Raw genomic sequence first — 64,448 nt, 5'->3', positions numbered from 1 at the left:
GTATTGGAGTTTTGGAGTTTCGGAGTTTTGGAGTATTGGAGTTTTGGAGTTTTGGAGTTTTGGAGTTTTGGAGTTTCGGAGTTTCGGAGTTTTGGAGTTTTGGAGTTTTGGAGTTTCGGAGTTTTGGAGTTTTGGAGTTTCGGAGTTTTGGAGTTTCGGAGTTTTGGAGTATTGGAGTTTTGGAGATTCGGAGTTTTGGAGTTTCGGAGTTTTGGAGTTTTGGAGTTTCGGAGATTTGGAGTATTGGAGTTTTGGAGTTTCGGAGTTTTGGAGTATTGGAGTTTTGGAGTTTTGGAGTTTTGGAGTTTTGGAGTTTCGGAGTTTCGGAGTTTTGGAGTTTTGGAGTTTCGGAGTTTTGGAGTTTTAGAGTTTCGGAGTTTTGGAGTTTCGGAGTTTTGGAGTATTGGAGTTTTGGAGATTCGGAGTTTTGGAGTTTCGCAGTTTTGGAGTTTTGGAGTTTTGGAGTTTCGGAGTTTCGGAGTTTTGGAGTATTGGAGTTTTGGAGTTTTGGAGTTTTGGAGTTTTGGAGTTTCGGAGTTTCGGAGTTTTGGAGTTTTGGAGTTTCGGAGTTTTGGAGTTTTGGAGTTTTGGAGTTTCGGAGTTTCGGAGTTTTGGAGTTTTGGAGTTTTGGAGTTTCGGAGTTTTGGAGTTTTGGGGTTTCGGAGTTTTGGAGTTTCGGAGTTTTGGAGTTTCGGAGTTTTGGAGTTTTGGAGTTTTGGAGTTTTGGAGTTTCGGAGTTTTGGAGTTTCGGAGTTTTGGAGTTTTGGAGTTTTGGAGTTTCGGAGTTTTGGAGTTTTGCAGTTTTGGAGTTTTGGAGTTTTGGAGTTTTGGAGATTCGGAGTTTTGGAGTTTCGGAGTTTTGGAGTTTCGGAGTTTTGGAGTTTCGGAGTTTTGGAGTTTCGGAGTTTTGGAGTTTTGGAGTTTTGGAGTTTTAGAGTTTTGGAGTTTTGGAGTTTCGGAGTTTTGGAGTATTGGAGTTTTGGAGTTTCGGAGTTTTGGAGTTTTGGAGTTTTGGAGTTTTGGAGTTTTGGAGTTTCGGAGTTTCGGAGTTCCGGTGTTTTGGAGTTTTGGAGTTTTGGAGTATTGGAGTTTTGGAGTTTTCGAGTTTTGGAGTTTCGGAGTTTCGGAGTTTTGGAGTTTTGGAGTTTCGGAGTTTCGGAGATTCGGAGTTTTGGAGTTTTGGAGTTTCGGAGTTTTGGAGTTTTGGAGTTTCGGAGTTGCGGAGTTTCGGAGTTTTGGAGTTTTGGAGTTTCGGAGATTTGGAGTTTCGGAGTTGCGGAGTTTCGGAGTTTTGGAGTTTCGGAGTTTCGGAGCTTCGGCGTTTTGGAGTTTTGGAGTTTCGGAGTTTTGGAGTTTTGGAGTTTCGGAGTTTTGGAGTTTTGGAGTTTTGGAGTTTTGGAGTTTTGGAGTTTCGGAGTTTTGGAGTTTTGGAGTTTTGGTGTTTTGGAGTTTCGGAGTTTTGGAGTTTCGGAGTTTCGGAGTTTTGGAGTTTTGGAGTTTTGGAGTTTCGGAGTTTTGGAGTTTTGGAGTTTCGGAGTTTTGGAGTTTCGGAGTTTTGGAGTTTTGGAGTTTTGGAGTTTTGGAGTTTCGGAGTTTCGGAGTTTCGGTGTTTTGGAGTTTCGGAGTTTTGGAGTATTGGAGTTTTGGAGTATTGGAGTTTTGGAGTTTCGGAGTTTTGGAGTTTCGGAGTTTTGGAGTTTTGGAGTATTGGAGTTTTGGAGTTTTGGAGTTTCGGAGTTTTGGAGTTTTGGAGTTTCGGAGTTTCGGAGTTTCGGAGTTTTGGAGTTTCGGAGTTTTGGAGTTTTGGAGTTTCGGAGATTCGGAGTTTTGGAGTTTTGGAGTTTTGGAGTTTCGGAGTTTCGGAGTTTTGGAGTTTTGGAGTTTCGGAGTTTTGGAGTTTTGGAGTTTCGGAGTTTTGGAGTTTTGGAGTTTCGGAGTTTCGGAGCTTCGGCGTTTTGGAGTTTCGGAGTTTTGGAGTTTTGGAGTTTCGGAGTTTTGGAGTTTTGGAGTTTCAGAGTTTTGGAGTTTCGGAGTTTTGGAGTTTTTGAGTTTCGGAGTTTTGGAGTTTTGGAGTTTTGGAGATTCGGAGTTTTGGAGTTTCGGAGTTTTGGAGTTTCGGAGTTTTGGAGTTTTGGAGTTTTGGAGCTTTGGAGTTTTGGAGTTTCCGAGTTTTGGAGTTTCGGAGTTTTGGAGTTTCGGAGTTTCGGAGTTTTGGAGTTTTGCAGTTTTGGAGTTTTGGAGTTTTGGAGTTTCGGAGTTTCGGAGTTTTGGAGTATTGGAGTTTTGGAGTTTTGGAGTTTTGGAGTTTTGGAGTTTCGGAGTTTTGGAGTATTGGAGTTTTGGAGTTTCGGAGTTTTGGAGTTTGGAGTTTTGGAGTTTTGGAGTTTCGGAGTTTTGGAGTTTCGGAGTTTTGGAGTTTTGGAGTTTTGGAGTTTCGGAGTTTTGGAGTTTTGCAGTTTTGGAGTTTTGGAGTTTTGGAGTTTTGGAGTTTTGGAGTTTTAGAGTTTTGGAGTTTTGGAGTTTCGGAGTTTTGGAGTTTCGGAGTTTCGGAGTTTTGGAGTTTTGGAGTTTTGGAGTTTTGGAGTTTCGGAGTTTTGGAGTTTTGGAGTTTCGGAGTTTTGGAGTTTCGGAGTTTTGGAGTTTTTGAGTTTCGGAGTTTTGGAGTTTTGGAGTTTTGGAGATTCGGAGTTTTGGAGTTTCGGAGTTTTGGAGTTTCGGAGTTTTGGAGTTTTGGAGTTTTGGAGCTTTGGAGTTTTGGAGTTTCCGAGTTTTGGAGTTTCGGAGTTTTGGAGTTTCGGAGTTTCGGAGTTTTGGAGTTTTGCAGTTTTGGAGTTTTGGAGTTTTGGAGTTTCGGAGTTTCGGAGTTTTGGAGTATTGGAGTTTTGGAGTTTTGGAGTTTTGGAGTTTTGGAGTTTCGGAGTTTTGGAGTATTGGAGTTTTGGAGTTTCGGAGTTTTGGAGTTTGGAGTTTTGGAGTTTTGGAGTTTCGGAGTTTTGGAGTTTCGGAGTTTTGGAGTTTTGGAGTTTTGGAGTTTCGGAGTTTTGGAGTTTTGCAGTTTTGGAGTTTTGGAGTTTTGGAGTTTTGGAGTTTCGGAGTTTTGGAGTTTCGGAGTTTTGGAGTTTCGGAGTTTTGGAGTTGCGGAGTTTTGGAGTTTTGGAGTTTTGGAGTTTTAGAGTTTTGGAGTTTTGGAGTTTCGGAGTTTTGGAGTATTGGAGTTTTGGAGTTTCGGAGTTTTGGAGTTTTGGAGTTTTGGAGTTTCGGAGTTTTGGAGTTTCGGAGTTTTGGAGTTTTGGAGTTTTGGAGTTTTGGAGTTTCGGAGTTTCGGAGTTCCGGTGTTTTGGAGTTTTGGAGTTTTGGAGTATTGGAGTTTTGGAGTTTTCGAGTTTTGGAGTTTCGGAGTTTCGGAGTTTCGGAGTTTTGGAGTTTCGGAGTTTTGGAGTTTCGGAGTTTTGGAGTTTTGGAGTTTTGGAGTTTCGGAGTTTTGGAGTTTTGGAGTTTTGGAGTTTCGGAGTTTTGGAGTTTTGGAGTTTTGGAGTTTCGGAGTTTCGGAGTTTTGGAGTTTCGGAGTTTTGGAGTTTCGGAGTTTTGGAGTTTTTGAGTTTCGGAGTTTTGGAGTTTTGGAGTTTTGGAGATTCGGAGTTTTGGAGTTTCGGAGTTTTGGAGTTTCGGAGTTTTGGAGTTTTGGAGTTTTGGAGCTTTGGAGTTTTGGAGTTTCCGAGTTTTGGAGTTTCGGAGTTTTGGAGTTTCGGAGTTTCGGAGTTTTGGAGTTTTGGAGTATTGGAGTTTTGGAGATTCGGAGTTTTGGAGTTTCGGAGTTTTGGAGTTTCGGAGTTTTGGAGTTTTGGAGTTTTGGAGTTTTGGAGTTTTGGAGTTTTGGAGTATTGGAGTTTTGGAGTTTTGGAGTTTTCGAGTTTTGGAGTTTCGGAGTTTCGGAGTTTTGGAGTTTTGGAGTTTTGGAGTTTTGGAGTTTTGGAGTTTCGGAGTTTTGGAGTTTTGGAGTTTCGGAGTTTCGGAGTTTTGGTGTTTCGGAGTTTTGGAGTTTTGGAGTTTTGGAGTTTCGGAGTTTTGGAGTTTTGGAGTTTTGGAGCTTTGGAGTTTTGGAGTTTTGGAGTTTCGGAGTTTTGGAGTTTTGGAGTATTGGAGTTTTGGAGTTTTGGAGTTTCGGAGTTTTCGAGTTTTGGAGTTTTGGAGATTCGGAGTTTTGGAGTTTCGGAGTTTCGGAGTTTCGGAGTTTTGGAGTTTTGGAGTTTTGGAGTTTTGTAGTTTAGGAGTTTTGGAGTTTCGGAGTTTCGGAGTTTTGGAGTTTTGGAGATTCGGAGTTTTGAAGTTTTGGAGTATTGGAGTTTCGGAGTTTTGGAGTTTTGGAGTTTCGGAGTATTGGAGTATTGGAGTTTTGGAGTTTCGGAGTTTTGGAGTATTGGAGTTTTGGAGTTTTGGAGTTTTGGAGTTTTGGAGTTTCGGAGTTTCGGAGTTTTGGAGTTTTGGAGTTTTGGAGTTTCGGAGTTTTGGAGTTTTGGAGTTTCGGAGTTTTGGAGTTTCGGAGTTTTGGAGTATTGGAGTTTTGGAGATTCGGAGTTTTGGAGTTTCGGAGTTTTGGAGTTTTGGAGTTTCGGAGATTTGGAGTATTGGAGTTTTGGAGTTTCGGAGTTTTGGAGTATTGGAGTTTTGGAGTTTTGGAGTTTTGGAGTTTCGGAGTTTCGGAGTTTTGGAGTTTTGGAGTTTCGGAGTTTTGGAGTTTTAGAGTTTCGGAGTTTTGGAGTTTCGGAGTTTTGGAGTATTGGAGTTTTGGAGATTCGGAGTTTTGGAGTTTCGCAGTTTTGGAGTTTTGGAGTTTTGGAGTTTCGGAGTTTCGGAGTTTTGGAGTATTGGAGTTTTGGAGTTTTGGAGTTTTGGAGTTTTGGAGTTTCGGAGTTTCGGAGTTTTGGAGTTTTGGAGTTTCGGAGTTTTGGAGTTTTGGAGTTTTGGAGTTTCGGAGTTTCGGAGTTTTGGAGTTTTGGAGTTTTGGAGTTTCGGAGTTTTGGAGTTTTGGAGTTTCGGAGTTTTGGAGTTTTGGAGTTTTGGAGTTTTGGAGTTTTGGAGTTTTGGAGTTTCGGAGTTTTGGAGTTTTGGAGTTTCGGAGTTTTGGAGTTTTGGGGTTTCGGAGTTTTGGAGTTTCGGAGTTTTGGAGTTTTGGAGTTTTGCAGTTTCGGAGTTTTGGAGTTTTGGTGTTTTGGAGTTTCGCAGTTTTGGAGTTTTGGAGTTTTGGAGTTTTGGAGTTTCGGAGTTTTGGAGTTTTGGAGTTTCGGAGTTTTGGAGTTTTGGAGTTTTGGAGTTTTGGAGTTTTGGAGTTTCGGAGTTTTGGAGTTTTGGAGTTTTGGTGTTTTGGAGTTTCGGAGTTTTGGAGTTTCGGAGTTTCGGAGTTTTGGAGTTTTGGAGTTTTGGAGTTTCGGAGTTTTGGAGTTTTGGAGTTTCGGAGTTTTGGAGTTTCGGAGTTTTGGAGTTTTGGAGTTTTGGAGTTTTGGAGTTTCGGAGTTTCGGAGTTTCGGTGTTTTGGAGTTTCGGAGTTTTGGAGTATTGGAGTTTTGGAGTATTGGAGTTTTGGAGTTTCGGAGTTTTGGAGTTTCGGAGTTTTGGAGTTTTGGAGTATTGGAGTTTTGGAGTTTTGGAGTTTCGGAGTTTTGGAGTTTTGGAGTTTCGGAGTTTCGGAGTTTCGGAGTTTTGGAGTTTCGGAGTTTTGGAGTTTTGGAGTTTCGGAGATTCGGAGTTTTGGAGTTTTGGAGTTTTGGAGTTTCGGAGTTTCGGAGTTTTGGAGTTTTGGAGTTTCGGAGTTGCGGAGTTTCGGAGTTTTGGAGTTTTGGAGTTTCGGAGATTTGGAGTTTCGGAGTTGCGGAGTTTCGGAGTTTTGGAGTTTTGGAGTTTCGGAGTTTTGGAGTTTTGGAGTTTCGGAGTTTCGGAGCTTCGGCGTTTTGGAGTTTCGGAGTTTTGGAGTTTTGGAGTTTCGGAGTTTTGGAGTTTTGGAGTTTCAGAGTTTTGGAGTTTCGGAGTTTTGGAGTTTTTGAGTTTCGGAGTTTTGGAGTTTTGGAGTTTTGGAGATTCGGAGTTTTGGAGTTTCGGAGTTTTGGAGTTTCGGAGTTTTGGAGTTTTGGAGTTTTGGAGCTTTGGAGTTTTGGAGTTTCCGAGTTTTGGAGTTTCGGAGTTTTGGAGTTTCGGAGTTTCGGAGTTTTGGAGTTTTGCAGTTTTGGAGTTTTGGAGTTTTGGAGTTTCGGAGTTTCGGAGTTTTGGAGTATTGGAGTTTTGGAGTTTTGGAGTTTTGGAGTTTTGGAGTTTCGGAGTTTTGGAGTATTGGAGTTTTGGAGTTTCGGAGTTTTGGAGTTTGGAGTTTTGGAGTTTTGGAGTTTCGGAGTTTTGGAGTTTCGGAGTTTTGGAGTTTTGGAGTTTTGGAGTTTCGGAGTTTTGGAGTTTTGCAGTTTTGGAGTTTTGGAGTTTTGGAGTTTTGGAGTTTCGGAGTTTTGGAGTTTCGGAGTTTTGGAGTTTCGGAGTTTTGGAGTTGCGGAGTTTTGGAGTTTTGGAGTTTTGGAGTTTTAGAGTTTTGGAGTTTTGGAGTTTCGGAGTTTTGGAGTATTGGAGTTTTGGAGTTTCGGAGTTTTGGAGTTTTGGAGTTTTGGAGTTTCGGAGTTTTGGAGTTTCGGAGTTTTGGAGTTTTGGAGTTTTGGAGTTTTGGAGTTTCGGAGTTTCGGAGTTCCGGTGTTTTGGAGTTTTGGAGTTTTGGAGTATTGGAGTTTTGGAGTTTTGGAGTTTTCGAGTTTTGGAGTTTCGGAGTTTCGGAGTTTTGGAGTTTCGGAGTTTTGGAGTTTCGGAGTTTTGGAGTTTTGGAGTTTCGGAGTTTTGGAGTTTTGGAGTTTTGGAGTTTCGGAGTTTTGGAGTTTTGGAGTTTTGGAGTTTCGGAGTTTCGGAGTTTCGGAGTTTTGGAGTTTTGGAGTTTCGGAGTTTTGGAGCTTCGGAGTTTTGGAGTATTGGAGTTTTGGAGATTCGGAGTTTTGGAGTTTCGGAGTTTTGGAGTTTCGGAGTTTTGGAGTTTTGGAGTTTTGGAGTTTTGGAGTTTTGGAGTATTGGAGTTTTGGAGTTTTGGAGTTTTCGAGTTTTGGAGTTTCGGAGTTTCGGAGTTTTGGAGTTTTGGAGTTTTGGAGTTTTGGAGTTTTGGAGTTTCGGAGTTTTGGAGTTTTGGAGTTTCGGAGTTTTGGAGTTTTGGAGTTTCGGAGTTTTGGAGTTTTGGAGTTTTGGAGTTTTGGAGTTTTGGAGTTTCCGAGTTTCGGAGTTTCGGAGTTTTGGTGTTTCGGAGTTTTGGAGTTTTGGAGTTTTGGAGTTTCGGAGTTTTGGAGTTTTGGAGTTTTGGAGCTTTGGAGTTTTGGAGTTTTGGAGTTTCGGAGTTTTGGAGTTTTGGAGTATTGGAGTTTTGGAGTTTTGGAGTTTCGGAGTTTTCGAGTTTTGGAGTTTTGGAGATTCGGAGTTTTGGAGTTTCGGAGTTTCGGAGTTTCGGAGTTTTGGAGTTTTGGAGTTTTGGAGTTTTGTAGTTTAGGAGTTTTGGAGTTTCGGAGTTTCGGAGTTTTGGAGTTTTCGAGATTCGGAGTTTTGAACTTTTGGAGTATTGGAGTTTCGGAGTTTTGGAGTTTCGGAGTATTGGAGTATTGGAGTTTTGGAGTTTCGGAGTTTTGGAGTATTGGAGTTTTGGAGTTTTGGAGTTTTGGAGTTTTGGAGTTTCGGAGTTTCGGAGTTTTGGAGTTTTGGAGTTTTGGAGTTTCGGAGTTTTGGAGTTTTGGAGTTTCGGAGTTTCGGAGTTTTGGAGTTTTCGAGATTCGGAGTTTTGAACTTTTGGAGTTTCGGAGTTTTCGAGTTTTGGAGTTTTGGAGATTCGGAGTTTTGGAGTTTCGGAGTTTCGGAGTTTCGGAGTTTTGGAGTTTTGGAGTTTTGGAGTTTTGTAGTTTAGGAGTTTTGGAGTTTCGGAGTTTCGGTGTTTTGGAGTTTTGGAGTTTTGGAGTATTGGAGTTTTGGAGTTTTGGAGTTTCGGAGTTTTGGAGTTTCGGAGTTTTGGAGTTTTGGAGTTTTGGAGTTTTGGAGTTTTGGAGTTTCGGAGTTTTGGAGTTTTGGAGTTTTGGAGTTTTGGAGTTTCCGAGTTTTGGAGATTCGGAGTTTTGGAGTTTCGGAGTTTCGGAGTTTCGGAGTTTTGGAGTTTTGGAGTTTCGGGGTTTTGGAGTTTTGGAGTTTTGGAGTTTCGGAGTTTCGGAGTTTTGGAGTTTCGGAGTTTCGGAGTTTCGGAGTTTCGGAGTTTTGGAGTTTTGGAGTTTTGGAGTTTTGGAGTTTTGGAGTTTCGGAGTTTTGGAGTATTGGAGTTTCGGAGTTTTGGAGTTTTGGACTTTTGCAGTTTTGGAGTTTCGGAGTTTTGGAGTTTTGGAGTTTTGGAGTTTCGGAGTTTCGGAGTTTTGGAGTTTTGGAGTTTTGGAGTTTCGGAGTTTTGGAGTTTTGGAGTTTCGGAGTTTCGGAGTTTTGGAGTTTCGGAGTTTTGGAGTTTTGGAGTTTTGGAGTTTTGGAGTTTCGGAGTTTCGGAGTATTGGAGTTTTGGAGTTTTGGAGTTTTGGAGTTTTGGAGTTTTGGAGTTTCGGAGTTTTGGAGTATTGGAGTTTCGGAGTTTTGGAGTTTTGGACTTTTGCAGTTTTGGAGTTTCGGAGTTTTGGAGTTTTGGAGTTTTGGAGTTTCGGAGTTTCGGAGTTTTGGAGTTTTGGAGTTTTGGAGTTTCGGAGTTTTGGAGTTTTGGAGTTTCGGAGTTTCGGAGTTTTGGAGTTTCGGAGTTTTGGAGTTTTGGAGTTTTGGAGTTTTGGAGTTTCGGAGTTTCGGAGTTTTGGAGTTTTGGAGTTTTGGAGTTTTGTAGTTTTGGAGTTTTGGAGTTTCGGAGTTTCGGAGTTTTGGAGTTTTGGAGATTCGGAGTTTTGAAGTTTTGGAGTATTGGAGTTTCGGAGTTTTGGAGTTTTGGAGTTTCGGAGTATTGGAGTATTGGAGTTTTGGAGTTTCGGAGTTTTGGAGTTTTGGAGTTTTGGAGTTTCGGAGTTTTTGAGTTTCGGAGTTTTGGAGTTTTGGAGTTTTGGAGTTTCGGAGTTTCGGTGTTTTGGAGTTTTGGGGTTTTGGAGTATTGGAGTTTTGGAGTTTTGGAGTTTTGGAGTTTTGGAGTTTTGCAGTTTTGGAGTTTCGGAGTTTTGGAGTTTTGGAGTTTTGGAGTTTCGGAGTTTCGGAGTTTTGGAGTTTTGGAGTTTTGGAGTTTCGGAGTTTTGGAGTTTTGGAGTTTCGGAGTTTTGGAGTTTCGGAGTTTTGGAGTTTTGGAGTTTCGGAGTTTTGGAGTTTTGGAGTTTTGGAGTTTTGGAGATTCGGAGTTTTGGAGTTTCGGAGTTTTGGAGTTTCGGAGTTTTGGAGTTTCGGAGTTTTCGAGTTTCGGAGTTTTGGAGTTTTGGAGTTTTGGAGTTTTGGAGTTTTGGAGTTTTGGAGTTTCGGAGTTTTGGAGTATTGGAGTTTTCGAGTTTCGGAGTTTTGGAGTTTTGGAGTTTTGGAGTTTCGGAGTTTTGGAGTTTCGGAGTTTTGGAGTTTTGGAGTTTTGGAGTTTTGGAGTTTCGGAGTTTCGGAGTTTCGGTGTTTTGGAGTTTTGGAGTTTTGGAGTATTGGAGTTTTGGAGTTTTGGAGTTTCGGAGTTTTGGAGTTTCGGAGTTTTGGAGTTTTGGAGTTTTGGAGATTCGGAGTTTTGGAGTTTCGGAGTTTTGGAGTTTTGGAGTTTCGGAGTTTTGAAGTTTCGGAGTTTTGGAGTTTCGGAGTTTTGGAGTTTCGGAGTTTTGGAGTTTCGGAGTTTTGGAGTTTTGGAGTTTTGGAGTTTTGGAGTTTCGGAGTTTTGGAGTTTTGGAGTTTTGGAGTTTTGGAGTTTTGGAGTTTTGGAGTTTTGGAGTTTTGGAGTTTCGGAGTTTTGGAGTTTTGGAGTTTTGGAGTTTTGGAGTTTCCGAGTTTCGGAGTTTCGGAGTTTTGGTGTTTCGGAGTTTTGGAGTTTTGGAGTTTTGGAGTTTCGGAGTTTTGGAGTTTTGGAGTTTTGGAGCTTTGGAGTTTTGGAGTTTTGGAGTTTCGGAGTTTTGGAGTTTTGGAGTATTGGAGTTTTGGAGTTTTGGAGTTTCGGAGTTTCGGAGTTTTCGAGTTTTGGAGTTTTGGAGATTCGGAGTTTTGGAGTTTCGGAGTTTTGGAGTTTCGGAGTTTTGGAGTTTTGGAGTTTTGGAGTTTTGTAGTTTTGGAGTTTCCGAGTTTTGGAGTTTCGGAGTTTTGGAGTTTTGGAGTTTCGGAGTTTTGGAGTATTGGAGTTTTGGAGTTTCGGAGTTTCGGAGTTTCGGAGTTTTGGAGTATTGGAGTTTTGGAGTTTTGGAGTTTTCGAGTTTTGGAGTTTCGGAGTTTCGGAGTTTTGGAGTTTTGGAGTTTTGGAGTTTCGGAGTTTTGGAGTTTTGGGGTTTCGGAGTTTTGGAGTTTCGGAGTTTTGGAGTTTTGGAGTTTTGCAGTTTCGGAGTTTTGGAGTTTTGGAGTTTCGCAGTTTTGGAGTTTTGGAGTTTTGGAGTTTTGGAGTTTTGGAGTTTCGGAGTTTTGGAGTTTTGGAGTTTCGGAGTTTTGGAGTTTTGGAGTTTTGGAGTTTTGGAGTTTCGGAGTTTTGGAGTTTTGGAGTTTTGGTGTTTTGGAGTTTCGGAGTTTTGGAGTTTTGGAGTTTTGGAGTTTTGGAGTTTCGGAGTTTCGGAGTTTTGGAGTTTTGGAGTTTTGGAGTTTCGGAGTTTTGGAGTTTTGGAGTTTCGGAGTTTTGGAGTTTCGGAGTTTTGGAGTTTTGGAGTTTTGGAGTTTTGGAGTTTCGGAGTTTCGGAGTTTCGGTGTTTTGGAGTTTCGGAGTTTTGGAGTATTGGAGTTTTGGAGTATTGGAGTTTTGGAGTTTCGGAGTTTTGGAGTTTCGGAGATTCGGAGTTTTGGAGTTTCGGAGTTTTGGAGTTTCGGAGTTTCGGAGTTTTGGAGTTTTGGAGTTTCGGAGTTGCGGAGTTTTGGAGTTTTGGAGTTTCGGAGATTTGGAGTTTCGGAGTTTCGGAGTTTCGGAGTTTTGGAGTTTTGGAGTTTCGGAGTTTTGGAGTTTTGGAGTTTCGGAGTTTCGGAGCTTCGGCGTTTTGGAGTTTCGGAGTTTTGGAGTTTTGGAGTTTCGGAGTTTTGGAGTTTTGCAGTTTTGGAGTTTTGGAGTTTCGGAGTTTTGGAGTTTCGGAGTTTTGGAGTTTCGGAGTTTTGGAGTTTTGGAGTTTTGGAGTTTTAGAGTTTTGGAGTTTTGGAGTTTCGGAGTTTTGGAGTATTGGAGTTTTGGAGTTTCGGAGTTTTGGAGTTTTGGAGTTTTGGAGTTTCGGAGTTTTGGAGTTTCGGAGTTTTGGAGTTTTGGAGTTTTGGAGTTTTGGAGTTTCGGAGTTTCGGAGTTCCGGTGTTTTGGAGTTTTGGAGTTTTGGAGTATTGGAGTTTTGGAGTTTTCGAGTTTTGGAGTTTCGGAGTTTCGGAGTTTTGGAGTTTCGGAGTTTTGGAGTTTCGGAGTTTTGGAGTTTTGGAGTTTTGGAGTTTCGGAGTTTTGGAGTTTTGGAGTTTTGGAGTTTCGGAGTTTTGGAGTTTTGGAGTTTTGGAGTTTTGGAGTTTCGGAGTTTTGGAGTTTTGGAGTTTCGGAGTTTTGGAGTTTTGGAGTTTTGGAGTTTTGGAGTTTCGGAGTTTCGGAGTTTTGGAGTTTTGGAGTTTTGGAGTTTCGGAGTTTTGGAGTTTTGGAGTTTCGGAGTTTTGGAGCTTCGGAGTTTTGGAGTATTGGAGTTTTGGAGATTCGGAGTTTTGGAGTTTCGGAGTTTTGGAGTTTCGGAGTTTTGGAGTTTTGGAGTTTTGGAGTTTTGGAGTTTTGGAGTATTGGAGTTTTGGAGTTTTGGAGTTTTCGAGTTTTGGAGTTTCGGAGTTTCGGAGTTTTCGAGTTTTGGAGTTTTGGAGTTTCGGAGTTTTGGAGTTTTGGAGTTTCGGAGTTTTGGAGTTTTGGAGTTTCGGAGTTTTGGAGTTTTGGAGTTTTGGAGTTTTGGAGTTTCCGAGTTTCGGAGTTTCGGAGTTTTGGTGTTTCGGAGTTTTGGAGTTTTGGAGTTTTGGAGTTTCGGAGTTTTGGAGTTTTGGAGTTTTGGAGCTTTGGAGTTTTGGAGTTTTGGAGTTTCGGAGTTTCGGAGTTTTGGAGTTTTGGAGTTTTGGAGCTTTGGAGTTTTGGAGTTTTGGAGTTTTGGAGTTTTGGAGTTTCTTAGTTTTGGAGTATTGGAGTTTTGGAGTTTCGGAGTTTTGGAGTTTTGGAGTTTTGGAGTTTTGGAGTTTCGGAGTTTTGGAGTTTCGGAGTTTTGGAGTTTTGGAGTTTTGGAGTTTCGGAGTTTTGGAGTTTTGCAGTTTTGGAGTTTTGGAGTTTTGGAGTTTTGGAGATTCGGAGTTTTGGAGTTTCGGAGTTTTGGAGTTTCGGAGTTTTGGAGTTTCGGAGTTTTGGAGTTTCGGAGTTTTGGAGTTTTGGAGTTTTGGAGTTTTAGAGTTTTGGAGTTTTGGAGTTTCGGAGTTTTGGAGTATTGGAGTTTTGGAGTTTCGGAGTTTTGGAGTTTTGGAGTTTTGGAGTTTTGGAGTTTTGGAGTTTCGGAGTTTCGGAGTTCCGGTGTTTTGGAGTTTTGGAGTTTTGGAGTATTGGAGTTTTGGAGTTTTCGAGTTTTGGAGTTTCGGAGTTTCGGAGTTTTGGAGTTTTGGAGTTTCGGAGTTTCGGAGTTCCGGTGTTTTGGAGTTTTGGAGTTTTGGAGTATTGGAGTTTTGGAGTTTTCGAGTTTTGGAGTTTCGGAGTTTCGGAGTTTTGGAGTTTCGGAGTTTTGGAGTTTCGGAGTTTTGGAGTTTTGGAGTTTTGGAGTTTCGGAGTTTTGGAGTTTTGGAGTTTTGGAGTTTCGGAGTTTTGGAGTTTTGGAGTTTTGGAGTTTTGGAGTTTCGGAGTTTTGGAGTTTTGGAGTTTTGGAGTTTCGGAGTTTTGGAGTTTTGGAGTTTTGGAGTTTTGGAGTTTCGGAGTTTCGGAGTTTTGGAGTTTTGGAGTTTTGGAGTTTCGGAGTTTTGGAGTTTTGGAGTTTCGGAGTTTTGGAGCTTCGGAGTTTTGGAGTATTGGAGTTTTGGAGATTCGGAGTTTTGGAGTTTCGGAGTTTTGGAGTTTCGGAGTTTTGGAGTTTTGGAGTTTTGGAGTTTTGGAGTTTCCGAGTTTTGGAGTTTCGGAGTTTTGGAGTTTCGGAGTTTTGAAGTTTTGCAGTTTTGGAGTTTTGGAGTTTTGGAGTTTCGGAGTTTCGGAGTTTTGGAGTATTGGAGTTTTGGAGTTTTGGAGTTTCGGAGTTTTGGAGTATTGGAGTTTTGGAGTTTTGGAGTTTTGGAGTTTTGGAGTTTCGGAGTTTTGGAGTTTCGGAGTTTTGGAGTTTTGGAGTTTTGGAGTTTTGGAGTTTCGGAGTTTTGGAGTTTTGGAGTTTTGGAGCTTTGGAGTTTTGGAGTTTCCGAGTTTTGGAGTTTCGGAGTTTTGGAGTTTCGGAGTTTCGGAGTTTTGGAGTTTTGCAGTTTTGGAGTTTTGGAGTTTTGGAGTTTCGGAGTTTCGGAGTTTTGGAGTATTGGAGTTTTGGAGTTTTGGAGTTTTGGAGTTTTGGAGTTTCTTAGTTTTGGAGTATTGGAGTTTTGGAGTTTCGGAGTTTTGGAGTTTTGGAGTTTTGGAGTTTTGGAGTTTCGGAGTTTTGGAGTTTCGGAGTTTTGGAGTTTTGGAGTTTTGGAGTTTCGGAGTTTTGGAGTTTTGCAGTTTTGGAGTTTTGGAGTTTTGGAGTTTTGGAGATTCGGAGTTTTGGAGTTTCGGAGTTTTGGAGTTTCGGAGTTTTGGAGTTTCGGAGTTTTGGAGTTTCGGAGTTTTGGAGTTTTGGAGTTTTAGAGTTTTGGAGTTTTGGAGTTTCGGAGTTTTGGAGTATTGGAGTTTTGGAGTTTCGGAGTTTTGGAGTTTTGGAGTTTTGGAGTTTTGGAGTTTTGGAGTTTCGGAGTTTCGGAGTTTCGGAGTTCCGGTGTTTTGGAGTTTTGGAGTTTTGGAGTATTGGAGTTTTGGAGTTTTCGAGTTTTGGAGTTTCGGAGTTTCGGAGTTTTGGAGTTTTGGAGTTTCGGAGTTTCGGAGTTCCGGTGTTTTGGAGTTTTGGAGTTTTGGAGTATTGGAGTTTTGGAGTTTTGGAGTTTTGGAGTTTCGGAGTTTTGGAGTTTCCGAGTTTTGGAGATTCGGAGTTTTGGAGTTCTGGAGTTTTGGAGTTTCGGAGTTTCGGAGTTTCGGTGTTTTGGAGTTTTGGAGTTTTGGAGTATTGGAGTTTTGGAGTTTTGGAGTTTCGGAGTTTTGGAGTTTCGGAGTTTTGGAGTTTTGGAGTTTTGGAGTTTTGGAGTTTCGGAGTTTTGGAGTTTTGGAGTTTTGGAGTTTTGGAGTTTTGGAGTTTCCGAGTTTTGGAGATTCGGAGTTTTGGAGTTTCGGAGTTTCGGAGTTTCGGAGTTTTGGAGTTTTGGAGTTTCGGAGTTTTGGAGTTTTGGAGTTTCGGAGTTTCGGAGTTTTGGAGTTTCGGAGTTTCGGAGTTTCGGAGTTTCGGAGTTTTGGAGTTTTGGAGTTTTGGAGTTTTGAAGTTTTGGAGTTTCGGAGTTTTGGAGTATTGGAGTTTCGGAGTTTTGGAGTTTTGGACTTTTGCAGTTTTGGAGTTTCGGAGTTTTGGAGTTTTGGAGTTTTGGAGTTTCGGAGTTTCGGAGTTTTGGAGTTTTGGAGTTTTGGAGTTTCGGAGTTTTGGAGTTTTGGAGTTTCGGAGTTTCGGAGTTTTGGAGTTTCGGAGTTTTGGAGTTTTGGAGTTTTGGAGTTTTGGAGTTTCGGAGTTTCGGAGTATTGGAGTTTTGGAGTTTTGGAGTTTTGGAGTTTTGGAGTTTCGGAGTTTTGGAGTATTGGAGTTTCGGAGTTTTGGAGTTTTGGACTTTTGCAGTTTTGGAGTTTCGGAGTTTTGGAGTTTTGGAGTTTCGGAGTTTCGGAGTTTCGGAGTTTTGGAGTTTTGGAGTTTTGGAGTTTCGGAGTTTTGGAGTTTTGGAGTTTCGGAGTTTCGGAGTTTTGGAGTTTCGGAGTTTTGGAGTTTTGGAGTTTTGGAGTTTTGGAGTTTCGGAGTTTCGGAGTTTTGGAGTTTTGGAGTTTTGGAATTTCGGAGTTTCGGAGTTTTGGAGTTTTGGAGTTTTGGAGTTTTGGAGTTTCCGAGTTTCGGAGTTTCGGAGTTTTGGTGTTTCGGAGTTTTGGAGTTTCGGAGTTTCGGAGTTTCGGTGTTTTGGAGTTTTGGAGTTTTGGAGTATTGGAGTTTTGGAGTTTTGGAGTTTCGGAGTTTTGGAGTTTCGGAGTTTTGGAGTTTTGGAGTTTTGGAGATTCGGAGTTTTGGAGTTTCGAAGTTTTGGAGTTTTGGAGTTTCGGAGTTTTGAAGTTTCGGAGTTTTGGAGTTTCGGAGTTTTGGAGTTTCGGAGTTTTGGAGTTTCGGAGTTTTGGAGTTTTGGAGTTTTGGAGCTTTGGAGTTTTGGAGTTTTGGAGTTTCGGAGTTTTGGAGTTTTGGAGTTTTGGAGTTTTGGAGTTTTGGAGTTTTGGAGTTTTGGAGTTTCGGAGTTTTGGAGTTTTGGAGTTTTGGAGTTTTGGAGTTTCCGAGTTTCGGAGTTTCGGAGTTTTGGTGTTTCGGAGTTTTGGAGTTTTGGAGTTTTGGAGTTTCGGAGTTTTGGAGTTTTGGAGTTTTGGAGCTTTGGAGTTTTGGAGTTTTGGAGTTTCGGAGTTTTGGAGTTTTGGAGTATTGGAGTTTTGGAGTTTTGGAGTTTCGGAGTTTCGGAGTTTTCGAGTTTTGGAGTTTTGGAGATTCGGAGTTTTGGAGTTTCGGAGTTTTGGAGTTTCGGAGTTTTGGAGTTTTGGAGTTTTGGAGTTTTGTAGTTTTGGAGTTTCCGAGTTTTGGAGTTTCGGAGTTTTGGAGTTTTGGAGTTTCGGAGTTTTGGAGTATTGGAGTTTTGGAGTTTCGGAGTTTCGGAGTTTCGGAGTTTTGGAGTATTGGAGTTTTGGAGTTTTGGAGTTTTCGAGTTTTGGAGTTTCGGAGTTTCGGAGTTTTGGAGTTTTGGAGTTTTGGAGTTTCGGAGTTTTGGAGTTTTGGGGTTTCGGAGTTTTGGAGTTTCGGAGTTTTGGAGTTTTGGAGTTTTGCAGTTTCGGAGTTTTGGAGTTTTGGAGTTTCGCAGTTTTGGAGTTTTGGAGTTTTGGAGTTTTGGAGTTTTGGAGTTTCGGAGTTTTGGAGTTTTGGAGTTTCGGAGTTTTGGAGTTTTGGAGTTTTGGAGTTTTGGAGTTTTGGAGTTTCGGAGTTTTGGAGTTTTGGAGTTTTGGTGTTTTGGAGTTTCGGAGTTTTGGAGTTTTGGAGTTTTGGAGTTTTGGAGTTTCGGAGTTTCGGAGTTTTGGAGTTTTGGAGTTTTGGAGTTTCGGAGTTTTGGAGTTTTGGAGTTTCGGAGTTTTGGAGTTTCGGAGTTTTGGAGTTTTGGAGTTTTGGAGTTTTGGAGTTTCGGAGTTTCGGAGTTTCGGTGTTTTGGAGTTTCGGAGTTTTGGAGTATTGGAGTTTTGGAGTATTGGAGTTTTGGAGTTTCGGAGTTTTGGAGTTTCGGAGTTTTGGAGTTTTGGAGTATTGGTGTTTTGGAGTTTTGGAGTTTCGGAGTTTTGGAGTTTTGGAGTTTCGGAGTTTCGGAGTTTCGGAGTTTCGGAGTTTTGGAGTTTCGGAGTTTTGGAGTTTTGGAGTTTCGGAGATTCGGAGTTTTGGAGTTTTGGAGTTTTGGAGTTTCGGAGTTTCGGAGTTTTGGAGTTTTGGAGTTTCGGAGTTGCGGAGTTTCGGAGTTTTGGAGTTTTGGAGTTTCGGAGATTTGGAGTTTCGGAGTTTCGGAGTTTCGGAGTTTTGGAGTTTTGGAGTTTCGGAGTTTTGGAGTTTTGGAGTTTCGGAGTTTCGGAGCTTCGGCGTTTTGGAGTTTCGGAGTTTTGGAGTTTTGGAGTTTCGGAGTTTTGGAGTTTTGCAGTTTTGGAGTTTTGGAGTTTCGGAGTTTTGGAGTTTCGGAGTTTTGGAGTTTCGGAGTTTTGGAGTTTTGGAGTTTTGGAGTTTTAGAGTTTTGGAGTTTTGGAGTTTCGGAGTTTTGGAGTATTGGAGTTTTGGAGTTTCGGAGTTTTGGAGTTTTGGAGTTTTGGAGTTTCGGAGTTTTGGAGTTTCGGAGTTTTGGAGTTTTGGAGTTTTGGAGTTTTGGAGTTTCGGAGTTTCGGAGTTCCGGTGTTTTGGAGTTTTGGAGTTTTGGAGTATTGGAGTTTTGGAGTTTTCGAGTTTTGGAGTTTCGGAGTTTCGGAGTTTTGGAGTTTCGGAGTTTTGGAGTTTCGGAGTTTTGGAGTTTTGGAGTTTTGGAGTTTCGGAGTTTTGGAGTTTTGGAGTTTTGGAGTTTCGGAGTTTTGGAGTTTTGGAGTTTTGGAGTTTTGGAGTTTCGGAGTTTTGGAGTTTTGGAGTTTCGGAGTTTTGGAGTTTTGGAGTTTTGGAGTTTTGGAGTTTCGGAGTTTCGGAGTTTTGGAGTTTTGGAGTTTTGGAGTTTCGGAGTTTTGGAGTTTTGGAGTTTCGGAGTTTTGGAGCTTCGGAGTTTTGGAGTATTGGAGTTTTGGAGATTCGGAGTTTTGGAGTTTCGGAGTTTTGGAGTTTCGGAGTTTTGGAGTTTTGGAGTTTTGGAGTTTTGGAGTATTGGAGTTTTGGAGTTTTGGAGTTTTCGAGTTTTGGAGTTTCGGAGTTTCGGAGTTTTCGAGTTTTGGAGTTTTGGAGTTTCGGAGTTTTGGAGTTTTGGAGTTTCGGAGTTTTGGAGTTTTGGAGTTTCGGAGTTTTGGAGTTTTGGAGTTTTGGAGTTTTGGAGTTTCCGAGTTTCGGAGTTTCGGAGTTTTGGTGTTTCGGAGTTTTGGAGTTTTGGAGTTTTGGAGTTTCGGAGTTTTGGAGTTTTGGAGTTTTGGAGCTTTGGAGTTTTGGAGTTTTGGAGTTTCGGAGTTTTGGAGTTTTGGAGTATTGGAGTTTTGGAGTTTTGGAGTTTCGGAGTTTTCGAGTTTTGGAGTTTTGGAGATTCGGAGTTTTGGAGTTTCGGAGTTTCGGAGTTTCGAAGTTTTGGAGTTTTGGAGTTTTGGAGTTTTGTAGTTTAGGAGTTTTGGAGTTTCGGAGTTTCGGAGTTTTGGAGTTTTGGAGATTCGGAGTTTTGAAGTTTTGGAGTATTGGAGTTTCGGAGTTTTGGAGTTTTGGAGTTTCGGAGTATTGGAGTATTGGAGTTTTGGAGTTTCGGAGTTTTGGAGTATTGGAGTTTTGGAGTTTTGGAGTTTTGGAGTTTTGGAGTTTCGGAGTTTCGGAGTTTTGGAGTTTCGGAGTTTTGGAGTTTTGGAGTTTCGGAGTTTTGGAGTTTCGGAGTTTTGGAGTATTGGAGTTTTGGAGATTCGGAGTTTTGGAGTTTCGGAGTTTTGGAGTTTCGGAGTTTTGGAGTTTTGGAGTTTTGGAGTTTTGGAGTTTCCGAGTTTTGGAGTTTCGGAGTTTTGGAGTTTCGGAGTTTCGGAGTTTTGGAGTTTTGCAGTTTTGGAGTTTTGGAGTTTTGGAGTTTCGGAGTTTCGGAGTTTTGGAGTATTGGAGTTTTGGAGTTTTGGAGTTTCGGAGTTTTGGAGTATTGGAGTTTTGGAGTTTTGGAGTTTTGGAGTTTCGGAGTTTTGGAGTTTCGGAGTTTTGGAGTTTTGGAGTTTTGGAGTTTTGGAGTTTTGGAGTTTCGGAGTTTCGGAGTTTCGGTGTTTTGGAGTTTTGGAGTTTTGGAGTTTTGGAGTTTTGGAGTTTTGGAGTTTCGGAGTTTTGGAGTTTCGGAGTTTTGGAGTATTGGAGTTTTGGAATTTCGGAGTTTCGGAGTTTTGGAGTTTTGGAGTTTTGGAGTTTTGGAGTTTCCGAGTTTCGGAGTTTCGGAGTTTTGGTGTTTCGGAGTTTTGGAGTTTTGGAGTTTTGGAGTTTCGGAGTTTTGGAGTTTTGGAGTTTTGGAGCTTTGGAGTTTTGGAGTTTTGGAGTTTTGGAGTTTTGGAGTTTCTTAGTTTTGGAGTATTGGAGTTTTGGAGTTTCGGAGTTTTGGAGTTTTGGAGTTTTGGAGTTTTGGAGTTTCGGAGTTTTGGAGTTTCGGAGTTTTGGAGTTTTGGAGTTTTGGAGTTTCGGAGTTTTGGAGTTTTGCAGTTTTGGAGTTTTGGAGTTTTGGAGTTTTGGAGATTCGGAGTTTTGGAGTTTCGGAGTTTTGGAGTTTCGGAGTTTTGGAGTTTCGGAGTTTTGGAGTTTCGGAGTTTTGGAGTTTTGGAGTTTTGGAGTTTTAGAGTTTTGGAGTTTTGGAGTTTCGGAGTTTTGGAGTATTGGAGTTTTGGAGTTTCGGAGTTTTGGAGTTTTGGAGTTTTGGAGTTTTGGAGTTTCGGAGTTTCGGAGTTCCGGTGTTTTGGAGTTTTGGAGTTTTGGAGTATTGGAGTTTTGGAGTTTTCGAGTTTTGGAGTTTCGGAGTTTCGGAGTTTTGGAGTTTTGGAGTTTCGGAGTTTCGGAGTTCCGGTGTTTTGGAGTTTTGGAGTTTTGGAGTATTGGAGTTTTGGAGTTTTCGAGTTTTGGAGTTTCGGAGTTTCGGAGTTTTGGAGTTTCGGAGTTTTGGAGTTTCGGAGTTTTGGAGTTTTGGAGTTTTGGAGTTTCGGAGTTTTGGAGTTTTGGAGTTTTGGAGTTTCGGAGTTTTGGAGTTTTGGAGTTTTGGAGTTTCGGAGTTTTGGAGTTTTGGAGTTTTGGAGTTTCGGAGTTTTGGAGTTTTGGAGTTTTGGAGTTTTGGAGTTTCGGAGTTTCGGAGTTTTGGAGTTTTGGAGTTTTGGAGTTTCGGAGTTTTGGAGTTTTGGAGTTTCGGAGTTTTGGAGCTTCGGAGTTTTGGAGTATTGGAGTTTTGGAGATTCGGAGTTTTGGAGTTTCGGAGTTTTGGAGTTTCGGAGTTTTGGAGTTTTGGAGTTTTGGAGTTTTGGAGTTTCCGAGTTTTGGAGTTTCGGAGTTTTGGAGTTTCGGAGTTTTGAAGTTTTGCAGTTTTGGAGTTTTGGAGTTTTGGAGTTTCGGAGTTTCGGAGTTTTGGAGTATTGGAGTTTTGGAGTTTTGGAGTTTCGGAGTTTTGGAGTATTGGAGTTTTGGAGTTTTGGAGTTTTGGAGTTTTGGAGTTTCGGAGTTTTGGAGTTTCGGAGTTTTGGAGTTTTGGAGTTTTGGAGTTTTGGAGTTTCGGAGTTTTGGAGTTTTGGAGTTTTGGAGCTTTGGAGTTTTGGAGTTTCCGAGTTTTGGAGTTTCGGAGTTTTGGAGTTTCGGAGTTTCGGAGTTTTGGAGTTTTGCAGTTTTGGAGTTTTGGAGTTTTGGAGTTTCGGAGTTTCGGAGTTTTGGAGTATTGGAGTTTTGGAGTTTTGGAGTTTTGGAGTTTTGGAGTTTCTTAGTTTTGGAGTATTGGAGTTTTGGAGTTTCGGAGTTTTGGAGTTTTGGAGTTTTGGAGTTTTGGAGTTTCGGAGTTTTGGAGTTTCGGAGTTTTGGAGTTTTGGAGTTTTGGAGTTTCGGAGTTTTGGAGTTTTGCAGTTTTGGAGTTTTGGAGTTTTGGAGTTTTGGAGATTCGGAGTTTTGGAGTTTCGGAGTTTTGGAGTTTCGGAGTTTTGGAGTTTCGGAGTTTTGGAGTTTCGGAGTTTTGGAGTTTTGGAGTTTTAGAGTTTTGGAGTTTTGGAGTTTCGGAGTTTTGGAGTATTGGAGTTTTGGAGTTTCGGAGTTTTGGAGTTTTGGAGTTTTGGAGTTTTGGAGTTTTGGAGTTTCGGAGTTTCGGAGTTTCGGAGTTCCGGTGTTTTGGAGTTTTGGAGTTTTGGAGTATTGGAGTTTTGGAGTTTTCGAGTTTTGGAGTTTCGGAGTTTCGGAGTTTTGGAGTTTTGGAGTTTCGGAGTTTCGGAGTTCCGGTGTTTTGGAGTTTTGGAGTTTTGGAGTATTGGAGTTTTGGAGTTTTGGAGTTTTGGAGTTTCGGAGTTTTGGAGTTTCCGAGTTTTGGAGATTCGGAGTTTTGGAGTTCTGGAGTTTTGGAGTTTCGGAGTTTCGGAGTTTCGGTGTTTTGGAGTTTTGGAGTTTTGGAGTATTGGAGTTTTGGAGTTTTGGAGTTTCGGAGTTTTGGAGTTTCGGAGTTTTGGAGTTTTGGAGTTTTGGAGTTTTGGAGTTTCGGAGTTTTGGAGTTTTGGAGTTTTGGAGTTTTGGAGTTTTGGAGTTTCCGAGTTTTGGAGATTCGGAGTTTTGGAGTTTCGGAGTTTCGGAGTTTCGGAGTTTTGGAGTTTTGGAGTTTCGGAGTTTTGGAGTTTTGGAGTTTCGGAGTTTCGGAGTTTTGGAGTTTCGGAGTTTCGGAGTTTCGGAGTTTCGGAGTTTTGGAGTTTTGGAGTTTTGGAGTTTTGAAGTTTTGGAGTTTCGGAGTTTTGGAGTATTGGAGTTTCCGAGTTTTGGAGTTTTGGACTTTTGCAGTTTTGGAGTTTCGGAGTTTTGGAGTTTTGGAGTTTTGGAGTTTCGGAGTTTTGGAGTTTTGGAGTTTTGGAGTTTTGGAGTTTCGGAGTTTTGGAGTTTCGGAGTTTTGGAGTTTTGGAGTTTTGGAGTTTCGGAGTTTTGGAGTTTTGCAGTTTTGGAGTTTTGGAGTTTTGGAGTTTTGGAGATTCGGAGTTTTGGAGTTTCGGAGTTTTGGAGTTTCGGAGTTTTGGAGTTTCGGAGTTTTGGAGTTTCGGAGTTTTGGAGTTTTGGAGTTTTAGAGTTTTGGAGTTTTGGAGTTTCGGAGTTTTGGAGTATTGGAGTTTTGGAGTTTCGGAGTTTTGGAGTTTTGGAGTTTTGGAGTTTTGGAGTTTTGGAGTTTCGGAGTTTCGGAGTTTCGGAGTTCCGGTGTTTTGGAGTTTTGGAGTTTTGGAGTATTGGAGTTTTGGAGTTTTCGAGTTTTGGAGTTTCGGAGTTTCGGAGTTTTGGAGTTTTGGAGTTTCGGAGTTTCGGAGTTCCGGTGTTTTGGAGTTTTGGAGTTTTGGAGTATTGGAGTTTTGGAGTTTTGGAGTTTTGGAGTTTCGGAGTTTTGGAGTTTCCGAGTTTTGGAGATTCGGAGTTTTGGAGTTCTGGAGTTTTGGAGTTTCGGAGTTTCGGAGTTTCGGTGTTTTGGAGTTTTGGAGTTTTGGAGTATTGGAGTTTTGGAGTTTTGGAGTTTCGGAGTTTTGGAGTTTCGGAGTTTTGGAGTTTTGGAGTTTTGGAGTTTTGGAGTTTTGGAGTTTCGGAGTTTTGGAGTTTTGGAGTTTTGGAGTTTTGGAGTTTTGGAGTTTCCGAGTTTTGGAGATTCGGAGTTTTGGAGTTTCGGAGTTTCGGAGTTTCGGAGTTTTGGAGTTTTGGAGTTTCGGAGTTTTGGAGTTTTGGAGTTTCGGAGTTTCGGAGTTTTGGAGTTTCGGAGTTTCGGAGTTTCGGAGTTTCGGAGTTTTGGAGTTTTGGAGTTTTGGAGTTTTGAAGTTTTGGAGTTTCGGAGTTTTGGAGTATTGGAGTTTCGGAGTTTTGGAGTTTTGGACTTTTGCAGTTTTGGAGTTTCGGAGTTTTGGAGTTTTGGAGTTTTGGAGTTTCGGAGTTTCGGAGTTTTGGAGTTTTGGAGTTTTGGAGTTTCGGAGTTTTGGAGTTTTGGAGTTTCGGAGTTTCGGAGTTTTGGAGTTTCGGAGTTTTGGAGTTTTGGAGTTTTGGAGTTTTGGAGTTTCGGAGTTTCGGAGTATTGGAGTTTTGGAGTTTTGGAGTTTTGGAGTTTTGGAGTTTCGGAGTTTTGGAGTATTGGAGTTTCGGAGTTTTGGAGTTTTGGACTTTTGCAGTTTTGGAGTTTCGGAGTTTTGGAGTTTTGGAGTTTTGGAGTTTCGGAGTTTCGGAGTTTTGGAGTTTTGGAGTTTTGGAGTTTCGGAGTTTTGGAGTTTTGGAGTTTCGGAGTTTCGGAGTTTTGGAGTTTCGGAGTTTTGGAGTTTTGGAGTTTTGGAGTTTTGGAGTTTCGGAGTTTCGGAGTTTTGGAGTTTTGGAGTTTTGGAGTTTTGTAGTTTTGGAGTTTTGGAGTTTCGGAGTTTCGGAGTTTTGGAGTTTTGGAGATTCGGAGTATTGGAGTATTGGAGTTTTGGAGTTTCGGAGTTTTGGAGTTTTGGAGTTTTGGAGTTTCGGAGTTTTTGAGTTTCGGAGTTTTGGAGTTTTGGAGTTTTGGAGTTTCGGAGTTTCGGTGTTTTGGAGTTTTGGAGTTTTGGAGTATTGGAGTTTTGGAGTTTTGGAGTTTTGGAGTTTTGGAGTTTTGGAGTTTTGGAGTTTCCGAGTTTTGGAGTTTCGGAGTTTTGGAGTTTCGGAGTTTTGGAGTTTTGCAGTTTTGGAGTTTTGGAGTTTTGGAGTTTCGGAGTTTCGGAGTTTTGGAGTATTGGAGTTTTGGAGTTTTGGAGTTTCGGAGTTTTGGAGTATTGGAGTTTTGGAGTTTTGGAGTTTTGGAGTTTTGGAGTTTCGGAGTTTTGGAGTTTCGGAGTTTTGGAGTTTTGGAGTTTTGGAGTTTTGGAGTTTCGGAGTTTCGGAGTTTCGGTGTTTTGGAGTTTTGGAGTTTTGGAGTATTGGAGTTTTGGAGTTTTGGAGTTTCGGAGTTTTGGAGTTTCGGAGTTTTGGAGTATTGGAGTTTTGGAATTTCGGAGTTTCGGAGTTTTGGAGTTTCGGAGTTTTGGAGTTTTGGAGTTTCGGAGTTTCGGAGTTTTGGAGTTTTGGAGTTTTGGAGATTCGGAGTTTCGGAGTTTCGGAGTTTTGGAGTTTTGGAGTTTTGGAGTTTCGGAGTTTTGGAGTTTTGGAGTTTCGGAGTTTTGGAGTTTCGGAGTTTCGGAGTTTCGGAGTTTCGGAGGTTTGGAGTTTTGGAGTTTCGGAGTTTCGGAGTTTCGGAGTTTTGGAGTTTTGGAGTTTTGGAGTTTCGGAGTTTCGGAGTTTCGGAGTTTCGGAGTTTTGGAGTTTTGGAGTTTCGGAGTTTTGGAGTTTTGGAGTTTCGGAGTTTTGGAGTATTGGAGTTTTGGAGTTTCGGAGTTTCGGAGTTTTGGAGTATTGGAGTTTTGGAGTTTTGGAGTTTTCGAGTTTTGGAGTTTCGGAGTTTCGGAGTTTTGGAGTTTTGGAGTTTTGGAGTTTCGGAGTTTTGGAGTTTTGGAGTTTCGGAGTTTTGGAGTTTTGGAGTTTCGGAGTTTTGGAGTTTTGGAGTTTTGGAGTTTTGGAGTTTTGGAGTTTTGGAGTTTCCGAGTTTCGGAGTTTCGGAGTTTTGGTGTTTCGGAGTTTTGGAGTTTTGGAGTTTTGGAGTTTCGGAGTTTTGGAGTTTTGGAGTTTTGGAGCATTGGAGTTTTGGAGTTTTGGAGTTTCGGAGTTTTGGAGTTTTGGAGTATTGGAGTTTTGGAGTTTTGGAGTTTCGGAGTTTTCGAGTTTTGGAGTTTTGGAGAATCGGAGTTTTGGAGTTTCGGAGTTTCGGAGTTTTGGAGTTTTGGAGTTTTGGAGTTTTGTAGTTTTGGAGTTTTGGAGTTTCGGAGTTTCGGAGTTTTGGAGTTTTGGAGATTCGGAGTTTTGAAGTTTTGGAGTATTGGAGTTTCGGAGTTTTGGAGTTTTGGAGTTTCGGAGTATTGGAGTATTGGAGTTTTGGAGTTTCGGAGTTTTGGAGTTTTGGAGTTTTGGAGCTTCGGAGTTTTTGAGTTTCGGAGTTTTGGAGTTTTGGAGTTTCGGAGTTTTGGAGTTTTGGAGTTTCGGAGTTTTGGAGCTTCGGAGTTTTGGAGTATTGGAGTTTTGGAGATTCGGAGTTTTGGAGTTTCGGAGTTTTGGAGTTTCGGAGTTTTGGAGTTTTGGAGTTTTGGAGTTTTGGAGTTTCCGAGTTTTGGAGTTTCGGAGTTTTGGAGTTTCGGAGTTTTGTAGTTTTGGAGTTTTGGAGTTTCGGAGTTTCGGAGTTTTGGAGTTTTGGAGATTCGGAGTATTGGAGTATTGGAGTTTTGGAGTTTCGGAGTTTTGGAGTTTTGGAGTTTTGGAGTTTCGGAGTTTTTGAGTTTCGGAGTTTTGGAGTTTTGGAGTTTTGGAGTTTCGGAGTTTCGGTGTTTTGGAGTTTTGGAGTTTTGGAGTATTGGAGTTTTGGAGTTTTGGAGTTTTGGAGTTTTGGAGTTTTGGAGTTTTGGAGTTTTGGAGTTTCCGAGTTTTGGAGTTTCGGAGTTTTGGAGTTTCGGAGTTTTGGAGTTTTGCAGTTTTGGAGTTTTGGAGTTTTGGAGTTTCGGAGTTTCGGAGTTTTGGAGTATTGGAGTTTTGGAGTTTTGGAGTTTCGGAGTTTTGGAGTATTGGAGTTTTGGAGTTTTGGAGTTTTGGAGTTTTGGAGTTTCGGAGTTTTGGAGTTTCGGAGTTTTGGAGTTTTGGAGTTTTGGAGTTTTGGAGTTTCGGAGTTTCGGAGTTTCGGTGTTTTGGAGTTTTGGAGTTTTGGAGTATTGGAGTTTTGGAGTTTTGGAGTTTCGGAGTTTTGGAGTTTCGGAGTTTTGGAGTATTGGAGTTTTGGAATTTCGGAGTTTCGGAGTTTTGGAGTTTCGGAGTTTTGGAGTTTTGGAGTTTCGGAGTTTCGGAGTTTTGGAGTTTTGGAGTTTTGGAGATTCGGAGTTTCGGAGTTTCGGAGTTTTGGAGTTTTGGAGTTTTGGAGTTTCGGAGTTTTGGAGTTTTGGAGTTTCGGAGTTTTGGAGTTTCGGAGTTTCGGAGTTTCGGAGTTTCGGAGGTTTGGAGTTTTGGAGTTTCGGAGTTTCGGAGTTTCGGAGTTTTGGAGTTTTGGAGTTTTGGAGTTTCGGAGTTTCGGAGTTTCGGAGTTTCGGAGTTTTGGAGTTTTGGAGTTTCGGAGTTTTGGAGTTTTGGAGTTTCGGAGTTTTGGAGTATTGGAGTTTTGGAGTTTCGGAGTTTCGGAGTTTTGGAGTATTGGAGTTTTGGAGTTTTGGAGTTTTCGAGTTTTGGAGTTTCGGAGTTTCGGAGTTTTGGAGTTTTGGAGTTTTGGAGTTTCGGAGTTTTGGAGTTTTGGAGTTTCGGAGTTTTGGAGTTTTGGAGTTTCGGAGTTTTGGAGTTTTGGAGTTTTGGAGTTTTGGAGTTTTGGAGTTTTGGAGTTTCCGAGTTTCGGAGTTTCGGAGTTTTGGTGTTTCGGAGTTTTGGAGTTTTGGAGTTTTGGAGTTTCGGAGTTTTGGAGTTTTGGAGTTTTGGAGCATTGGAGTTTTGGAGTTTTGGAGTTTCGGAGTTTTGGAGTTTTGGAGTATTGGAGTTTTGGAGTTTTGGAGTTTCGGAGTTTTCGAGTTTTGGAGTTTTGGAGAATCGGAGTTTTGGAGTTTCGGAGTTTCGGAGTTTTGGAGTTTTGGAGTTTTGGAGTTTTGTAGTTTTGGAGTTTTGGAGTTTCGGAGTTTCGGAGTTTTGGAGTTTTGGAGATTCGGAGTTTTGAAGTTTTGGAGTATTGGAGTTTCGGAGTTTTGGAGTTTTGGAGTTTCGGAGTATTGGAGTATTGGAGTTTTGGAGTTTCGGAGTTTTGGAGTTTTGGAGTTTTGGAGCTTCGGAGTTTTTGAGTTTCGGAGTTTTGGAGTTTTGGAGTTTTGGAGTTTTGGAGTTTTGGAGTTTCGGAGTTTCGGTGTTTTGGAGTTTTGGAGTTTTGGAGTATTGGAGTTTTGGAGTTTTGGAGTTTCGGAGTTTTGGAGTTTCGGAGTTTTGGAGTATTGGAGTTTTGGAGTTTCGGAGTTTTGGAGTTTTGGAGTTTTGGAGTATTGGAGTTTTGGAGTTTTGGAGTTTTGGAGCTTTGGAGTTTTGGAGTTTTGGAGTTTCGGAGTTTTGGAGTTTTGGAGTATTGGAGTTTTGGAGTTTTGGAGTTTCGGAGTTTTGGAGTTTCGGAGTTTTGGAGTTTCGGAGTTTTGGAGTTTTGGAGTTTTGGAGTTTTTGAGTTTTGGAGTTTTTGAGTTTTGGAGTTTTGGAGCTTTGGAGTTTTGGAGTTTTGGAGTTTCGGAGTTTTGGAGTTTTGGAGTTTTGGAGTTTTGGAGTTTTGGAGTTTTGGAGTTTTGGAGTTTCGGAGTTTTGGAGTTTTGGAGTTTTGGAGTTTCGGAGTTTTGGAGTTTTGGAGTTTTGGAGTTTCCGAGTTTTGGAGATTCGGAGTTTTGGAGTTTTGGAGTTTTGGAGTTTTGGAGTATTGGAGTTTTGGAGTTTTGGAGTTTCGGAGTTTTGGAGTTTCGGAGTTTTGGAGTTTTGGAGTTTTGGAGTTTTGGAGTATTGGAGTTTTGGAGTTTCGGAGTTTTGGAGTTTTGGAGTTTTGGAGTTTTGGAGTTTCGGAGTTTCGGAGTTTCGGAGTTCCGGTGTTTTGGAGTTTTGGAGTTTTGGAGTATTGGAGTTTTGGAGTTTTCGAGTTTTGGAGTTTCGGAGTTTCGGAGTTTTGGAGTTTTGGAGTTTCGGAGTTTCGGAGTTCCGGTGTTTTGGAGTTTTGGAGTTTTGGAGTATTGGAGTTTTGGAGTTTTGGAGTTTTGGAGTTTCGGAGTTTTGGAGTTTCCGAGTTTTGGAGATTCGGAGTTTTGGAGTTCTGGAGTTTTGGAGTTTCGGAGTTTCGGAGTTTCGGTGTTTTGGAGTTTTGGAGTTTTGGAGTATTGGAGTTTTGGAGTTTTGGAGTTTCGGAGTTTTGGAGTTTCGGAGTTCTGGAGTTTTGGAGTTTTGGAGTTTTGGAGTTTTGGAGTTTCGGAGTTTTGGAGTTTTGGAGTTTTGGAGTTTTGGAGTTTTGGAGTTTCCGAGTTTTGGAGATTCGGAGTTTTGGAGTTTCGGAGTTTCGGAGTTTCGGAGTTTCGGAGTTTTGGAGTTTTGGAGTTTTGGAGTTTTGAAGTTTTGGAGTTTCGGAGTTTTGGAGTATTGGAGTTTCGGAGTTTTGGAGTTTTGGACTTTTGCAGTTTTGGAGTTTCGGAGTTTTGGAGTTTTGGAGTTTTGGAGTTTCGGAGTTTCGGAGTTTTGGAGTTTTGGAGTTTTGGAGTTTCGGAGTTTTGGAGTTTTGGAGTTTCGGAGTTTCGGAGTTTCGGAGTTTTGGAGTTTCGGAGTTTTGGAGTTTTGGAGTTTTGGAGTTTTGGAGTTTCGGAGTTTCGGAGTATTGGAGTTTTGGAGTTTTGGAGTTTTGGAGTTTCGGAGTTTTGGAGTATTGGAGTTTCGGAGTTTTGGAGTTTTGGACTTTTGCAGTTTTGGAGTTTCGGAGTTTTGGAGTTTTGGAGTTTTGGAGTTTCGGAGTTTCGGAGTTTTGGAGTTTTGGAGTTTTGGAGTTTCGGAGTTTTGGAGTTTTGGAGTTTCGGAGTTTCGGAGTTTTGGAGTTTCGGAGTTTTGGAGTTTTGGAGTTTTGGAGTTTTGGAGTTTCGGAGTTTCGGAGTTTTGGAGTTTTGGAGTTTTGGAGTTTTGTAGTTTTGGAGTTTTGGAGTTTCGGAGTTTCGGAGTTTTGGAGTTTTGGAGATTCGGAGTATTGGAGTATTGGAGTTTTGGAGTTTCGGAGTTTTGGAGTTTTGGAGTTTTGGAGTTTCGGAGTTTTTGAGTTTCGGAGTTTTGGAGTTTTGGAGTTTTGGAGTTTCGGAGTTTCGGTGTTTTGGAGTTTTGGAGTTTTGGAGTATTGGAGTTTTGGAGTTTTGGAGTTTTGGAGTTTTGGAGTTTCCGAGTTTTGGAGTTTCGGAGTTTTGGAGTTTCGGAGTTTTGGAGTTTTGCAGTTTTGGAGTTTTGGAGTTTTGGAGTTTCGGAGTTTCGGAGTTTTGGAGTATTGGAGTTTTGGAGTTTTGGAGTTTCGGAGTTTTGGAGTATTGGAGTTTTGGAGTTTTGGAGTTTTGGAGTTTTGGAGTTTCGGAGTTTTGGAGTTTCGGAGTTTTGGAGTTTTGGAGTTTTGGAGTTTCGGAGTTTCGGAGTTTCGGTGTTTTGGAGTTTTGGAGTTTTGGAGTATTGGAGTTTTGGAGTTTTGGAGTTTCGGAGTTTTGGAGTTTCGGAGTTTTGGAGTATTGGAGTTTTGGAATTTCGGAGTTTCGGAGTTTTGGAGTTTCGGAGTTTTGGAGTTTTGGAGTTTCGGAGTTTCGGAGTTTTGGAGTTTTGGAGTTTTGGAGATTCGGAGTTTCGGAGTTTCGGAGTTTTGGAGTTTTGGAGTTTCGGAGTTTCGGAGTTTTGGAGTTTTGGAGTTTCGGAGTTTTGGAGTTTCGGAGTTTCGGAGTTTCGGAGTTTCGGAGGTTTGGAGTTTTGGAGTTTCGGAGTTTCGGAGTTTCGGAGTTTTGGAGTTTTGGAGTTTTGGAGTTTCGGAGTTTCGGAGTTTCGGAGTTTCGGAGTTTTGGAGTTTTGGAGTTTCGGAGTTTTGGAGTTTTGGAGTTTCGGAGTTTTGGAGTATTGGAGTTTTGGAGTTTCGGAGTTTCGGAGTTTTGGAGTATTGGAGTTTTGGAGTTTTGGAGTTTTCGAGTTTTGGAGTTTCGGAGTTTCGGAGTTTTGGAGTTTTGGAGTTTTGGAGTTTCGGAGTTTTGGAGTTTTGGAGTTTCGGAGTTTTGGAGTTTTGGAGTTTCGGAGTTTTGACGTTTTGGAGTTTTGGAGTTTTGGAGTTTCCGAGTTTCGGAGTTTCGGAGTTTTGGTGTTTCGGAGTTTTGGAGTTTTGGAGTTTTGGAGTTTCGGAGTTTTGGAGTTTTGGAGTTTTGGAGCATTGGAGTTTTGGAGTTTTGGAGTTTCGGAGTTTTGGAGTTTTGGAGTATTGGAGTTTTGGAGTTTTGGAGTTTCGGAGTTTTCGAGTTTTGGAGTTTTGGAGAATCGGAGTTTTGGAGTTTCGGAGTTTCGGAGTTTTGGAGTTTTGGAGTTTTGGAGTTTTGTAGTTTTGGAGTTTTGGAGTTTCGGAGTTTCGGAGTTTTGGAGTTTTGGAGATTCGGAGTTTTGAAGTTTTGGAGTATTGGAGTTTCGGAGTTTTGGAGTTTTGGAGTTTCGGAGTATTGGAGTATTGGAGTTTTGGAGTTTCGGAGTTTTGGAGTTTTGGAGTTTTGGAGCTTCGGAGTTTTTGAGTTTCGGAGTTTTGGAGTTTTGGAGTTTTGGAGTTTTGGAGTTTTGGAGTTTTGGAGTTTCGGAGTTTCGGTGTTTTGGAGTTTTGGAGTTTTGGAGTATTGGAGTTTTGGAGTTTTGGAGTTTCGGAGTTTTGGAGTTTCGGAGTTTTGGAGTATTGGAGTTTTGGAGTTTCGGAGTTTTGGAGTTTTGGAGTTTTGGAGTATTGGAGTTTTGGAGTTTTGGAGTTTTGGAGCTTTGGAGTTTTGGAGTTTTGGAGTTTCGGAGTTTTGGAGTTTTGGAGTATTGGAGTTTTGGAGTTTTGGAGTTTTGGAGTTTCGGAGTTTTGGAGTTTCGGAGTTTTGGAGTTTCGGAGTTTTGGAGTTTTGGAGTTTTGGAGTTTTTGAGTTTTGGAGTTTTTGAGTTTTGGAGTTTTGGAGCTTTGGAGTTTTGGAGTTTTGGAGTTTCGGAGTTTTGGAGTTTTGGAGTTTCGGAGTTTTCGAGTTTTGGAGTTTTGGAGAATCGGAGTTTTGGAGTTTCGGAGTTTCGGAGTTTTGGAGTTTTGGAGTTTTGGAGTTTTGTAGTTTTGGAGTTTTGGAGTTTCGGAGTTTCGGAGTTTTGGAGTTTTGGAGATTCGGAGTTTTGAAGTTTTGGAGTATTGGAGTTTCGGAGTTTTGGAGTTTTGGAGTTTCGGAGTATTGGAGTATTGGAGTTTTGGAGTTTCGGAGTTTTGGAGTTTTGGAGTTTTGGAGCTTCGGAGTTTTTGAGTTTCGGAGTTTTGGAGTTTTGGAGTTTTGGAGTTTTGGAGTTTCGGAGTTTCGGTGTTTTGGAGTTTTGGAGTTTTGGAGTATTGGAGTTTTGGAGTTTTGGAGTTTCGGAGTTTTGGAGTTTCGGAGTTTTGGAGTATTGGAGTTTTGGAGTTTCGGAGTTTTGGAGTTTTGGAGTTTTGGAGTATTGGAGTTTTGGAGTTTTGGAGTTTTGGAGCTTTGGAGTTTTGGAGTTTTGGAGTTTCGGAGTTTTGGAGTTTTGGAGTATTGGAGTTTTGGAGTTTTGGAGTTTCGGAGTTTTGGAGTTTCGGAGTTTTGGAGTTTCGGAGTTTTGGAGTTTCGGAGTTTTGGAGTTTTGCAGTTTTGGAGTTTTGGAGTTTTGGAGTTTTGGAGATTCGGAGTTTTGGAGTTTCGGAGTTTTGGAGTTTTGGAGTTTTGGAGTTTCGGAGTTTTGGAGTTTCGGAGTTTTGGAGTTTTGGAGTTTTGGAGTTTTAGAGTTTTGGAGTTTTGGAGTTTCGGAGTTTTGGAGTATTGGAGTTTTGGAGTTTCGGAGTTTTGGAGTTTTGGAGTTTTGGAGTTTTGGAGTTTTGGAGTTTCGGAGTTTCGGAGTTCCGGTGTTTTGGAGTTTTGGAGTTTTGGAGTATTGGAGTTTTGGAGTTTTCGAGTTTTGGAGTTTCGGAGTTTCGGAGTTTTGGAGTTTTGGAGTTTCGGAGTTTCGGAGTTCCGGTGTTTTGGAGTTTTGGAGTTTTGGAGTATTGGAGTTTTGGAGTTTTCGAGTTTTGGAGTTTCGGAGTTTCGGAGTTTTGGAGTTTCGGAGTTTTGGAGTTTCGGAGTTTTGGAGTTTTGGAGTTTTGGAGTTTCGGAGTTTTGGAGTTTTGGAGTTTTGGAGTTTCGGAGTTTTGGAGTTTTGGAGTTTTGGAGTTTTGGAGTTTCGGAGTTTTGGAGTTTTGGAGTTTTGGAGTTTCGGAGTTTTGGAGTTTTGGAGTTTTGGAGTTTTGGAGTTTCGGAGTTTCGGAGTTTTGGAGTTTTGGAGTTTTGGAGTTTCGGAGTTTTGGAGTTTTGGAGTTTCGGAGTTTTGGAGCTTCGGAGTTTTGGAGTATTGGAGTTTTGGAGATTCGGAGTTTTGGAGTTTCGGAGTTTTGGAGTTTCGGAGTTTTGGAGTTTTGGAGTTTTGGAGTTTCCGAGTTTTGGAGTTTCGGAGTTTTGGAGTTTCGGAGTTTTGAAGTTTTGCAGTTTTGGAGTTTTGGAGTTTTGGAGTTTCGGAGTTTCGGAGTTTTGGAGTATTGGAGTTTTGGAGTTTTGGAGTTTCGGAGTTTTGGAGTATTGGAGTTTTGGAGTTTTGGAGTTTTGGAGTTTTGGAGTTTCGGAGTTTTGGAGTTTCGGAGTTTTGGAGTTTTGGAGTTTTGGAGTTTTGGAGTTTCGGAGTTTTGGAGTTTTGGAGTTTTGGAGCTTTGGAGTTTTGGAGTTTCCGAGTTTTGGAGTTTCGGAGTTTTGGAGTTTCGGAGTTTCGGAGTTTTGGAGTTTTGCAGTTTTGGAGTTTTGGAGTTTTGGAGTTTCGGAGTTTCGGAGTTTTGGAGTATTGGAGTTTTGGAGTTTTGGAGTTTTGGAGTTTTGGAGTTTCTTAGTTTTGGAGTATTGGAGTTTTGGAGTTTCGGAGTTTTGGAGTTTTGGAGTTTTGGAGTTTTGGAGTTTCGGAGTTTTGGAGTTTCGGAGTTTTGGAGTTTTGGAGTTTTGGAGTTTCGGAGTTTTGGAGTTTTGCAGTTTTGGAGTTTTGGAGTTTTGGAGTTTTGGAGATTCGGAGTTTTGGAGTTTCGGAGTTTTGGAGTTTCGGAGTTTTGGAGTTTCGGAGTTTTGGAGTTTCGGAGTTTTGGAGTTTTGGAGTTTTAGAGTTTTGGAGTTTTGGAGTTTCGGAGTTTTGGAGTATTGGAGTTTTGGAGTTTCGGAGTTTTGGAGTTTTGGAGTTTTGGAGTTTTGGAGTTTTGGAGTTTCGGAGTTTCGGAGTTTCGGAGTTCCGGTGTTTTGGAGTTTTGGAGTTTTGGAGTATTGGAGTTTTGGAGTTTTCGAGTTTTGGAGTTTCGGAGTTTCGGAGTTTTGGAGTTTTGGAGTTTCGGAGTTTCGGAGTTCCGGTGTTTTGGAGTTTTGGAGTTTTGGAGTATTGGAGTTTTGGAGTTTTGGAGTTTTGGAGTTTCGGAGTTTTGGAGTTTCCGAGTTTTGGAGATTCGGAGTTTTGGAGTTCTGGAGTTTTGGAGTTTCGGAGTTTCGGAGTTTCGGTGTTTTGGAGTTTTGGAGTTTTGGAGTATTGGAGTTTTGGAGTTTTGGAGTTTCGGAGTTTTGGAGTTTCGGAGTTTTGGAGTTTTGGAGTTTTGGAGTTTTGGAGTTTTGGAGTTTTGGAGTTTCGGAGTTTTGGAGTTTTGGAGTTTTGGAGTTTTGGAGTTTTGGAGTTTCCGAGTTTTGGAGATTCGGAGTTTTGGAGTTTCGGAGTTTCGGAGTTTCGGAGTTTTGGAGTTTTGGAGTTTCGGAGTTTTGGAGTTTTGGAGTTTCGGAGTTTCGGAGTTTTGGAGTTTCGGAGTTTCGGAGTTTCGGAGTTTCGGAGTTTTGGAGTTTTGGAGTTTTGGAGTTTTGAAGTTTTGGAGTTTCGGAGTTTTGGAGTATTGGAGTTTCGGAGTTTTGGAGTTTTGGACTTTTGCAGTTTTGGAGTTTCGGAGTTTTGGAGTTTTGGAGTTTCGGAGTTTCGGAGTTTTGGAGTTTTGGAGTTTTGGAGTTTCGGAGTTTTGGAGTTTTGGAGTTTCGGAGTTTCGGAGTTTTGGAGTTTCGGAGTTTTGGAGTTTTGGAGTTTTGGAGTTTTGGAGTTTCGGAGTTTCGGAGTATTGGAGTTTTGGAGTTTTGGAGTTTTGGAGTTTTGGAGTTTCGGAGTTTTGGAGTATTGGAGTTTCGGAGTTTTGGAGTTTTGGACTTTTGCAGTTTTGGAGTTTCGGAGTTTTGGAGTTTTGGAGTTTTGGAGTTTCGGAGTTTCGGAGTTTTGGAGTTTTGGAGTTTTGGAGTTTCGGAGTTTTGGAGTTTTGGAGTTTCGGAGTTTCGGAGTTTTGGAGTTTCGGAGTTTTGGAGTTTTGGAGTTTTGGAGTTTTGGAGTTTCGGAGTTTCGGAGTTTTGGAGTTTTGGAGTTTTGTAGTTTTGGAGTTTTGGAGTTTCGGAGTTTCGGAGTTTTGGAGTTTTGGAGATTCGGAGTATTGGAGTATTGGAGTTTTGGAGTTTCTGAGTTTTGGAGTTTTGGAGTTTTGGAGTTTCGGAGTTTTTGAGTTTCGGAGTTTTGGAGTTTTGGAGTTTTGGAGTTTCGGAGTTTCGGTGTTTTGGAGTTTTGGAGTTTTGGAGTATTGGAGTTTTGGAGTTTTGGAGTTTTGGAGTTTTGGAGTTTTGGAGTTTTGGAGTTTTGGAGTTTCCGAGTTTTGGAGTTTCGGAGTTTTGGAGTTTCGGAGTTTTGGAGTTTTGCAGTTTTGGAGTTTTGGAGTTTTGGAGTTTCGGAGTTTCGGAGTTTTGGAGTATTGGAGTTTTGGAGTTTTGGAGTTTCGGAGTTTTGGAGTATTGGAGTTTTGGAGTTTTGGAGTTTTGGAGTTTCGGAGTTTTGGAGTTTCGGAGTTTTGGAGTTTTGGAGTTTTGGAGTTTTGGAGTTTCGGAGTTTCGGAGTTTCGGTGTTTTGGAGTTTTGGAGTTTTGGAGTATTGGAGTTTTGGAGTTTTGGAGTTTCGGAGTTTTGGAGTTTCGGAGTTTTGGAGTATTGGAGTTTTGGAATTTCGGAGTTTCGGAGTTTTGGAGTTTCGGAGTTTTGGAGTTTTGGAGTTTCGGAGTTTCGGAGTTTTGGAGTTTTGGAGTTTTGGAGATTCGGAGTTTCGGAGTTTCGGAGTTTTGGAGTTTTGGAGTTTCGGAGTTTCGGAGTTTTGGAGTTTTGGAGTTTCGGAGTTTTGGAGTTTCGGAGTTTCGGAGTTTCGGAGTTTCGGAGGTTTGGAGTTTTGGAGTTTCGGAGTTTCGGAGTTTCGGAGTTTTGGAGTTTTGGAGTTTTGGAGTTTCGGAGTTTCGGAGTTTCGGAGTTTCGGAGTTTTGGAGTTTTGGAGTTTCGGAGTTTTGGAGTTTTGGAGTTTCGGAGTTTTGGAGTATTGGAGTTTTGGAGTTTCGGAGTTTCGGAGTTTTGGAGTATTGGAGTTTTGGAGTTTTGGAGTTTTCGAGTTTTGGAGTTTCGGAGTTTCGGAGTTTTGGAGTTTTGGAGTTTTGGAGTTTCGGAGTTTTGGAGTTTTGGAGTTTCGGAGTTTTGGAGTTTTGGAGTTTCGGAGTTTTGGAGTTTTGGAGTTTTGGAGTTTTGGAGTTTTGGAGTTTCCGAGTTTCGGAGTTTCGGAGTTTTGGTGTTTCGGAGTTTTGGAGTTTTGGAGTTTTGGAGTTTCGGAGTTTTGGAGTTTTGGAGTTTTGGAGCATTGGAGTTTTGGAGTTTTGGAGTTTCGGAGTTTTGGAGTTTTGGAGTATTGGAGTTTTGGAGTTTTGGAGTTTCGGAGTTTTCGAGTTTTGGAGTTTTGGAGAATCGGAGTTTTGGAGTTTCGGAGTTTCGGAGTTTTGGAGTTTTGGAGTTTTGGAGTTTTGTAGTTTTGGAGTTTTGGAGTTTCGGAGTTTCGGAGTTTTGGAGTTTTGGAGATTCGGAGTTTTGAAGTTTTGGAGTATTGGAGTTTCGGAGTTTTGGAGTTTTGGAGTTTCGGAGTATTGGAGTATTGGAGTTTTGGAGTTTCGGAGTTTTGGAGTTTTGGAGTTTTGGAGCTTCGGAGTTTTTGAGTTTCGGAGTTTTGGAGTTTTGGAGTTTTGGAGTTTTGGAGTTTTGGAGTTTCGGAGTTTCGGTGTTTTGGAGTTTTGGAGTTTTGGAGTATTGGAGTTTTGGAGTTTTGGAGTTTCGGAGTTTTGGAGTTTCGGAGTTTTGGAGTATTGGAGTTTTGGAGTTTCGGAGTTTTGGAGTTTTGGAGTTTTGGAGTATTGGAGTTTTGGAGTTTTGGAGTTTTGGAGCTTTGGAGTTTTGGAGTTTTGGAGTTTCGGAGTTTTGGAGTTTTGGAGTATTGGAGTTTTGGAGTTTTGGAGTTTCGGAGTTTTGGAGTTTCGGAGTTTTGGAGTTTCGGAGTTTTGGAGTTTTGGAGTTTTGGAGTTTTTGAGTTTTGGAGTTTTTGAGTTTTGGAGTTTTGGAGCTTTGGAGTTTTGGAGTTTTGGAGTTTCGGAGTTTTGGAGTTTTGGAGTTTTGGAGTTTTGGAGTTTTGGAGTTTTGGAGTTTTGGAGTTTCGGAGTTTTGGAGTTTTGGAGTTTTGGAGTTTCGGAGTTTTGGAGTTTTGGAGTTTTGGAGTTTCCGAGTTTTGGAGATTCGGAGTTTTGGAGTTTTGGAGTTTTGGAGTTTCGGAGTTTCGGAGTTTCGGTGTTTTGGAGTTTTGGAGTTTTGGAGTATTGGAGTTTTGGAGTTTTGGAGTTTCGGAGTTTTGGAGTTTCGGAGTTTTGGAGTTTTGGAGTTTTGGAGTTTTGGAGTATTGGAGTTTTGGAGTTTCGGAGTTTTGGAGTTTTGGAGTTTTGGAGTTTTGGAGTTTTGGAGTTTCGGAGTTTCGGAGTTTCGGAGTTCCGGTGTTTTGGAGTTTTGGAGTTTTGGAGTATTGGAGATTTGGAGTTTTCGAGTTTTGGAGTTTCGGAGTTTCGGAGTTTTGGAGTTTTGGAGTTTCGGAGTTTCGGAGTTCCGGTGTTTTGGAGTTTTGGAGTTTTGGAGTATTGGAGTTTTGGAGTTTTGGAGTTTTGGAGTTTCGGAGTTTTGGAGTTTCCGAGTTTTGGAGATTCGGAGTTTTGGAGTTCTGGAGTTTTGGAGTTTCGGAGTTTCGGAGTTTCGGTGTTTTGGAGTTTTGGAGTTTTGGAGTATTGGAGTTTTGGAGTTTTGGAGTTTCGGAGTTTTGGAGTTTCGGAGTTTTGGAGTTTTGGAGTTTTGGAGTTTTGGAGTTTTGGAGTTTCGGAGTTTTGGAGTTTTGGAGTTTTGGAGTTTTGGAGTTTTGGAGTTTCCGAGTTTTGGAGATTCGGAGTTTTGGAGTTTCGGAGTTTCGGAGTTTCGGAGTTTTGGAGTTTTGGAGTTTCGGAGTTTTGGAGTTTTGGAGTTTCGGAGTTTCGGAGTTTTGGAGTTTCGGAGTTTCGGAGTTTCGGAGTTTCGGAGTTTTGGAGTTTTGGAGTTTTGGAGTTTTGAAGTTTTGGAGTTTCGGAGTTTTGGAGTATTGGAGTTTCGGAGTTTTGGAGTTTTGGACTTTTGCAGTTTTGGAGTTTCGGAGTTTTGGAGTTTTGGAGTTTTGGAGTTTCGGAGTTTCGGAGTTTTGGAGTTTTGGAGTTTTGGAGTTTCGGAGTTTTGGAGTTTTGGAGTTTCGGAGTTTCGGAGTTTCGGAGTTTTGGAGTTTCGGAGTTTTGGAGTTTTGGAGTTTTGGAGTTTTGGAGTTTCGGAGTTTCGGAGTATTGGAGTTTTGGAGTTTTGGAGTTTTGGAGTTTTGGAGTTTCGGAGTTTTGGAGTATTGGAGTTTCGGAGTTTTGGAGTTTTGGACTTTTGCAGTTTTGGAGTTTCGGAGTTTTGGAGTTTTGGAGTTTTGGAGTTTCGGAGTTTCGGAGTTTTGGAGTTTTGGAGTTTTGGAGTTTCGGAGTTTTGGAGTTTTGGAGTTTCGGAGTTTCGGAGTTTTGGAGTTTCGGAGTTTTGGAGTTTTGGAGTTTTGGAGTTTTGGAGTTTCGGAGTTTCGGAGTTTTGGAGTTTTGGAGTTTTGGAGTTTTGTAGTTTTGGAGTTTTGGAGTTTCGGAGTTTCGGAGTTTTGGAGTTTTGGAGATTCGGAGTATTGGAGTATTGGAGTTTTGGAGTTTCGGAGTTTTGGAGTTTTGGAGTTTTGGAGTTTCAGAGTTTTTGAGTTTCGGAGTTTTGGAGTTTTGGAGTTTTGGAGTTTCGGAGTTTCGGTGTTTTGGAGTTTTGGAGTTTTGGAGTATTGGAGTTTTGGAGTTTTGGAGTTTTGGAGTTTTGGAGTTTTGGAGTTTCCGAGTTTTGGAGTTTCGGAGTTTTGGAGTTTCGGAGTTTTGGAGTTTTGCAGTTTTGGAGTTTTGGAGTTTTTGAGTTTCGGAGTTTCGGAGTTTTGGAGTATTGGAGTTTTGGAGTTTTGGAGTTTCGGAGTTTTGGAGTATTGGAGTTTTGGAGTTTTGGAGTTTTGGAGTTTTGGAGTTTCGGAGTTTTGGAGTTTCGGAGTTTTGGAGTTTTGGAGTTTTGGAGTTTTGGAGTATTGGAGTTTTGGAGTTTTGGAGTTTCGGAGTTTTGGAGTTTCGGAGTTTTGGAGTATTGGAGTTTTGGAATTTCGGAGTTTCGGAGTTTTGGAGTTTCGGAGTTTTGGAGTTTTGGAGTTTCGGAGTTTCGGAGTTTTGGAGTTTTGGAGTTTTGGAGATTCGGAGTTTCGGAGTTTCGGAGTTTTGGAGTTTTGGAGTTTCGGAGTTTCGGAGTTTTGGAGTTTTGGAGTTTCGGAGTTTTGGAGTTTCGGAGTTTCGGAGTTTCGGAGTTTCGGAGGTTTGGAGTTTTGGAGTTTCGGAGTTTCGGAGTTTCGGAGTTTTGGAGTTTTGGAGTTTTGGAGTTTCGGAGTTTCGGAGTTTCGGAGTTTCGGAGTTTTGGAGTTTTGGAGTTTCGGAGTTTTGGAGTTTTGGAGTTTCGGAGTTTTGGAGTATTGGAGTTTTGGAGTTTCGGAGTTTCGGAGTTTTGGAGTATTGGAGTTTTGGAGTTTTGGAGTTTTCCAGTTTTGGAGTTTCGGAGTTTCGGAGTTTTGGAGTTTTGGAGTTTCGGAGTTTTGGAGTTTTGGAGTTTCGGAGTTTTGGAGTTTTGGAGTTTCGGAGTTTTGGAGTTTTGGAGTTTTGGAGTTTTGGAGTTTCCGAGTTTCGGAGTTTCGGAGTTTTGGTGTTTCGGAGTTTTGGAGTTTTGGAGTTTTGGAGTTTCGGAGTTTTGGAGTTTTGGAGTTTTGGAGTTTTGGAGCATTGGAGTTTTGGAGTTTTGGAGTTTCGGAGTTTTGGAGTTTTGGAGTATTGGAGTTTTGGAGTTTTGGAGTATCGGAGTTTTCGAGTTTTGGAGTTTTGGAGAATCGGAGTTTTGGAGTTTCGGAGTTTCGGAGTTTTGGAGTTTTGGAGTTTTGGAGTTTTGTAGTTTTGGAGTTTTGGAGTTTCGGAGTTTCGGAGTTTTGGAGTTTTGGAGATTCGGAGTTTTGAAGTTTTGGAGTTTTGGAGTTTTGGAGTTTTTGAGTTTTGGAGTTTTTGAGTTTTGGAGTTTTGGAGCTTTGGAGTTTAGGAGTTTTGGAGTTTCGGAGTTTTGGAGTTTTGGAGTTTTGGAGTTTTGGAGTTTTGGAGTTTTGGAGTTTTGGAGTTTCGGAGTTTTGGAGTTTTGGAGTTTTGGAGTTTCGGAGTTTTGGAGTTTTGGAGTTTTGGAGTTTCCGAGTTTTGGAGATTCGGAGTTTTGGAGTTTTGGAGTTTTGGAGTTTCGGAGTTTCGGAGTTTCGGTGTTTTGGAGTTTTGGAGTTTTGGAGTATTGGAGTTTTGGAGTTTTGGAGTTTCGGAGTTTTGGAGTTTTGGAGTTTTGGAGTTTCGGAGTTTCGGAGTTTTGGAGTTTTGGAGATTCGGAGTTTTGAAGTTTTGGAGTATTGGAGTTTCGGAGTTTTGGAGTTTTGGAGTTTCGGAGTATTGGAGTATTGGAGTTTTGGAGTTTCGGAGTTTTGGAGTTTCGGAGTTTTGGAGTTTCGGAGTTTTGGAGTTTTGGAGTTTTAGAGTTTTGGAGTTTTGGAGTTTCGGAGTTTTGGAGTATTGGAGTTTTGGAGTTTCGGAGTTTTGGAGTTTTGGAGTTTTGGAGTTTTGGAGTTTTGGACTTTCGGAGTTTCGGAGTTTCGGAGTTCCGGTGTTTTGGAGTTTTGGAGTTTTGGAGTATTGGAGTTTTGGAGTTTTCGAGTTTTGGAGTTTCGGAGTTTCGGAGTTTTGGAGTTTTGGAGTTTCGGAGTTTCGGAGTTCCGGTGTTTTGGAGTTTTGGAGTTTTGGAGTATTGGAGTTTTGGAGTTTTGGAGTTTTGGAGTTTCGGAGTTTTGGAGTTTCCGAGTTTTGGAGATTCGGAGTTTTGGAGTTCTGGAGTTTTGGAGTTTCGGAGTTTCGGAGTTTCGGTGTTTTGGAGTTTTGGAGTTTTGGAGTATTGGAGTTTTGGAGTTTTGGAGTTTCGGAGTTTTGGAGTTTCGGAGTTTTGGAGTTTTGGAGTTTTGGAGTTTTGGAGTTTTGGAGTTTTGGAGTTTCGGAGTTTTGGAGTTTTGGAGTTTTGGAGTTTTGGAGTTTTGGAGTTTCCGAGTTTTGGAGATTCGGAGTTTTGGAGTTTCGGAGTTTCGGAGTTTCGGAGTTTTGGAGTTTTGGAGTTTCGGAGTTTTGGAGTTTTGGAGTTTCGGAGTTTCGGAGTTTTGGAGTTTCGGAGTTTCGGAGTTTCGGAGTTTCGGAGTTTTGGAGTTTTGGAGTTTTGGAGTTTTGAAGTTTTGGAGTTTCGGAGTTTTGGAGTATTGGAGTTTCGGAGTTTTGGAGTTTTGGACTTTTGCAGTTTTGGAGTTTCGGAGTTTTGGAGTTTTGGAGTTTCGGAGTTTCGGAGTTTTGGAGTTTTGGAGTTTTGGAGTTTCGGAGTTTTGGAGTTTTGGAGTTTCGGAGTTTCGGAGTTTTGGAGTTTCGGAGTTTTGGAGTTTTGGAGTTTTGGAGTTTTGGAGTTTCGGAGTTTCGGAGTATTGGAGTTTTGGAGTTTTGGAGTTTTGGAGTTTTGGAGTTTCGGAGTTTTGGAGTATTGGAGTTTCGGAGTTTTGGAGTTTTGGACTTTTGCAGTTTTGGAGTTTCGGAGTTTTGGAGTTTTGGAGTTTTGGAGTTTCGGAGTTTCGGAGTTTTGGAGTTTTGGAGTTTTGGAGTTTCGGAGTTTTGGAGTTTTGGAGTTTCGGAGTTTCGGAGTTTTGGAGTTTCGGAGTTTTGGAGTTTTGGAGTTTTGGAGTTTTGGAGTTTCGGAGTTTCGGAGTTTTGGAGTTTTGGAGTTTTGTAGTTTTGGAGTTTTGGAGTTTCGGAGTTTCGGAGTTTTGGAGTTTTGGAGATTCGGAGTATTGGAGTATTGGAGTTTTGGAGTTTCGGAGTTTTGGAGTTTTGGAGTTTTGGAGTTTCGGAGTTTTTGAGTTTCGGAGTTTTGGAGTTTTGGAGTTTTGGAGTTTCGGAGTTTCGGTGTTTTGGAGTTTTGGAGTTTTGGAGTATTGGAGTTTTGGAGTTTTGGAGTTTTGGAGTTTTGGAGTTTTGGAGTTTTGGAGTTTTGGAGTTTCCGAGTTTTGGAGTTTCGGAGTTTTGGAGTTTCGGAGTTTTGGAGTTTTGCAGTTTTGGAGTTTTGGAGTTTTGGAGTTTCGGAGTTTCGGAGTTTTGGAGTATTGGAGTTTTGGAGTTTTGGAGTTTCGGAGTTTTGGAGTATTGGAGTTTTGGAGTTTTGGAGTTTTGGAGTTTTGGAGTTTCGGAGTTTTGGAGTTTCGGAGTTTTGGAGTTTTGGAGTTTTGGAGTTTTGGAGTTTCGGAGTTTCGGAGTTTCGGTGTTTTGGAGTTTTGGAGTTTTGGAGTATTGGAGTTTTGGAGTTTTGGAGTTTCGGAGTTTTGGAGTTTCGGAGTTTTGGAGTATTGGAGTTTTGGAATTTCGGAGTTTCGGAGTTTTGGAGTTTCGGAGTTTTGGAGTTTTGGAGTTTCGGAGTTTCGGAGTTTTGGAGTTTTGGAGTTTTGGAGATTCGGAGTTTCGGAGTTTCGGAGTTTTGGAGTTTTGGAGTTTCGGAGTTTCGGAGTTTTGGAGTTTTGGAGTTTCGGAGTTTTGGAGTTTCGGAGTTTCGGAGTTTCGGAGTTTCGGAGGTTTGGAGTTTTGGAGTTTCGGAGTTTCGGAGTTTCGGAGTTTTGGAGTTTTGGAGTTTTGGAGTTTCGGAGTTTCGGAGTTTCGGAGTTTCGGAGTTTTGGAGTTTTGGAGTTTCGGAGTTTTGGAGTTTTGGAGTTTCGGAGTTTTGGAGTATTGGAGTTTTGGAGTTTCGGAGTTTCGGAGTTTTGGAGTATTGGAGTTTTGGAGTTTTGGAGTTTTCGAGTTTTGGAGTTTCGGAGTTTCGGAGTTTTGGAGTTTTGGAGTTTTGGAGTTTCGGAGTTTTGGAGTTTTGGAGTTTCGGAGTTTTGGAGTTTTGGAGTTTCGGAGTTTTGGAGTTTTGGAGTTTTGGAGTTTTGGAGTTTTGGAGTTTCCGAGTTTCGGAGTTTCGGAGTTTTGGTGTTTCGGAGTTTTGGAGTTTTGGAGTTTTGGAGTTTCGGAGTTTTGGAGTTTTGGAGTTTTGGAGCATTGGAGTTTTGGAGTTTTGGAGTTTCGGAGTTTTGGAGTTTTGGAGTATTGGAGTTTTGGAGTTTTGGAGTTTCGGAGTTTTCGAGTTTTGGAGTTTTGGAGAATCGGAGTTTTGGAGTTTCGGAGTTTCGGAGTTTTGGAGTTTTGGAGTTTTGGAGTTTTGTAGTTTTGGAGTTTTGGAGTTTCGGAGTTTCGGAGTTTTGGAGTTTTGGAGATTCGGAGTTTTGAAGTTTTGGAGTATTGGAGTTTCGGAGTTTTGGAGTTTTGGAGTTTCGGAGTATTGGAGTATTGGAGTTTTGGAGTTTCGGAGTTTTGGAGTTTTGGAGTTTTGGAGCTTCGGAGTTTTTGAGTTTCGGAGTTTTGGAGTTTTGGAGTTTTGGAGTTTTGGAGTTTTGGAGTTTCGGAGTTTCGGTGTTTTGGAGTTTTGGAGTTTTGGAGTATTGGAGTTTTGGAGTTTTGGAGTTTCGGAGTTTTGGAGTTTCGGAGTTTTGGAGTATTGGAGTTTTGGAGTTTCGGAGTTTTGGAGTTTTGGAGTTTTGGAGTATTGGAGTTTTGGAGTTTTGGAGTTTTGGAGCTTTGGAGTTTTGGAGTTTTGGAGTTTCGGAGTTTTGGAGTTTTGGAGTATTGGAGTTTTGGAGTTTTGGAGTTTCGGAGTTTTGGAGTTTCGGAGTTTTGGAGTTTCGGAGTTTTGGAGTTTTGGAGTTTTGGAGTTTTTGAGTTTTGGAGTTTTTGAGTTTTGGAGTTTTGGAGCTTTGGAGTTTTGGAGTTTTGGAGTTTCGGAGTTTTGGAGTTTTGGAGTTTTGGAGTTTTGGAGTTTTGGAGTTTTGGAGTTTCGGAGTTTTGGAGTTTTGGAGTTTTGGAGTTTCGGAGTTTTGGAGTTTTGGAGTTTTGGAGTTTCCGAGTTTTGGAGATTCGGAGTTTTGGAGTTTTGGAGTTTTGGAGTTTCGGAGTTTCGGAGTTTCGGTGTTTTGGAGTTTTGGAGTTTTGGAGTATTGGAGTTTTGGAGTTTTGGAGTTTCGGAGTTTTGGAGTTTCGGAGTTTTGGAGTTTTGGAGTTTTGGAGTTTTGGAGTATTGGAGTTTTGGAGTTTCGGAGTTTTGGAGTTTTGGAGTTTTGGAGTTTTGGAGTTTTGGAGTTTCGGAGTTTCGGAGTTTCGGAGTTCCGGTGTTTTGGAGTTTTGGAGTTTTGGAGTATTGGAGATTTGGAGTTTTCGAGTTTTGGAGTTTCGGAGTTTCGGAGTTTTGGAGTTTTGGAGTTTCGGAGTTTCGGAGTTCCGGTGTTTTGGAGTTTTGGAGTTTTGGAGTATTGGAGTTTTGGAGTTTTGGAGTTTTGGAGTTTCGGAGTTTTGGAGTTTCCGAGTTTTGGAGATTCGGAGTTTTGGAGTTCTGGAGTTTTGGAGTTTCGGAGTTTCGGAGTTTCGGTGTTTTGGAGTTTTGGAGTTTTGGAGTATTGGAGTTTTGGAGTTTTGGAGTTTCGGAGTTTTGGAGTTTCGGAGTTTTGGAGTTTTGGAGTTTTGGAGTTTTGGAGTTTTGGAGTTTCGGAGTTTTGGAGTTTTGGAGTTTTGGAGTTTTGGAGTTTTGGAGTTTCCGAGTTTTGGAGATTCGGAGTTTTGGAGTTTCGGAGTTTCGGAGTTTCGGAGTTTTGGAGTTTTGGAGTTTCGGAGTTTTGGAGTTTTGGAGTTTCGGAGTTTCGGAGTTTTGGAGTTTCGGAGTTTCGGAGTTTCGGAGTTTCGGAGTTTTGGAGTTTTGGAGTTTTGGAGTTTTGAAGTTTTGGAGTTTCGGAGTTTTGGAGTATTGGAGTTTCGGAGTTTTGGAGTTTTGGACTTTTGCAGTTTTGGAGTTTCGGAGTTTTGGAGTTTTGGAGTTTTGGAGTTTCGGAGTTTCGGAGTTTTGGAGTTTTGGAGTTTTGGAGTTTCGGAGTTTTGGAGTTTTGGAGTTTCGGAGTTTCGGAGTTTCGGAGTTTTGGAGTTTCGGAGTTTTGGAGTTTTGGAGTTTTGGAGTTTTGGAGTTTCGGAGTTTCGGAGTATTGGAGTTTTGGAGTTTTGGAGTTTTGGAGTTTTGGAGTTTCGGAGTTTTGGAGTATTGGAGTTTCGGAGTTTTGGAGTTTTGGACTTTTGCAGTTTTGGAGTTTCGGAGTTTTGGAGTTTTGGAGTTTTGGAGTTTCGGAGTTTCGGAGTTTTGGAGTTTTGGAGTTTTGGAGTTTCGGAGTTTTGGAGTTTTGGAGTTTCGGAGTTTCGGAGTTTTGGAGTTTCGGAGTTTTGGAGTTTTGGAGTTTTGGAGTTTTGGAGTTTCGGAGTTTCGGAGTTTTGGAGTTTTGGAGTTTTGGAGTTTTGTAGTTTTGGAGTTTTGGAGTTTCGGAGTTTCGGAGTTTTGGAGTTTTGGAGATTCGGAGTATTGGAGTATTGGAGTTTTGGAGTTTCGGAGTTTTGGAGTTTTGGAGTTTTGGAGTTTCGGAGTTTTTGAGTTTCGGAGTTTTGGAGTTTTGGAGTTTTGGAGTTTCGGAGTTTCGGTGTTTTGGAGTTTTGGAGTTTTGGAGTATTGGAGTTTTGGAGTTTTGGAGTTTTGGAGTTTTGGAGTTTTGGAGTTTCCGAGTTTTGGAGTTTCGGAGTTTTGGAGTTTCGGAGTTTTGGAGTTTTGCAGTTTTGGAGTTTTGGAGTTTTTGAGTTTCGGAGTTTCGGAGTTTTGGAGTATTGGAGTTTTGGAGTTTTGGAGTTTCGGAGTTTTGGAGTATTGGAGTTTTGGAGTTTTGGAGTTTTGGAGTTTTGGAGTTTCGGAGTTTTGGAGTTTCGGAGTTTTGGAGTTTTGGAGTTTTGGAGTTTTGGAGTTTCGGAGTTTCGGAGTTTCGGTGTTTTGGAGTTTTGGAGTTTTGGAGTATTGGAGTTTTGGAGTTTTGGAGTTTCGGAGTTTTGGAGTTTCGGAGTTTTGGAGTATTGGAGTTTTGGAATTTCGGAGTTTCGGAGTTTTGGAGTTTCGGAGTTTTGGAGTTTTGGAGTTTCGGAGTTTCGGAGTTTTGGAGTTTTGGAGTTTTGGAGATTCGGAGTTTCGGAGTTTCGGAGTTTTGGAGTTTTGGAGTTTCGGAGTTTCGGAGTTTTGGAGTTTTGGAGTTTCGGAGTTTTGGAGTTTCGGAGTTTCGGAGTTTCGGAGTTTCGGAGGTTTGGAGTTTTGGAGTTTCGGAGTTTCGGAGTTTCGGAGTTTTGGAGTTTTGGAGTTTTGGAGTTTCGGAGTTTCGGAGTTTCGGAGTTTCGGAGTTTTGGAGTTTTGGAGTTTCGGAGTTTTGGAGTTTTGGAGTTTCGGAGTTTTGGAGTATTGGAGTTTTGGAGTTTCGGAGTTTCGGAGTTTTGGAGTATTGGAGTTTTGGAGTTTTGGAGTTTTCCAGTTTTGGAGTTTCGGAGTTTCGGAGTTTTGGAGTTTTGGAGTTTCGGAGTTTTGGAGTTTTGGAGTTTCGGAGTTTTGGAGTTTTGGAGTTTCGGAGTTTTGGAGTTTGGGAGTTTTGGAGTTTTGGAGTTTCCGAGTTTCGGAGTTTCGGAGTTTTGGTGTTTCGGAGTTTTGGAGTTTTGGAGTTTTGGAGTTTCGGAGTTTTGGAGTTTTGGAGTTTTGGAGTTTTGGAGCATTGGAGTTTTGGAGTTTTGGAGTTTCGGAGTTTTGGAGTTTTGGAGTATTGGAGTTTTGGAGTTTTGGAGTATCGGAGTTTTCGAGTTTTGGAGTTTTGGAGAATCGGAGTTTTGGAGTTTCGGAGTTTCGGAGTTTTGGAGTTTTGGAGTTTTGGAGTTTTGTAGTTTTGGAGTTTTGGAGTTTCGGAGTTTCGGAGTTTTGGAGTTTTGGAGATTCGGAGTTTTGAAGTTTTGGAGTATTGGAGTTTCGGAGTTTTGGAGTTTTGGAGTTTCGGAGTATTGGAGTATTGGAGTTTTGGAGTTTCGGAGTTTTGGAGTTTTGGAGTTTTGGAGCTTCGGAGTTTTTGAGTTTCGGAGTTTTGGAGTTTTGGAGTTTTGGAGTTTTGGAGTTTTGGAGTTTCGGAGTTTCGGTGTTTTGGAGTTTTGGAGTTTTGGAGTATTGGAGTTTTGGAGTTTTGGAGTTTCGGAGTTTTGGAGTTTCGGAGTTTTGGAGTATTGGAGTTTTGGAGTTTCGGAGTTTTGGAGTTTTGGAGTTTTGGAGTATTGGAGTTTTGGAGTTTTGGAGTTTTGGAGCTTTGGAGTTTTGGAGTTTTGGAGTTTCGGAGTTTTGGAGTTTTGGAGTATTGGAGTTTTGGAGTTTTGGAGTTTTGGAGTTTCGGAGTTTTGGAGTTTCGGAGTTTTGGAGTTTCGGAGTTTTGGAGTTTTGGAGTTTTGGAGTTTTTGAGTTTTGGAGTTTTTGAGTTTTGGAGTTTTGGAGCTTTGGAGTTTTGGAGTTTTGGAGTTTCGGAGTTTTGGAGTTTTGGAGTTTCGGAGTTTTCGAGTTTTGGAGTTTTGGAGAATCGGAGTTTTGGAGTTTCGGAGTTTCGGAGTTTTGGAGTTTTGGAGTTTTGGAGTTTTGTAGTTTTGGAGTTTTGGAGTTTCGGAGTTTCGGAGTTTTGGAGTTTTGGAGATTCGGAGTTTTGAAGTTTTGGAGTATTGGAGTTTCGGAGTTTTGGAGTTTTGGAGTTTCGGAGTATTGGAGTATTGGAGTTTTGGAGTTTCGGAGTTTTGGAGTTTTGGAGTTTTGGAGCTTCGGAGTTTTTGAGTTTCGGAGTTTTGGAGTTTTGGAGTTTTGGAGTTTCGGAGTTTCGGTGTTTTGGAGTTTTGGAGTTTTGGAGTATTGGAGTTTTGGAGTTTTGGAGTTTCGGAGTTTTGGAGTTTCGGAGTTTTGGAGTATTGGAGTTTTGGAGTTTCGGAGTTTTGGAGTTTTGGAGTTTTGGAGTATTGGAGTTTTGGAGTTTTGGAGTTTTGGAGCTTTGGAGTTTTGGAGTTTTGGAGTTTCGGAGTTTTGGAGTTTTGGAGTATTGGAGTTTTGGAGTTTTGGAGTTTCGGAGTTTTGGAGTTTCGGAGTTTTGGAGTTTCGGAGTTTTGGAGTTTTGGAGTTTTGGAGTTTTTGAGTTTTGGAGTTTTTGAGTTTTGGAGTTTTGGAGCTTTGGAGTTTTGGAGTTTTGGAGTTTCGGAGTTTTGGAGTTTTGGAGTTTTGGAGTTTTGGAGTTTTGGAGTTTTGGAGTTTTGGAGTTTCGGAGTTTTGGAGTTTTGGAGTTTTGGAGTTTCGGAGTTTTGGAGTTTTGGAGTTTTGGAGTTTCCGAGTTTTGGAGATTCGGAGTTTTGGAGTTTTGGAGTTTTGGAGTTTCGGAGTTTCGGAGTTTCGGTGTTTTGGAGTTTTGGAGTTTTGGAGTATTGGAGTTTTGGAGTTTTGGAGTTTCGGAGTTTTGGAGTTTCGGAGTTTTGGAGTTTTGGAGTTTTGGAGTTTTGGAGTTTTGGAGTTTTGGAGTTTCGGAGTTTTGGAGTTTTGGAGTTTTGGAGTTTTGGAGTTTTGGAGTTTCCGAGTTTTGGAGATTCGGAGTTTTGGAGTTTCGGAGTTTCGGAGTTTCGGAGTTTTGGAGTTTTGGAGTTTCGGAGTTTTGGAGTTTTGGAGTTTTGGAGTTTTGGAGTTTCGGAGTTTTGGAGTTTCGGAGTTTCGGAGTTTCGGAGTTTCCGAGTTTTGGAGTTTTGGAGTTTTGGAGTTTCGGAGTTTTGGAGTATTGGAGTTTCGGAGTTTTGGAGTTTTGGAGTTTTGCAGTTTTGGAGTTTCGGAGTTTTGGAGTTTTGGAGTTTTGGAGTTTCGGAGTTTCGGAGTTTTGGAGTTTTGGAGTTTTGGAGTTTCGGAGTTTTGGAGTTGTGGAGTTTCGGAGTTTCGGAGTTTTGGAGTTTCGGAGTTTTGGAGTTTTGGAGTTTTGGAGTTTCCGAGTTTTGGAGATTCGGAGTTTTGGAGTTTTGGAGTTTCGGAGTTTCGGAGTTTTGGAGTTTCGGAGTTTTGGAGTTTTGGAGTTTTGGAGTTTTGGAGTTTCGGAGTTTCGGAGTTTTGGAGTTTTGGAGTTTTGGAGTTTTGTAGTTTTGGAGTTTTGGAGTTTCGGAGTTTCGGAGTTTTGGAGTTTTGGAGATTCGGAGTTTTGAAGTTTTGGAGTATTGGAGTTTCGGAGTTTTGGAGTTTTGGAGTTTCGGAGTATTGGAGTATTGGAGTTTTGGAGTTTCGGAGTTTTGGAGTTTTGGAGTTTTGGAGTTTCGGAGTTTTTGAGTTTCGGAGTTTTGGAGTTTCGGAGTTTCGGTGTTTTGGAGTTTTGGAGTTTTGGAGTATTGGAGTTTTGGAGTTTTGGAGTTTTGGAGTTTTGGAGTTTTGGAGTTTTGCAGTTTTGGAGTTTTGGAGTTTCCGAGTTTCGGAGTTTCGGAGTTTTGGTGTTTCGGAGTTTTGGAGTTTTGGAGTTTTGGAGTTTCGGAGTTTTGGAGTTTTGGAGTTTTGGAGCTTTGGAGTTTTGGAGTTTCGGAGTTTCGGAGTTTCGGAGTTTTGGAGTTTTGGAGTTTCGGAGTTTTGGAGTTTTGGAGTTTCGGAGTTTTGGAGTATTGGAGTTTTGGAGTTTCGGAGTTTCGGAGTTTTGGAGTATTGGAGTTTTGGAGTTTTGGAGTTTTCGAGTTTTGGAGTTTCGGAGTTTCGGAGTTTTGGAGTTTTGGAGTTTTGGAGTTTCGGAGTTTTGGAGTTTTGGAGTTTCGGAGTTTTGGAGTTTTGGAGTTTCGGAGTTTTGGAGTTTTGGAGTTTTGGAGTTTTGGAGTTTTGGAGTTTCCGAGTTTCGGAGTTTCGGAGTTTTGGTGTTTCGGAGTTTTGGAGTTTTGGAGTTTTGGAGTTTCGGAGTTTTGGAGTTTTGGAGTTTTGGAGCATTGGAGTTTTGGAGTTTTGGAGTTTCGGAGTTTTGGAGTTTTGGAGTATTGGAGTTTTGGAGTTTTGGAGTTTCGGAGTTTTCGAGTTTTGGAGTTTTGGAGAATCGGAGTTTTGGAGTTTCGGAGTTTCGGAGTTTTGGAGTTTTGGAGTTTTGGAGTTTTGTAGTTTTGGAGTTTTGGAGTTTCGGAGTTTCGGAGTTTTGGAGTTTTGGAGATTCGGAGTTTTGAAGTTTTGGAGTATTGGAGTTTCGGAGTTTTGGAGTTTTGGAGTTTCGGAGTATTGGAGTATTGGAGTTTTGGAGTTTCGGAGTTTTGGAGTTTTGGAGTTTTGGAGCTTCGGAGTTTTTGAGTTTCGGAGTTTTGGAGTTTTGGAGTTTTGGAGTTTTGGAGTTTCGGAGTTTCGGTGTTTTGGAGTTTTGGAGTTTTGGAGTATTGGAGTTTTGGAGTTTTGGAGTTTCGGAGTTTTGGAGTTTCGGAGTTTTGGAGTATTGGAGTTTTGGAGTTTCGGAGTTTTGGAGTTTTGGAGTTTTGGAGTATTGGAGTTTTGGAGTTTTGGAGTTTTGGAGCTTTGGAGTTTTGGAGTTTTGGAGTTTCGGAGTTTTGGAGTTTTGGAGTATTGGAGTTTTGGAGTTTTGGAGTTTCGGAGTTTTGGAGTTTCGGAGTTTTGGAGTTTCGGAGTTTTGGAGTTTTGGAGTTTTGGAGTTTTTGAGTTTTGGAGTTTTTGAGTTTTGGAGTTTTGGAGCTTTGGAGTTTTGGAGTTTTGGAGTTTCGGAGTTTTGGAGTTTTGGAGTTTTGGAGTTTTGGAGTTTTGGAGTTTTGGAGTTTTGGAGTTTCGGAGTTTTGGAGTTTTGGAGTTTTGGAGTTTCGGAGTTTTGGAGTTTTGGAGTTTTGGAGTTTTGGAGTTTTGGAGTTTCCGAGTTTTGGAGATTCGGAGTTTTGGAGTTTTGGAGTTTTGGAGTTTCCGAGTTTCGGAGTTTCGGAGTTTTGGTGTTTCGGAGTTTTGGAGTTTTGGAGTTTTGGAGTTTCGGAGTTTTGGAGTTTTGGAGTTTTGGAGTTTTGGAGCATTGGAGTTTTGGAGTTTTGGAGTTTCGGAGTTTTGGAGTTTTGGAGTATTGGAGTTTTGGAGTTTTGGAGTATCGGAGTTTTCGAGTTTTGGAGTTTTGGAGAATCGGAGTTTTGGAGTTTCGGAGTTTCGGAGTTTTGGAGTTTTGGAGTTTTGGAGTTTTGTAGTTTTGGAGTTTTGGAGTTTCGGAGTTTCGGAGTTTTGGAGTTTTGGAGATTCGGAGTTTTGAAGTTTTGGAGTATTGGAGTTTCGGAGTTTTGGAGTTTTGGAGTTTCGGAGTATTGGAGTATTGGAGTTTTGGAGTTTCGGAGTTTTGGAGTTTTGGAGTTTTGGAGCTTCGGAGTTTTTGAGTTTCGGAGTTTTGGAGTTTTGGAGTTTTGGAGTTTTGGAGTTTTGGAGTTTCGGAGTTTCGGTGTTTTGGAGTTTTGGAGTTTTGGAGTATTGGAGTTTTGGAGTTTTGGAGTTTCGGAGTTTTGGAGTTTCGGAGTTTTGGAGTATTGGAGTTTTGGAGTTTCGGAGTTTTGGAGTTTTGGAGTTTTGGAGTATTGGAGTTTTGGAGTTTTGGAGTTTTGGAGCTTTGGAGTTTTGGAGTTTTGGAGTTTCGGAGTTTTGGAGTTTTGGAGTATTGGAGTTTTGGAGTTTTGGAGTTTTGGAGTTTCGGAGTTTTGGAGTTTCGGAGTTTTGGAGTTTCGGAGTTTTGGAGTTTTGGAGTTTTGGAGTTTTTGAGTTTTGGAGTTTTTGAGTTTTGGAGTTTTGGAGCTTTGGAGTTTTGGAGTTTTGGAGTTTCGGAGTTTTGGAGTTTTGGAGTTTCGGAGTTTTCGAGTTTTGGAGTTTTGGAGAATCGGAGTTTTGGAGTTTCGGAGTTTCGGAGTTTTGGAGTTTTGGAGTTTTGGAGTTTTGTAGTTTTGGAGTTTTGGAGTTTCGGAGTTTCGGAGTTTTGGAGTTTTGGAGATTCGGAGTTTTGAAGTTTTGGAGTATTGGAGTTTCGGAGTTTTGGAGTTTTGGAGTTTCGGAGTATTGGAGTATTGGAGTTTTGGAGTTTCGGAGTTTTGGAGTTTTGGAGTTTTGGAGCTTCGGAGTTTTTGAGTTTCGGAGTTTTGGAGTTTTGGAGTTTTGGAGTTTTGGAGTTTCGGAGTTTCGGTGTTTTGGAGTTTTGGAGTTTTGGAGTATTGGAGTTTTGGAGTTTTGGAGTTTCGGAGTTTTGGAGTTTCGGAGTTTTGGAGTATTGGAGTTTTGGAGTTTCGGAGTTTTGGAGTTTTGGAGTTTTGGAGTATTGGAGTTTTGGAGTTTTGGAGTTTTGGAGCTTTGGAGTTTTGGAGTTTTGGAGTTTCGGAGTTTTGGAGTTTTGGAGTATTGGAGTTTTGGAGTTTTGGAGTTTCGGAGTTTTGGAGTTTCGGAGTTTTGGAGTTTCGGAGTTTTGGAGTTTTGGAGTTTTGGAGTTTTTGAGTTTTGGAGTTTTTGAGTTTTGGAGTTTTGGAGCTTTGGAGTTTTGGAGTTTTGGAGTTTCGGAGTTTTGGAGTTTTGGAGTTTTGGAGTTTTGGAGTTTTGGAGTTTTGGAGTTTTGGAGTTTCGGAGTTTTGGAGTTTTGGAGTTTTGGAGTTTCGGAGTTTTGGAGTTTTGGAGTTTTGGAGTTTCCGAGTTTTGGAGATTCGGAGTTTTGGAGTTTTGGAGTTTTGGAGTTTCGGAGTTTCGGAGTTTCGGTGTTTTGGAGTTTTGGAGTTTTGGAGTATTGGAGTTTTGGAGTTTTGGAGTTTCGGAGTTTTGGAGTTTCGGAGTTTTGGAGTTTTGGAGTTTTGGAGTTTTGGAGTTTTGGAGTTTTGGAGTTTCGGAGTTTTGGAGTTTTGGAGTTTTGGAGTTTTGGAGTTTTGGAGTTTCCGAGTTTTGGAGATTCGGAGTTTTGGAGTTTCGGAGTTTCGGAGTTTCGGAGTTTTGGAGTTTTGGAGTTTCGGAGTTTTGGAGTTTTGGAGTTTTGGAGTTTTGGAGTTTCGGAGTTTTGGAGTTTCGGAGTTTCGGAGTTTCGGAGTTTCCGAGTTTTGGAGTTTTGGAGTTTTGGAGTTTCGGAGTTTTGGAGTATTGGAGTTTCGGAGTTTTGGAGTTTTGGAGTTTTGGAGTTTTGGAGTTTCGGAGTTTCGGAGTTTTGGAGTTTTGGAGTTTTGGAGTTTCGGAGTTTTGGAGTTGTGGAGTTTCGGAGTTTCGGAGTTTTGGAGTTTCGGAGTTTTGGAGTTTTGGAGTTTTGGAGTTTCCGAGTTTTGGAGATTCGGAGTTTTGGAGTTTTGGAGTTTCGGAGTTTCGGAGTTTTGGAGTTTCGGAGTTTTGGAGTTTTGGAGTTTTGGAGTTTTGGAGTTTCGGAGTTTCGGAGTTTTGGAGTTTTGGAGTTTTGGAGTTTTGTAGTTTTGGAGTTTTGGAGTTTCGGAGTTTCGGAGTTTTGGAGTTTTGGAGATTCGGAGTTTTGAAGTTTTGGAGTATTGGAGTTTCGGAGTTTTGGAGTTTTGGAGTTTCGGAGTATTGGAGTATTGGAGTTTTGGAGTTTCGGAGTTTTGGAGTTTTGGAGTTTTGGAGTTTCGGAGTTTTTGAGTTTCGGAGTTTTGGAGTTTCGGAGTTTCGGTGTTTTGGAGTTTTGGAGTTTTGGAGTATTGGAGTTTTGGAGTTTTGGAGTTTTGGAGTTTTGGAGTTTTGGAGTTTTGCAGTTTTGGAGTTTTGGAGTTTCCGAGTTTCGGAGTTTCGGAGTTTTGGTGTTTCGGAGTTTTGGAGTTTTGGAGTTTTGGAGTTTCGGAGTTTTGGAGTTTTGGAGTTTTGGAGCTTTGGAGTTTTGGAGTTTCGGAGTTTCGGAGTTTCGGAGTTTTGGAGTTTTGGAGTTTCGGAGTTTTGGAGTTTTGGAGTTTCGGAGTTTTGGAGTATTGGAGTTTTGGAGTTTCGGAGTTTCGGAGTTTTGGAGTATTGGAGTTTTGGAGTTTTGGAGTTTTCGAGTTTTGGAGTTTCGGAGTTTCGGAGTTTTGGAGTTTTGGAGTTTTGGAGTTTCGGAGTTTTGGAGTTTTGGAGTTTCGGAGTTTTGGAGTTTTGGAGTTTCGGAGTTTTGGAGTTTTGGAGTTTTGGAGTTTTGGAGTTTTGGAGTTTCCGAGTTTCGGAGTTTCGGAGTTTTGGTGTTTCGGAGTTTTGGAGTTTTGGAGTTTTGGAGTTTCGGAGTTTTGGAGTTTTGGAGTTTTGGAGCATTGGAGTTTTGGAGTTTTGGAGTTTCGGAGTTTTGGAGTTTTGGAGTATTGGAGTTTTGGAGTTTTGGAGTTTCGGAGTTTTCGAGTTTTGGAGTTTTGGAGAATCGGAGTTTTGGAGTTTCGGAGTTTCGGAGTTTTGGAGTTTTGGAGTTTTGGAGTTTTGTAGTTTTGGAGTTTTGGAGTTTCGGAGTTTCGGAGTTTTGGAGTTTTGGAGATTCGGAGTTTTGAAGTTTTGGAGTATTGGAGTTTCGGAGTTTTGGAGTTTTGGAGTTTCGGAGTATTGGAGTATTGGAGTTTTGGAGTTTCGGAGTTTTGGAGTTTTGGAGTTTTGGAGCTTCGGAGTTTTTGAGTTTCGGAGTTTTGGAGTTTTGGAGTTTTGGAGTTTTGGAGTTTCGGAGTTTCGGTGTTTTGGAGTTTTGGAGTTTTGGAGTATTGGAGTTTTGGAGTTTTGGAGTTTCGGAGTTTTGGAGTTTCGGAGTTTTGGAGTATTGGAGTTTTGGAGTTTCGGAGTTTTGGAGTTTTGGAGTTTTGGAGTATTGGAGTTTTGGAGTTTTGGAGTTTTGGAGCTTTGGAGTTTTGGAGTTTTGGAGTTTCGGAGTTTTGGAGTTTTGGAGTATTGGAGTTTTGGAGTTTTGGAGTTTCGGAGTTTTGGAGTTTCGGAGTTTTGGAGTTTCGGAGTTTTGGAGTTTTGGAGTTTTGGAGTTTTTGAGTTTTGGAGTTTTTGAGTTTTGGAGTTTTGGAGCTTTGGAGTTTTGGAGTTTTGGAGTTTCGGAGTTTTGGAGTTTTGGAGTTTTGGAGTTTTGGAGTTTTGGAGTTTTGGAGTTTTGGAGTTTCGGAGTTTTGGAGTTTTGGAGTTTTGGAGTTTCGGAGTTTTGGAGTTTTGGAGTTTTGGAGTTTTGGAGTTTCCGAGTTTTGGAGATTCGGAGTTTTGGAGTTTTGGAGTTTTGGAGTTTCGGAGTTTCGGAGTTTCGGTGTTTTGGAGTTTTGGAGTTTTGGAGTATTGGAGTTTTGGAGTTTTGGAGTTTCGGAGTTTTGGAGTTTCGGAGTTTTGGAGTTTTGGAGTTTTGGAGTTTTGGAGTTTTGGAGTTTTGGAGTTTTGGAGTTTTGGAGTTTCGGAGTTTTGGAGTTTTGGAGTTTTGGAGTTTTGGAGTTTTGGAGTTTCCGAGTTTTGGAGATTCGGAGTTTTGGAGTTTCGGAGTTTCGGAGTTTCGGAGTTTTGGAGTTTTGGAGTTTCGGAGTTTTGGAGTTTTGGAGTTTTGGAGTTTTGGAGTTTCGGAGTTTTGGAGTTTCGGAGTTTCGGAGTTTCGGAGTTTCGGAGTTTTGGAGTTTTGGAGTTTTGGAGTTTCGGAGTTTTGGAGTATTGGAGTTTCGGAGTTTTGGAGTTTTGGAGTTTTGCAGTTTTGGAGTTTCGGAGTTTTGGAGTTTTGGAGTTCTGGAGTTTCGGAGTTTCGGAGTTTTGGAGTTTTGGAGTTTTGGAGTTTCGGAGTTTTGGAGTTGTGGAGTTTCGGAGTTTCGGAGTTTTGGAGTTTCGGAGTTTTGGAGTTTTGGAGTTTTGGAGTTTCCGAGTTTTGGAGATTCGGAGTTTTGGAGTTCTGGAGTTTTGGAGTTTCGGAGTTTCGGAGTTTTGGAGTTTCCGAGTTTTGGAGATTCGCAGTTTTGGAGTTTCGGAGTTTCGGAGTTTCGGAGTTTTGGAGTATTGGAGTTTTGGAGTTTTGGAGTTTCGGAGTTTTGGAGTATTGGAGTTTTGGAGTTTTGGAGTTTTGGAGTTTCGGAGTTTTGGAGTTTCGGAGTTTTGGAGTTTTGGAGTTTTGGAGTTTTGGAGTTTCGGAGTTTCGGAGTTTCGGTGTTTTGGAGTTTTGGAGTTTTGGAGTTTTGGAGTTTTGGAGTTTTGGAGTTTCGGAGTTTTGGAGTTTCGGAGTTTTGGAGTATTGGAGTTTTGGAATTTCGGAGTTTCGGAGTTTTGGAGTTTTGGAGTTTTGGAGTTTTGGAGTTTCCGAGTTTCGGAGTTTCGGAGTTTTGGTGTTTCGGAGTTTTGGAGTTTTGGAGTTTTGGAGTTTCGGAGTTTTGGAGTTTTGGAGTTTTGGAGCTTTGGAGTTTTGGAGTTTTGGAGTTTTGGAGTTTTGGAGTTTCTTAGTTTTGGAGTATTGGAGTTTTGGAGTTTCGGAGTTTTGGAGTTTTGGAGTTTTGGAGTTTTGGAGTTTCGGAGTTTTGGAGTTTCGGAGTTTTGGAGTTTTGGAGTTTTGGAGTTTCGGAGTTTTGGAGTTTTGCAGTTTTGGAGTTTTGGAGTTTTGGAGTTTTGGAGATTCGGAGTTTTGGAGATTCGGAGTTTTGGAGTTTCGGAGTTTTGGAGTTTCGGAGTTTTGGAGTTTCGGAGTTTTGGAGTTTTGGAGTTTTGGAGTTTTAGAGTTTTGGAGTTTTGGAGTTTCGGAGTTTTGGAGTATTGGAGTTTTGGAGTTTCGGAGTTTTGGAGTTTTGGAGTTTTGGAGTTTTGGAGTTTTGGAGTTTCGGAGTTTCGGAGTTCCGGTGTTTTGGAGTTTTGGAGTTTTGGAGTATTGGAGTTTTGGAGTTTTCGAGTTTTGGAGTTTCGGAGTTTCGGAGTTTTGGAGTTTTGGAGTTTCGGAGTTTCGGAGTTCCGGTGTTTTGGAGTTTTGGAGTTTTGGAGTATTGGAGTTTTGGAGTTTTCGAGTTTTGGAGTTTCGGAGTTTCGGAGTTTTGGAGTTTCGGAGTTTTGGAGTTTCGGAGTTTTGGAGTTTTGGAGTTTTGGAGTTTCGGAGTTTTGGAGTTTTGGAGTTTTGGAGTTTCGGAGTTTTGGAGTTTTGGAGTTTTGGAGTTTTGGAGTTTCGGAGTTTTGGAGTTTTGGAGTTTTGGAGTTTCGGAGTTTTGGAGTTTTGGAGTTTTGGAGTTTCGGAGTTTCGGAGTTTTGGAGTTTTGGAGTTTTGGAGTTTCGGAGTTTTGGAGTTTTGGAGTTTCGGAGTTTTGGAGCTTCGGAGTTTTGGAGTATTGGAGTTTTGGAGATTCGGAGTTTTGGAGTTTCGGAGTTTTGGAGTTTCGGAGTTTTGGAGTTTTGGAGTTTTGGAGTTTTGGAGTTTCCGAGTTTTGGAGTTTCGGAGTTTTGGAGTTTCGGAGTTTTGAAGTTTTGCAGTTTTGGAGTTTTGGAGTTTTGGAGTTTCGGAGTTTCGGAGTTTTGGAGTATTGGAGTTTTGGAGTTTTGGAGTTTCGGAGTTTTGGAGTATTGGAGTTTTGGAGTTTTGGAGTTTTGGAGTTTTGGAGTTTCGGAGTTTTGGAGTTTCGGAGTTTTGGAGTTTTGGAGTTTTGGAGTTTTGGAGTTTCGGAATTTTGGAGTTTTGGAGTTTTGGAGCTTTGGAGTTTTGGAGTTTCCGAGTTTTGGAGTTTCGGAGTTTTGGAGTTTCGGAGTTTCGGAGTTTTGGAGTTTTGCAGTTTTGGAGTTTTGGAGTTTTGGAGTTTCGGAGTTTCGGAGTTTTGGAGTATTGGAGTTTTGGAGTTTTGGAGTTTTGGAGTTTTGGAGTTTCTTAGTTTTGGAGTATTGGAGTTTTGGAGTTTCGGAGTTTTGGAGTTTTGGAGTTTTGGAGTTTTGGAGTTTCGGAGTTTTGGAGTTTCGGAGTTTTGGAGTTTTGGAGTTTTGGAGTTTCGGAGTTTTGGAGTTTTGCAGTTTTGGAGTTTTGGAGTTTTGGAGTTTTGGAGATTCGGAGTTTTGGAGTTTCGGAGTTTTGGAGTTTCGGAGTTTTGGAGTTTCGGAGTTTTGGAGTTTCGGAGTTTTGGAGTTTTGGAGTTTTAGAGTTTTGGAGTTTTGGAGTTTCGGAGTTTTGGAGTATTGGAGTTTTGGAGTTTCGGAGTTTTGGAGTTTTGGAGTTTTGGAGTTTTGGAGTTTTGGAGTTTCGGAGTTTCGGAGTTTCGGAGTTCCGGTGTTTTGGAGTTTTGGAGTTTTGGAGTATTGGAGTTTTGGAGTTTTCGAGTTTTGGAGTTTCGGAGTTTTGGAGTTTCGGAGTTTTGGAGTTTTGGAGTTTTGGAGTTTTGGAGTTTCGGAATTTTGGAGTTTTGGAGTTTTGGAGCTTGGGAGTTTTGGAGTTTCCGAGTTTTGGAGTTTCGGAGTTTTGGAGTTTCGGAGTTTCGGAGTTTTGGAGTTTTGCAGTTTTGGAGTTTTGGAGTTTTGGAGTTTCGGAGTTTCGGAGTTTTGGAGTATTGGAGTTTTGGAGTTTTGGAGTTTTGGAGTTTCTTAGTTTTGGAGTATTGGAGTTTTGGAGTTTCGGAGTTTTGGAGTTTTGGAGTTTTGGAGTTTTGGAGTTTCGGAGTTTTGGAGTTTCGGAGTTTTGGAGTTTTGGAGTTTTGGAGTTTCGGAGTTTTGGAGTTTTGCAGTTTTGGAGTTTTGGAGTTTTGGAGTTTTGGAGATTCGGAGTTTTGGAGTTTCGGAGTTTTGGAGTTTCGGAGTTTTGGAGTTTCGGAGTTTTGGAGTTTCGGAGTTTTGGAGTTTTGGAGTTTTAGAGTTTTGGAGTTTTGGAGTTTCGGAGTTTTGGAGTATTGGAGTTTTGGAGTTTCGGAGTTTTGGAGTTTTGGAGTTTTGGAGTTTTGGAGTTTTGGAGTTTCGGAGTTTCGGAGTTTCGGAGTTCCGGTGTTTTGGAGTTTTGGAGTTTTGGAGTATTGGAGTTTTGGAGTTTTCGAGTTTTGGAGTTTCGGAGTTTCGGAGTTTTGGAGTTTTGGAGTTTCGGAGTTTCGGAGTTCCGGTGTTTTGGAGTTTTGGAGTTTTGGAGTATTGGAGTTTTGGAGTTTTGGAGTTTTGGAGTTTCGGAGTTTTGGAGTTTCCGAGTTTTGGAGATTCGGAGTTTTGGAGTTCTGGAGTTTTGGAGTTTCGGAGTTTCGGAGTTTCGGTGTTTTGGAGTTTTGGAGTTTTGGAGTATTGGAGTTTTGGAGTTTTGGAGTTTCGGAGTTTTGGAGTTTCGGAGTTTTGGAGTTTTGGAGTTTTGGAGTTTTGGAGTTTTGGAGTTTCGGAGTTTTGGAGTTTTGGAGTTTTGGAGTTTTGGAGTTTTGGAGTTTCCGAGTTTTGGAGATTCGGAGTTTTGGAGTTTCGGAGTTTCGGAGTTTCGGAGTTTTGGAGTTTTGGAGTTTCGGAGTTTTGGAGTTTTGGAGTTTCGGAGTTTCGGAGTTTTGGAGTTTCGGAGTTTCGGAGTTTCGGAGTTTCGGAGTTTTGGAGTTTTGGAGTTTTGGAGTTTTGAAGTTTTGGAGTTTCGGAGTTTTGGAGTATTGGAGTTTCGGAGTTTTGGAGTTTTGGACTTTTGCAGTTTTGGAGTTTCGGAGTTTTGGAGTTTTGGAGTTTTGGAGTTTCGGAGTTTCGGAGTTTTGGAGTTTTGGAGTTTTGGAGTTTCGGAGTTTTGGAGTTTTGGAGTTTCGGAGTTTCGGAGTTTTGGAGTTTCGGAGTTTTGGAGTTTTGGAGTTTTGGAGTTTTGGAGTTTCGGAGTTTCGGAGTATTGGAGTTTTGGAGTTTTGGAGTTTTGGAGTTTCGGAGTTTTGGAGTATTGGAGTTTCGGAGTTTTGGAGTTTTGGACTTTTGCAGTTTTGGAGTTTCGGAGTTTTGGAGTTTTGGAGTTTTGGAGTTTCGGAGTTTCGGAGTTTTGGAGTTTTGGAGTTTTGGAGTTTCGGAGTTTTGGAGTTTTGGAGTTTCGGAGTTTCGGAGTTTTGGAGTTTCGGAGTTTTGGAGTTTTGGAGTTTTGGAGTTTTGGAGTTTCGGAGTTTCGGAGTTTTGGAGTTTTGGAGTTTTGGAATTTCGGAGTTTCGGAGTTTTGGAGTTTTGGAGTTTTGGAGTTTTGGAGTTTCCGAGTTTCGGAGTTTCGGAGTTTTGGTGTTTCGGAGTTTTGGAGTTTTGGAGTTTTGGAGTTTCGGAGTTTTGGAGTTTTGGAGTTTTGGAGCTTTGGAGTTTTGGAGTTTTGGAGTTTTGGAGTTTTGGAGTTTCTTAGTTTTGGAGTATTGGAGTTTCGGAGTTTTGGAGTTTTGGAGTTTTGCAGTTTTGGAGTTTCGGAGTTTTGGAGTTTTGGAGTTCTGGAGTTTCGGAGTTTCGGAGTTTTGGAGTTTTGGAGTTTTGGAGTTTCGGAGTTTTGGAGTTGTGGAGTTTCGGAGTTTCGGAGTTTTGGAGTTTCGGAGTTTTGGAGTTTTGGAGTTTTGGAGTTTCCGAGTTTTGGAGATTCGGAGTTTTGGAGTTCTGGAGTTTTGGAGTTTCGGAGTTTCGGAGTTTTGGAGTTTCCGAGTTTTGGAGATTCGCAGTTTTGGAGTTTCGGAGTTTCGGAGTTTCGGAGTTTTGGAGTATTGGAGTTTTGGAGTTTTGGAGTTTCGGAGTTTTGGAGTATTGGAGTTTTGGAGTTTTGGAGTTTTGGAGTTTCGGAGTTTTGGAGTTTCGGAGTTTTGGAGTTTTGGAGTTTTGGAGTTTTGGAGTTTCGGAGTTTCGGAGTTTCGGTGTTTTGGAGTTTTGGAGTTTTGGAGTTTTGGAGTTTTGGAGTTTTGGAGTTTCGGAGTTTTGGAGTTTCGGAGTTTTGGAGTATTGGAGTTTTGGAATTTCGGAGTTTCGGAGTTTTGGAGTTTTGGAGTTTTGGAGTTTTGGAGTTTCCGAGTTTCGGAGTTTCGGAGTTTTGGTGTTTCGGAGTTTTGGAGTTTTGGAGTTTTGGAGTTTCGGAGTTTTGGAGTTTTGGAGTTTTGGAGCTTTGGAGTTTTGGAGTTTTGGAGTTTTGGAGTTTTGGAGTTTCTTAGTTTTGGAGTATTGGAGTTTTGGAGTTTCGGAGTTTTGGAGTTTTGGAGTTTTGGAGTTTTGGAGTTTCGGAGTTTTGGAGTTTCGGAGTTTTGGAGTTTTGGAGTTTTGGAGTTTCGGAGTTTTGGAGTTTTGCAGTTTTGGAGTTTTGGAGTTTTGGAGTTTTGGAGATTCGGAGTTTTGGAGTTTCGGAGTTTTGGAGTTTCGGAGTTTTGGAGTTTCGGAGTTTTGGAGTTTCGGAGTTTTGGAGTTTTGGAGTTTTGGAGTTTTAGAGTTTTGGAGTTTTGGAGTTTCGGAGTTTTGGAGTATTGGAGTTTTGGAGTTTCGGAGTTTTGGAGTTTTGGAGTTTTGGAGTTTTGGAGTTTTGGAGTTTCGGAGTTTCGGAGTTCCGGTGTTTTGGAGTTTTGGAGTTTTGGAGTATTGGAGTTTTGGAGTTTTCGAGTTTTGGAGTTTCGGAGTTTCGGAGTTTTGGAGTTTTGGAGTTTCGGAGTTTCGGAGTTCCGGTGTTTTGGAGTTTTGGAGTTTTGGAGTATTGGAGTTTTGGAGTTTTCGAGTTTTGGAGTTTCGGAGTTTCGGAGTTTTGGAGTTTCGGAGTTTTGGAGTTTCGGAGTTTTGGAGTTTTGGAGTTTTGGAGTTTCGGAGTTTTGGAGTTTTGGAGTTTTGGAGTTTCGGAGTTTTGGAGTTTTGGAGTTTTGGAGTTTTGGAGTTTCGGAGTTTTGGAGTTTTGGAGTTTTGGAGTTTCGGAGTTTTGGAGTTTTGGAGTTTTGGAGTTTCGGAGTTTCGGAGTTTTGGAGTTTTGGAGTTTTGGAGTTTCGGAGTTTTGGAGTTTTGGAGTTTCGGAGTTTTGGAGCTTCGGAGTTTTGGAGTATTGGAGTTTTGGAGATTCGGAGTTTTGGAGTTTCGGAGTTTTGGAGTTTCGGAGTTTTGGAGTTTTGGAGTTTTGGAGTTTTGGAGTTTCCGAGTTTTGGAGTTTCGGAGTTTTGGAGTTTCGGAGTTTTGAAGTTTTGCAGTTTTGGAGTTTTGGAGTTTTGGAGTTTCGGAGTTTCGGAGTTTTGGAGTATTGGAGTTTTGGAGTTTTGGAGTTTCGGAGTTTTGGAGTATTGGAGTTTTGGAGTTTTGGAGTTTTGGAGTTTTGGAGTTTCGGAGTTTTGGAGTTTCGGAGTTTTGGAGTTTTGGAGTTTTGGAGTTTTGGAGTTTCGGAGTTTTGGAGTTTTGGAGTTTTGGAGCTTTGGAGTTTTGGAGTTTCCGAGTTTTGGAGTTTCGGAGTTTTGGAGTTTCGGAGTTTCGGAGTTTTGGAGTTTTGCAGTTTTGGAGTTTTGGAGTTTTGGAGTTTCGGAGTTTCGGAGTTTTGGAGTATTGGAGTTTTGGAGTTTTGGAGTTTTGGAGTTTTGGAGTTTCTTAGTTTTGGAGTATTGGAGTTTTGGAGTTTCGGAGTTTTGGAGTTTTGGAGTTTTGGAGTTTTGGAGTTTCGGAGTTTTGGAGTTTCGGAGTTTTGGAGTTTTGGAGTTTTGGAGTTTCGGAGTTTTGGAGTTTTGCAGTTTTGGAGTTTTGGAGTTTTGGAGTTTTGGAGATTCGGAGTTTTGGAGTTTCGGAGTTTTGGAGTTTCGGAGTTTTGGAGTTTCGGAGTTTTGGAGTTTCGGAGTTTTGGAGTTTTGGAGTTTTAGAGTTTTGGAGTTTTGGAGTTTCGGAGTTTTGGAGTATTGGAGTTTTGGAGTTTCGGAGTTTTGGAGTTTTGGAGTTTTGGAGTTTTGGAGTTTTGGAGTTTCGGAGTTTCGGAGTTTCGGAGTTCCGGTGTTTTGGAGTTTTGGAGTTTTGGAGTATTGGAGTTTTGGAGTTTTGGAGTTTTCGAGTTTTGGAGTTTCGGAGTTTCGGAGTTTTGGAGTTTTGGAGTTTCGGAGTTTCGGAGTTCCGGTGTTTTGGAGTTTTGGAGTTTTGGAGTATTGGAGTTTTGGAGTTTTGGAGTTTTGGAGTTTCGGAGTTTTGGAGTTTCCGAGTTTTGGAGATTCGGAGTTTTGGAGTTCTGGAGTTTTGGAGTTTCGGAGTTTCGGAGTTTCGGTGTTTTGGAGTTTTGGAGTTTTGGAGTAATGGAGTTTTGGAGTTTTGGAGTTTCGGAGTTTTGGAGTTTCGGAGTTTTGGAGTTTTGGAGTTTTGGAGTTTTGGAGTTTTGGAGTTTCGGAGTTTTGGAGTTTTGGAGTTTTGGAGTTTTGGAGTTTTGGAGTTTTGGAGTTTCCGAGTTTTGGAGATTCGGAGTTTTGGAGTTTCGGAGTTTCGGAGTTTCGGAGTTTTGGAGTTTTGGAGTTTCGGAGTTTTGGAGTTTTGGAGTTTCGGAGTTTCGGAGTTTTGGAGTTTCGGAGTTTCGGAGTTTCGGAGTTTCGGAGTTTTGGAGTTTTGGAGTTTTGGAGTTTTGAAGTTTTGGAGTTTCGGAGTTTTGGAGTATTGGAGTTTCGGAGTTTTGGAGTTTTGGACTTTTGCAGTTTTGGAGTTTCGGAGTTTTGGAGTTTTGGAGTTTTGGAGTTTCGGAGTTTCGGAGTTTTGGAGTTTTGGAGTTTTGGAGTTTCGGAGTTTTGGAGTTTTGGAGTTTCGGAGTTTCGGAGTTTTGGAGTTTCGGAGTTTTGGAGTTTTGGAGTTTTGGAGTTTTGGAGTTTCGGAGTTTCGGAGTATTGGAGTTTTGGAGTTTTGGAGTTTTGGAGTTTCGGAGTTTTGGAGTATTGGAGTTTCGGAGTTTTGGAGTTTTGGACTTTTGCAGTTTTGGAGTTTCGGAGTTTTGGAGTTTTGGAGTTTTGGAGTTTCGGAGTTTCGGAGTTTTGGAGTTTTGGAGTTTTGGAGTTTCGGAGTTTTGGAGTTTTGGAGTTTCGGAGTTTCGGAGTTTTGGAGTTTCGGAGTTTTGGAGTTTTGGAGTTTTGGAGTTTTGGAGTTTCGGAGTTTCGGAGTTTTGGAGTTTTGGAGTTTTGGAATTTCGGAGTTTCGGAGTTTTGGAGTTTTGGAGTTTTGGAGTTTTGGAGTTTCCGAGTTTCGGAGTTTCGGAGTTTTGGTGTTTCGGAGTTTTGGAGTTTTGGAGTTTTGGAGTTTCGGAGTTTTGGAGTTTTGGAGTTTTGGAGCTTTGGAGTTTTGGAGTTTTGGAGTTTTGGAGTTTTGGAGTTTCTTAGTTTTGGAGTATTGGAGTTTTGGAGTTTCGGAGTTTTGGAGTTTTGGAGTATTGGAGTTTTGGAGTTTCGGAGTTTTGGAGTTTTGGAGTTTTGGAGTTTTGGAGTTTCGGAGTTTTGGAGTTTCGGAGTTTTGGAGTTTTGGAGTTTTGGAGTTTCGGAGTTTTGGAGTTTTGGAGTTTTGGAGTTTCCGAGTTTTGGAGTTTCGGAGTTTTGGAGTTTCGGAGTTTTGAAGTTTTGCAGTTTTGGAGTTTTGGAGTTTTGGAGTTTCGGAGTTTCGGAGTTTTGGAGTATTGGAGTTTTGGAGTTTTGGAGTTTCGGAGTTTTGGAGTATTGGAGTTTTGGAGTTTTGGAGTTTTGGAGTTTTGGAGTTTCGGAGTTTTGGAGTTTCGGAGTTTTGGAGTTTTGGAGTTTTGGAGTTTTGGAGTTTCGGAATTTTGGAGTTTTGGAGTTTTGGAGCTTTGGAGTTTTGGAGTTTCCGAGTTTTGGAGTTTCGGAGTTTTGGAGTTTCGGAGTTTCGGAGTTTTGGAGTATTGGAGTTTTGGAGTTTTGGAGTTTTGGAGTTTTGGAGTTTCTTAGTTTTGGAGTATTGGAGTTTTGGAGTTTCGGAGTTTTGGAGTTTTGGAGTTTTGGAGTTTTGGAGTTTCGGAGTTTTGGAGTTTCGGAGTTTTGGAGTTTTGGAGTTTTGGAGTTTCGGAGTTTTGGAGTTTTGCAGTTTTGGAGTTTTGGAGTTTTGGAGTTTTGGAGATTCGGAGTTTTGGAGTTTCGGAGTTTTGGAGTTTCGGAGTTTTGGAGTTTCGGAGTTTTGGAGTTTCGGAGTTTTGGAGTTTTGGAGTTTTAGAGTTTTGGAGTTTTGGAGTTTCGGAGTTTTGGAGTATTGGAGTTTTGGAGTTTCGGAGTTTTGGAGTTTTGGAGTTTTGGAGTTTTGGAGTTTTGGAGTTTCGGAGTTTCGGAGTTTCGGAGTTCCGGTGTTTTGGAGTTTTGGAGTTTTGGAGTATTGGAGTTTTGGAGTTTTCGAGTTTTGGAGTTTCGGAGTTTCGGAGTTTTGGAGTTTTGGAGTTTCGGAGTTTCGGAGTTCCGGTGTTTTGGAGTTTTGGAGTTTTGGAGTATTGGAGTTTTGGAGTTTTGGAGTT

The sequence above is a fragment of the Amblyomma mixtum genome, unplaced genomic scaffold, assembly GCF_055824585.1.
Source record: "Amblyomma mixtum isolate Tamu unplaced genomic scaffold, ASM5582458v1 scaffold_12, whole genome shotgun sequence".
Taxonomy (NCBI): domain Eukaryota; kingdom Metazoa; phylum Arthropoda; class Arachnida; order Ixodida; family Ixodidae; genus Amblyomma; species Amblyomma mixtum.
This window is presented reverse-complemented; position numbering follows the sequence as displayed.